General features: G+C 34.3%; 3 protein-coding genes and 1 long non-coding RNA gene across 4 annotated transcripts; 2 read left to right on the forward strand and 2 right to left on the reverse strand.

Moving 5' to 3' along the window:
* The first annotated feature begins 889 nt into the window (after positions 1-889).
* On the forward strand, positions 890-2628 carry LOC122594551. Its single transcript, XR_006323033.1, has 3 exons — positions 890-1219; positions 1509-1567; positions 2159-2628. It is a non-coding gene; the product is annotated as an uncharacterized LOC122594551 (long non-coding RNA).
* A 29073-nt stretch (positions 2629-31701) lies between these two features.
* Positions 31702-32536, reverse strand: LOC122594139. Its single transcript, XM_043766612.1, has one exon. The coding sequence runs from the start codon at positions 32310-32312 to the stop codon at positions 31815-31817; it is 498 nt and encodes a 165-aa protein (XP_043622547.1). The 5' UTR covers positions 32313-32536; the 3' UTR covers positions 31702-31814.
* A 2004-nt stretch (positions 32537-34540) lies between these two features.
* LOC122592379 (glycosyltransferase BC10-like) lies at positions 34541-39529 on the reverse strand. Its single transcript, XM_043764593.1, has 11 exons — positions 39227-39529; positions 37925-38445; positions 37750-37848; positions 36463-36563; positions 36301-36372; positions 35929-36019; positions 35733-35813; positions 35439-35498; positions 35228-35350; positions 35107-35145; positions 34541-35007 (listed from the first exon to the last, which is right to left on the reverse strand). The coding sequence occupies exons 2-11, from the start codon at positions 38306-38308 to the stop codon at positions 34876-34878; spliced, it is 1182 nt and encodes a 393-aa protein (XP_043620528.1). The 5' UTR covers positions 38309-38445; positions 39227-39529; the 3' UTR covers positions 34541-34875.
* A 19726-nt stretch (positions 39530-59255) lies between these two features.
* On the forward strand, positions 59256-63934 carry LOC122594163 (protein GAMETE CELL DEFECTIVE 1, mitochondrial). Its single transcript, XM_043766635.1, has 4 exons — positions 59256-59387; positions 59820-60545; positions 62811-63000; positions 63439-63934. The coding sequence occupies exons 2-4, from the start codon at positions 59869-59871 to the stop codon at positions 63661-63663; spliced, it is 1092 nt and encodes a 363-aa protein (XP_043622570.1). The 5' UTR covers positions 59256-59387; positions 59820-59868; the 3' UTR covers positions 63664-63934.
* The last annotated feature ends 2685 nt before the right edge of the window (positions 63935-66619 follow it).

A 66619-nucleotide genomic window follows, 5' to 3' on the forward strand; every position in this document is an offset into this window, starting at 1 on the left:
AACCAACTTGGGAGCATAAAAGCACCACCTTCACTTTTTCCTATATATATATATACAGGATATATATATATATGAGGGTTGGAAGTATGTGGTTGTTATGTACCTATCTTGGGTATAGAACCCCTCACATCTTGTTTTTTTTAATCCATAAAATACATGGGGGCCCATCATTTATTTAAAATATTAAAAATTAATATGTAAGTGGTTCTAAACCTAACTTAGGTACATGACAACCACACACTCACTTTTCCCTATATATGTATAATATAGGGGAGTATTCAAATACAAACGAAAGAAAAATAAGAATGGATGAGAACAAATCTGGGCCATTGAAAAATTAAATCAATGGCTAGAAAAAAATAGAAGGCTTTTTAATTGGATAAAAAACTAAAAGGGCATGATAGGAAAAAAATATATATATTTCGACCCCACGTATTCAACCCAACCCCACCAGTTAATTATATCTATGATCTCCGTCACATGTTCATATTTACCATCATCTCTGTCAAAAACATCTCTATCTTTTTTCTCTCACATCCTTGTTCAAAAAAAAAAAATCTCACATTTGTATTCATCGATACTTTAATGTCCCTATAACTGATAAAGTACAGTATATGTAACACCCCAAATATTTTAAAACATAAATTTAGTATTTTTTAAATGGAGTTTTGACTTTAGAATAGTAACCTAGTATTTAAATTTGAGATATGAAGTTAAATTAGTTGGAACCTTAGTGGCTAGCAGGTATATTACCCACTTTAATTTAGAAGGAGGCGTGCCATAAAAAGAAATATGACAACCATCTCTTTCCATTGTGACTCATAATTCCACTCTTCCACTCCTTACCTAATTTCAATTCTTTTTCATCTCAAATTCTCCATAAGAGTATGTTTCTTGTTATCATCAAGAATTAAATCTTTCAAGTAATAATAATAACTTCAAGTTACTAGTAATTGAAATTGATGGTTTTGAGTGTGGTGGAGGTGTGAGGGCCAAAAATTAGAAGAAAGAAAAGAAGAAAAGCTAGTTTTTATTCATCTTCTCATCGTGTTATTAATCGTTGAGGTATGGTGTGATTGATTGTTCATTGAGAAACTAGGGTTCTTAGAATCCAATTGATTTAGGGGTTTTTGGTTTAAGCATAAAGAAGAAAAGAAGAGAAAGAATTGAGTGTGTGATTGCATGACATCATCTAGTTAATTTTCATCTCAAATTGAAGGTACTTATATTGATTTTGATTGTGTAAATTAGGGTTCTTGATGTAATAATTTGGGGATTTTGGATAAATGGGTATTTAACTTTGTAATGACTTTCATAGTCAAATAATGAAAGTGATAATTTTGATGATGAACTTTAAAATGATCAAGTTGTAATGATTATGTTTACATGATGAAATTTTAAATGAACCAACTCAATGACATAGTGGGAACCAAATGGGTGAAAGAATGCTAGCGATGTTAGTAATATATGGTTAGTTGACCTTATATGCATATTGTGATTATTGCTAGGTTGAAAGCAATAATGTGTGTTCTTGTGGTCATCATGGGCTTGGTTATTCGTCTTTAAGGTGAGTACATTTATACATGATTATATACATATTGGGTCAATCACATGAATGACGGGGAGGGAGACCATAATTATGTTTTGATGGGATTAATACCATACGGGGTATGGCGTATGGTATAAGACCATACGGGGTATGGCTAATCATGAAAAGACCATACGGGGTATGGCTAATCATGGGAAGACCATACGGGGAGTATGGCTTGTGATGTAAGACCACACGGGGTATGGCAACGTGAATTGGTTGTTAAATAACATATTTGAAGTGAATACTTGATAGTATGGAGTTACATGTTTTGTATTTGTGTAATATCGTAGTGTATACAATCCTTGGTATGTCGGTAGGTGTATTGTTGATGAACTTTACGAGGTATGACAACGTGGTTGCGCATGGAATGACTTGGTTTATTTGTAAGATTGTTCTATGTTCTCATACATTACTTGGTAGTATAATTGTGAGCATGATTGAGATGATATTGTGATGTATTAAACCTATGATATGGTTTTCATGTATTGATTTCATTATGTGTGTAATTGTATATGAATGTATTCACTAAGCGTTAACTTACCTTTTTAGTTGTTTACCTTTATATAGGTGGTTCCGGAAGAAGGAACTAGTGATTAGTTGATTGGAGTTTTGGACTTGAAGTTGCTAGTAGGTTGAAGGTATTATGACCATTTGCGGAAGATGGTATTTTGATAGAAACCTAGTCATCCCACCTCGTTCATGGCTCTTGATACATTTGTTTGGTGGTAAAGTTGTTCTTGGTACATTTGGTCATCTTGGTAAAGTTTTGTTTGGTACATTTCTACAAAATCGAAGTATGTATGGTCTTATGGTTATAAACATGTTTTGTTGACTCAAAAAGCGTCAAAATGGGTAAACGACCCATTTGGTTGTGTATGCGGAAGTTGGTTAAAATGGATATTATGGCTATGTTTGCAAATGTGTCAAATACTTATTTGAACTCAGAAATGTTGTGTTATGAAGTTTAGATTTGAATTGGAAAAGTTACAAGATGAGTTAAGTGTCAAAATTGAGTTTATTTCTGTCAGGTATAATTATGCGGCGCATATTTTGGTCCATGCGGCGCATTTTTGAAAGTCTGAAATTTAGGTGTCTACTGTGAAAAAAATGCGGCGCATGTTTTTGTACATGCGGCATATATTTCAGGTCTGATGAAAAATGCGGCGCATGTATAAAAACATGCAGCGCATCTTTTATAGAAAAAAAAAATTTCTTGATTTTCCCTAAATGGAGTCGTGTTGTTTCAGTAAAGTCAAATGCATCCTTATGCACTACATGCTGAAAAGATTGATTTTATGAACATTCTCACTCTTATGTTTTGTCTACTAATGAAAAGTTTTTGAAAACAAAAAAATATTAAAAAGTGCAACCGTGCAAACCCATAGTGCATCCATCGACCATCAATTCTTGTTTATTTGATGAATTTGTCATTGAGATTTCGGTATTCTAAATGTAGATAACATAGTTACGGATGCAAGTTTAGCATGGATGTTGCAAGTTTATTATGGATGCATTATCGATCGATATTGTAAATGTAGATAACATAAACTATTTACGGATGCACTTTTATTATGGATGCATGATCAATTCTTGTTTAATATTAAAAATATTAAAGGTTTATTTGACGAATTTGTCATTGAAATTTCGGTATTGTAAATGTAGATAACATAAAATAGTTACGGATGCACTTTTATTACGGATGCATTATCAATCGGTTTCTGCATTCAAAATATTTTCCTAATTAGTTATGGGAATAAAATAAACGAATAAACTGCCGGTAAGCAAATTCCATTCGTATCCATGTTCTCACTGGTTTTTATCTTAAAAGTGTTCTTATCGGATTGTTACCCATAATATATATATATATATATATGTATATATATGGGGGGAAGTGAAAGTGGTTTTGTTAGACCCATTATTTATTCATATATTATATATTTATGGATTAAAAAGTTAGTATGTGATGGGGATTTCACCCAACTTAGGTGCCTAACAGCACCACCTTCACTTTTCCTATATATATATATATATAGGGTAAGTGAAAAGTTATTTTGAGAACCCTTTTTTTTGCGAGAACCTTTGAGAACTTTTCAAATCAAGCCCAACCGATGATTGTTCTTTACATGAAAATTATTTTTTGACTGTTTTCTGAATAACTTATGTGTAATTTTGAAGTTTATAATTGTGTGGAGGCATGGATTATCATCCGTTATACAATTATGTGGAGATTTGGATTCTTGATTACATGTGCACGAATATTGTTTTGAATCACATAGCAATATTCGTGCACATGTGATCAAGAATCCAAATCTCCACATAATTGTATAACGGATGATAATCCATGCTCTACACAATTATAAAATTCAAAATTACACATAAGTTATTCAGCTCAAAAAACAGTTTTCATGTAAAGAACAATCATCGGTTAGACTTGATTTGAAAAGTTCTAAAAGGTTCTCGCAAAAAAAAAAAGTTCTCAAAATAACTTTCTGATCTAGACAACTTCCATGGCCGCATCTGAAGAAGCTATATACCCAGACTCTGTAGCAGACATAGCAACGGTAGATTGCTTATTGCTCTTCCAATCTACAGCACCTCCATTTAAAATGAAGACATACCTTGACTGAGATTTTGTATAATCCTTATCAGTCTGAAATCCAGCATCACAATATCCAGTGACTTTAAGCTCAGCATCGGGATTTCCTCCATACACCAAAAACATTTCTTTAGTAGCACGCATGTACTTAAGAATGTTCTTTACAGCAGTCCAATGATCCTCTTCGGGATTTTGCTGCTAGTGGCTAACTATATTTAGCGCGAACGCAACATCAGGTCTAGTGCATCTTACCGCATATATGATAGATCCTACTGTCGAAGCATAGAAAATTTAGAACCCATAAAGTCTTAAGGAAATGATCAATCTTTTTAATGTATCTTTTTAAAAGTCTTTTTGATGTAATTATAATATGTCAAAAGTAATCCTTTAATTTTCTATATTGATTTAATCAAATATCACAAGCATACTGTTATTTTTTTTTCTTTTCACAAAGATATATCATTTTCAAGTTAGATATCATATAAACATTTTGTTGTTCATGATATATTGCTAAGACAAATCTAGGTTATAATATAAGTAACCCATACATAATCACTTTTAGCTATGTCTTGGGTATTATAAAATATTAAGCGAGGACAACACAAACATATCTTTGTTCCTATGAATATCAATTTATGGTGTCTAAAAGTTCTTCCAAAAAATATATTGTTCTTCAAATATTAAGTAAGGATATAACATTAAGGAAACCTCACTTTATGATGGTAAAGCTTTGAACGTACCCTAAACAAGGATATGTTAACCATGAGTCATTACAAGTATTCGATAAAGACTTGTCATCCCGAAAAATCAAACTCAGGACCTTGAGTAAAACTGAGAGTGCATCTGACCATCACATGAATATGAATTTATGGTGTCTAAAAGTTCTTATAATTTTTTTTCCCAGAACATTAAGTCGGGATTTCGATATCAGGGAAACCTCACCTTATAATGGTGAAACCTTGAACGTATATTAAACAACGAGGTATTGACCATAAGTCGTTATAAGTATTCGGATGAATAAATCTTATGACTTCTCATCTCTAATGATCAAACTCAAAATTAATAATAAGTGGATCAAATTAGCTGGGTTGACTAATTAAATCTTTAAAACTGAAGAGGTCAATTCACCATTTATTGTTAAAAAATTAAACCAATCGTTTATAATTAAGTCTTATGATATTTTATAAAAATTAAATATTTTTTTATTGTGACTGTTATATATATCATATATAATAATATAATATATGATATGAATTGAAATTGAAATTGATGGAACCACTAGCTGTATTTAAATTTAATTGACAAATTAATAAAATGATCAAAATCAAATTAATCGAAGACCCTACACAGCTATTAAGTGGATCCTACTTAGAAATGGTCTATGTTGATTCCAATTGAAACTCCAAAAAGATATTGAATCTTATCAAGGAAATTGAAATATTATAAATTTCGAGTCGTGATAGAAATTACATATATAAGTTATGTATCGGCAAATTTTTTATTTAATCGTTACTTGTTACATTAAAACAACCAACCATTAATCAAAATAATACAATATCAATATATTACTTTTGTAAGTTCTACAAGTTTTGTATTTAAACACCAAAAACCATTGAATTGCATTTTTGATAGCTATGTTTTTTTATTGGGAAATGATGGGCAAATTATTGATGCATATAATCATTGAGGTAAATATCTCACTAGTCTTCTTATAAGGATTTTGGGTCTAAAAAAGTTTCCACTCTTGAGGACAAGATTTACTCTTATTAATTATCGTATTGTTTAATGCATTCATAATTGTTATGAGGGAGTTTTCTTATCTACATGATTCTTTGAAAATTCGAATGCCATTCTACCCAACAGACATACACCGATAAATGGGACGAGAAGCAAACGTTAAAAAAGTTGATGCATATAGTAAAATCTTGTAGCCTATCATAAATGTTTTATTCATTGTTTAAAAAATATTAAGTTCATTTAATGCATGTTAATGCCCTCAAGACACTACTACTATACTAGTTAACAAAAGAAATATTTTTATTTGGTCAATTGGTTACAAAACTTTTGGGTTTTTTTTTTCTGCTTTACATATTTCTCCTTTGTTATAATCAAGGTATAACAAATTATATGATGAACAAACTCAAAATATACAACTGATTTTATTTGACTAATTTCGTTTTTTAGGTATTGAACTTTGGAATTATTTTCTAGTAAACTGATCTTATTTTGCATTTTTCACTAATAATGTATATTTGATTTTTTATTTTTATTTTTTATTTTTTTACACCCAGAAAGCAAGTTTATATACATATGTTTAACATGTTGGAACCACGTTAGTGTGACCGTTACTGATCATGTATCATTCCTGATATGATAATTGACGATAACTGAAATCCCTATGTCTAAGTAAATATATGATGGGCGTATTTACTCTTAGAGACATAGTATAGGGTTTCCCATTAGGTGATTGTAACTAAGAGAACTAATGGTATACACATTAAACACCAGAAGGGTTGAATGTGTAAATACTAAAGGGTTGAATGTGAAATTACTCTCATTATAAATAAAGGTGATTAACCCTAAGTTAAGGTTAATCCCAATACATAATAAACCCAAAAATTCGTGTGGGTATTCCTCTCAAATTCGTGCATCATGTTCCAGCCGAATTACTCATCCCATTATTACTCAATCACCTTGTTATGGGAACTCGAAATCAAGAGCAATTATACTTTCATGTTCTTACAGGTTCCACAGGACGATTGGGGATGTTATATCACTCGAATCGAATCATGTTTATTCCAACATGTGGTATCAGAGCCGCGTTACGAGCTATAAGTCATGATTTGGTTCGAATTTGATGAATTTCGCGAACTAAAAATCTGCAGAAGACGAACTTCGTGCTGACGTCACACGAACTTCGTGCTGACGTCATCACGGACTAATGTTCACTTCGCGCTGACGTCATCCTCGCGCTGACGTCATCTTCGTGCTGACGTCATCATGCCTTCTGCTCATTTTCGCGCTTACGTCATCTCTAACTCGCGCTTACGTCATCGCGAACTTATGCTTATGTCACCACGAACTTCAGCTTAATTTCATACACGAACTAATGACAACCTCGTGCTTACGTCATCACGAGTTAATGACACCTTCGTGCAGCACGACTTTATGATATCCTCATGCTTACAGATATCTTCGTGCTTTTGTCGTCACGACTAATTGATGTCTTCGTGCTTATGTTATCACGAACTATTACCTAACTTTGTGCTTACTTGATCACAAGTTATTACTTAAGTTCGTGTTATACTAAAGAAGATCTTAGCTGATGAATGTGTTCGTGCTTACTATTTTACCCTATAGTTTTGTGGTTGAATTTGTCTCTAATTTTTCAAAAATAATTTTTTCTGAGACATTTTTACCATAGCACTTTAAGGGTAAAAATTTTTGGTCGCACTGACCCCAGCCAAGGGCTACCGCCCCTTGGACCCCGCACTTTAAGGGTAAAAATCATTGAGGTAAAAATTTAGCTCAATCCCAGCCAGGGGCTCTGCCCGTTGGACCCCGCACTTTACTGCCGCCCCTTGGACCCCGCTCCCAGGGGCGCTGCCCCCGGACCCCTGTAATGTGTGGGGGCTTCGCACTAATGTACATGGTTTCATCATTTGTGCCCAAAGGTCAAATATGATTCTCATGGTGCGTTCTTTTCCTTTTGGATAATGAACACTAAGTATATTGATTCTACCCAAAGGTGATTTAATACACTTTGTGTGCTAGAAGGAATATTTTTTCATGCATAAAATACACGATTCTTAATTTTGTGCCCAAAGGTCAAAAGATAAGCGTTGTGCCGCATGACCCTAATACTCATGTGTAACTTAGATATTAGTTACTTCTGCCCAAAGGTGATGTAAATCTAAGTAGAGCCTTATGTCAACTTATTGTTTTGGTGTTTACAATAGGTTACCTATCACTGGCTTCATTAGTATAATGGTCTTAGTCTCATTACTTTTAGGAACATTACTTTAGCCTCTTACGTATTTAGGCATTACGTTAGTTCCATTACATTTAGAGACATTACTTAATAAGCCTTGGATATCTAATTATGTTATTATAAGGAACATTATTATTAGCCCTTAGTTAAGTTTAGGCATTACTTTAGTTCCATTAGTTTTATAGATATTGCTTAGTCTGCCTTAGATAGCTAATTATGTCACTATAATCTTATTGCCCTTAGTTTTAGGCATTACTTTAATAATCTTCTATTACTTGTATCATAAATTGACATCCTCCTTATTTCCACTGTGGTACCTAACTTAGGCATTAAGTCACTTATTGGTGCAAACTTTGCTTTATGAAAGGATTAATTACCTCTAACTTTGAAGATGCTAGACCTTGACTATGTCATTCGCCATAATGAACCCACTGCTATTACTGCTAACTTTTTCGCAGCTCAAAAAGCGAATTTGAAAAAGTGGGATAAGGCGAATCACTTGTCACTAATGATGGTCAGGAACTTAATCAATTAAAGTATCTGAGGGAATGTATAAAGCGTATGCAAGTAGCTTAAGAATACAGGAAATAGCAGTATTTGTGAACACATAATGAATATGACTAACATGATTCATAAGCTTAAGAGTCCTAAAATGGAAGTCTTTGACAATTTTCTTGTGCATTTTCTAATGACCTCATTGCATGCTCATTTTGACACCTTCAAAAAAAAATAACTTTAGCGCTATGAAGGATAATTGGTCGATGAGTGAACTAAATGCAATGTGTGTGCAAGAAAATGTTTGTCTTAAGTTGGGCCAACCTAAAGTGTTCACCTTACTACCACTGCTAATTCCATTAAGAGGAAAGATATGATAATAATAATACTGCACATAAAGTTCAAAAGGATAATCATGGTGCTATTGCCTCTAGCTTTAAGTCCTTGAGTAGCAATCTTAACTATAAATTCTCATTGTGCCCAGATTGCCTTAATTTCAAGGAACTGCTAGCTAAGAAAGGTTACTTATTTCATGTAATATTTTATTCTTTTATGTTTAATGTATCTTCTAATACATGTGTGAGTGATTCTAGTTCTATGATTCATGTTATCAACTCTATAAGGGAGTTCCATACAAACCAGAAGCTATCAAATGACCAAAGAAAGCTTAGAGTTGGCAGGGTTGATCTCTTATATGTCGAAACCATGGAGACTTATGATTTACATATAAACACTTGAAAGTGTATTAGACTAGTGGATATCTTATGTGTACCGAGAATTTCTCGGAACATTGTGTCTATTTTTTCTAGTCTAACACCTTGAAATTTATGCATTAATTCATGGTTACGACGAGATTGCCATTACTCATAATAATGAATTTCTTGGTCATAGTTTCTTTGATGAATTGTTGTGTAAGTTAGAACTAGATCATAATTTCTCACAGTCTTTGTTGTATCCTAATATTGATGACATAATTAAAACAAAGACAAAATCACCTAAATAATTAGAGAATTCCAAAATAATGTGGCATAAAAATCTTGGCCACATATAACGAGTTTGCATGATACGACTCGTAAAGGATGGAATATTACATTCTCTTGACTTTTGTGATTTTGAAACATGTATTCAATAGCTTAAGGGATTAAGAAAGGAGCCACTAGAAGTTCCAACTTGTTGGAAATAATTCACTATGATGTTAGTGACCCCTATCCCACATCCATGCATCATTTATTAGAATCATTAACGATTATTCACATTATATGCACCTATGTCTGATCTGAACCCTTAAAGACTTTTATTAATCTTATAACTTTGGTTTTAAACCAACTTGATCATAAAATAAAAGTTGTGAGATCAGATAGAGGAGGTGAGTATTATGGTTGACATATTGATATTGGTTAAGCTCTTAATCCTTTCCATAACTTTTGAAAGGAACATGACATAAGTAACTAATATACCATGGTTGGTTCTCCTCAACGAAATTATGTTGCTAAAAGGAGAAATAGAACCTTAATGAACATGGTGAAAAGTATGTTTGTCAACACTAACTTACCTACTTTCCTTTAGACTTAGGCCTTACGTACAGCTGTTCGTATACTCAATAAGAGTTCCATTAGTATCTGTCCTTAAGACTCCTGAACAGAAAAGAAACTGAGTCTAAAATATATGAACGTATGAGGTTATTCTGCCAAAGCATAACTCTATAACCCTAACTTAAAGAAACTGGATCCTAAATCTCTTACCTGTTTCTTTATCGGTTATTAGTTTTATTGTCTTTCCTACTCTACTAGCATTATTGACACGCAGTATGTCACATTTCATGAGAACTAAGTGTAACACCCATTATTTAAAAACATGGATTTCCAAAAACTTTCGCCTGACAGCGTCAAAAGAAAGCGGAAGTAAACTTTAAAAGTCCAAACCAACAAAATCTGTTTGGTTTATTCATTAAATGGTGTTACTAGCCATATCATTAAAATAAGTTCAAATGGAAACCCATCGGTTGCCCAACATTAAACAACCGACTACAGTATCAATACAAGTCATTTTTATCTAAACATAAAGAAAATGTCTAAAGCGAGCAGCCACTATGGGTAAACTATAGCCAGCTTCAAGATCATCTACCCGTGCCTCACGTCTTCTTACATCTACCTGCTCACTAATGTTGGACCTGAGGGAATAACACATTTTAAAAGAGCAAGTGTTAGCTAACGAATTAGCTAAGTAAGATAACACAAAGTTTATAAAACGTTTGTCCATTTAAAACATTATATAAATGTCATATTAAATCATTAAGGCACATATAACATCAAAGCATCACATCATCCACAACATATCATCGCATTAAACATCATCATAATAGGTTGGATCATCCTAGATGTGCCTAGTCATCTTTTACTTCACATATATCATATAAGCATCATCGTATAGTGTGACATAAGTCACTTACATTAGGCGTGGCATAAGTCACTCATCACATATAAGGTGTAAGTTTGTGTGTAGGCGGTCATAGGACCTAACAGGAAACCTCACACCTGACTGGATAGATAAGCTTTTCAGCGGTCCATCAATGTCGTTAAGGAATGGCAAGCCAATCAAGGAGTAGTCCGTATGTTCAAAGACATTAGTGGGTAATCACTCCACCCGGAGATACTCAAACCACGTAATTACGTTGCAAGGAGCCACCCAAGCAACCATATACGCACTCACCAGGCAAGGGCAAGTACGGGTTAAGCTTAATACTTTCATATCATATACGAGCTCGGTTTTCATCACATATAGTTTAGGTGTCCACGTTACCTAAACATCATCACATATCATCTTTTACGTTTGGGCCCTTAAACGTGCACGTGTCATGGCAACTGAATAAGTCTAGTGAACTAGATGAACAAGCCATGTAATCATGCACATTTCACATATCATCAACATATATCACATTTCAGTTCATCTCAAGACATTACATATCATTTCATAGCATATCGTTACATCTCATATCATTGCATGACATTTCATAACATATCGTTACATATCATCTTTCATTGCATAACATAGTTCATTTCATTATGTATTTCATAACAACTCAAAGCATTTCATATCATATCATAACGTCACATATCTATGGGGTAGCATTTCAGGCTTCAATATGCATCTACATAGCCCATATCACCTCCCGTATAATCCCGAATACCCATAAGCAAAAAAGATACCATTTGGGGAAGTTATTATATGAAAACTATGTTTTTGTTGAACCCTGAGCGTGTCAAAGTAGTGTATCTTACCTCAATGGAGTGCACAAGAAATGATAACGTAAGTTACCGAGCTTTGCAAGTATTCCGACTACCTATAATCATTAAACGACATAATGAGCTAATAAAATACCCACTTACTTATGGTCATAACTCAGGTCTCGAAACCTATAAACATGACCCACGACAAGACTTGATGCATTGGAGGTTCGATTAATGCTTTAGAACTTACATAACTCGACGAAACTCGACATTCACTCACTAACTTAACCTTTCTGAACACTTGAAATCATCATCATCTTTTAAAAGCATAACCATTAGAAAGTAGACTCTCTCACGGTTCCATGGATAGCTTATTTGTCAAAATCGAAGTTACGGTTCAAAAGTTATGGTCGTTTATAAATGTTAACAAAATCAGTCCCTAACGGGAGTTACAAAAATTTGTAACGGGAGTTACAGTGGGGGTGTTATCGCAGTTACCCAGGTAACGGGAGTTACACAACCGTAACGGAAGTTACGACGACCAGTCGTGAAAAACAACCCCAAAACCTAACCAAACACATCCCAAACGACTTTAACACATCTCCAGGTCTTATGAACATCAAATACACTTAAAATAAGACCAAAATCACTCATTGAAAACACCAATTAATTCTTGAATCATTTACCACATAAATCAATCATTAAATCACCCGAATAACATGGAATCGGTAACCGTTTAATCAATTAACCCAACCCAAACCCCATGGCCTGGATTGAATACTCATCTATGACTCATAAGATCAGATTTCAAGGAGAATATTACCTATAATACCTGTGGAAGACTTAGGGGATTCAAGATCTTAACAAAACTCGATTGAAACGGCACAAAACGGTTGAATTTTCTCTTGGAAAGGGAGGGAGATCGGCTGGGGGTTCTCACACACACATTGCAGCAGCTTTTGTGATAATTAGGGCTTCCTAATTGCTTACTAACCCCTGGCCATCAGCCCATTATGTTACACTTGGGACCCCTCAACTTATAAACTTCACTTTCTTAGCTTACCTTTTACCGGGAGTCTTAACGATCTAACAAGCACTTAATTACTTAACGTCACTTTGATTACTCTCATTAAACATCACATTGACATATTCATATTAAATACATAAGCATTGAATCATATAATCACATATAACACACATTTACTTGACGAACCTAACGTTAACTAACGAATGGTCAAATAGTCAAACACGAAAAGTTCGGGATGTTACACTAAGAGATCAGTGGGAGCACGACAAATCAGAACTTAAGATTTGTAGGAGGTACAAGAAGCGGGGGGAACCACTAGTCGGTTATCATTACTCCTCCGATAACTCCTCTTGTACCCAACGCTGCTCCTAATATCACTGATCCACTTTCTCCTAATCAAATCAAAAACCTAATCCTTTGAATCATACTACTAATGTTAAAAGCATTTTATTAATAATGCTAAAGCATCTTCCTTACTAAACCTGAAAATCAACTCATGAGATTATCTAGGTCACACAAGACCATAACTTTGATGATTTCATAACTGAAGTTGAGGACATTGGAAAACTTACTGATCCTACCTCTTATTAAGAAGCCATTAATAGCGATCATGTCACTTAGTGGAATGAAGCCATGATTTAATAGCTTAATTCCATATAGCATAATGACGTTTGGGACTTGGTTGAATTTCTTGAAGGATCCAAATCTATAAGTTGTAAGTGGATCTTCAAAACCAAATTAGACCAGAATGATAACGTCAAACGCTATAAGGCAAAACTGATTGTGAAAGGCTTTACTCAAATATAAAGAATCGATTATCAAGAGACCTTATCTTCTGTCTCATAAAGATTCCTTAAGGATCATCATGGCATTCGTAACTTATTATGAGTTAGAGTTACATTAGATGGATGTCAATACCACTTTCCAGAATGCAAACTTGCATTAAGACGGATACATGTGAACCTGAAGTTCCATAAAGTAAAGAGCACATGATCCACAAGTTGAATAAGTCCATATACAAGTTGAAGCAAGCATCACTAAAATGGAACCTTAAGATTAATGAAGTCATAAAAGGACAAGACTTTCCTGAAGAATCAAGTGGATTAATGCACTAATCTCAAGATCAGTGGGAGTAAATTTACAATCCTTGTTTTGCACGTGAATGATATTATACTTGCAAGTAACAACTTGGATATGTTGCGTAAGTCGAAGCGTTTATTTTTCGCAGAATGTTGACATAAAAGATCTCGGTGATGCCTTTAATGTCACAGGTATCGAAATACATCTGGATAGGCGTAATGATGTTCTAGTTCTTTCTCAAAAGACTTATATTGAACACATCTTAGAACGCAATAACTTGCAACGCTACACACCCAATATAGATCTATTAGTAAAAAGGAGACGTATGTGATTGTTTCCGAAGTCCGAACATTGAGATTAATAAGTAGCAAATGAGGATGATACCTTACTTGTAAGTAGTTGAGAGCATTATGTACGCTCAAGTCTGTACTCGTCTAGATATCGCTCATATTGCCGGTATGCTTGGGAGTTAAGTATATAATCCCGGATTAGCATATTGGAAAATGGCTAAAAAGGTTCTATGATATCTGGAAAGGACTAAAGACTACATATTAACTTATAGGAGAGGTGACAACTTAGAAGTAGTGGGATGTTCTAATTCCAATAAGAAATCTACTTCTGAATGTATATTTATGATTAGCTGGCAAACCTATCTTATGACGGAGTCATAAGTAGAAACTGACTGCAACGTCTACCATGATGTCTGAACGTTCATAATTTCATGTCATGAGATTTTGTTAAAGAACCTGGTCAGTGGACTCGAAAGTCGTCAACTTTATTATTCGACCATTGAAGCTTTAATGTGATAACTCGGCTACCATAATTCTTTGAACAGTAACAGTTCAATTGGCGCTGAGATGTATCTCGATACAAAGTATCTATTTTATGTGAACGGATTGAGGAAAATGTTCTTTGTATTGAGTACATAAGTACACATAAATATGCTAATGGATCCAATGACCGAAGGTCTTCATCCTAAAATCTTCGTAGGACACGTGTCGAAGATGAGGCTTACTAAAAGACCCATTATGATAGCATGTTGTACTTATTGGTCATTATTATTATGTTAATGAAAAATTTTCCTCCTTATTCAGATTTTGTTTGTCTATTAGTTACACTTCGAGCTCATAACAGTGTAAAGACAATATATAACAAAATTTGTCTTAGTCAATTGATCATTGCTTATTAGTTTTAAATTTGAGTCATTGTTTGACTAGTGGGGGTCCTGAGTTGATGTTCTTCTCTACGACTGTACTTATTGGCTATGATTTCGGTTTAAAACAAAATGAGTATTATTTCGGAACTTATTTGAATACTCATAGATAAATGATCGCTTGGTCAAGTGGGAGAATGTTGGAACCACGTTAGTGTGACCGTCATTGATCATGTATCATTCCTGATATGATAATTGACGATAACTAAAATCCCCCTATGTCTAACTAAATATATCATAGGTGTATTTACTCTTAGAGACGTAGTATAGGGTTTCCCATTAGGTGATTGTAACTCAGAGGACTAATGGTACACACATTAAACACCAGAAGGGTTGAATATGTAAATACTAAAGGGTTGAATGTGAAATTACTCTTATTATAAATAGAGGGTAATTAACCCTAAGTTAAGGTTAATCCCAGTACATAATAAACCCAAAAGTTCATGTGGGTATTCCTCTCAAATTCATGCATCATGTTCCAGCCAAATTACTCATCCCATTATTACTCAATCACCTTGTTATGGGAACCCGAAATCAAGAGCAATTATGCTTTCATGTTCTTACAGGTTCTGTTAGAACCAGTTTCGTCCAAACTGGCCAGTCTCCAGTTGGATCTGGAGACCAGAAGATTTGTCCAGAAATATATTGAAGTCCAGTTGCAACGTACAGTTTATGCAACTGAAGACTTCCTCCAGTTGACATTTGATTAGAACTGAAGACATTCCAAGTGACGTCAAAGACAACAAATGGAAGATAGATAATGACAATGGCAGCGAAGCCCAGTTGGCATTCTACTCAGATCGAAACTGGAGAATATCAGTTTAAAGCCTTTACAATGCTTTACACTGTTTACGAGGAAGACCTTTTTGCTTTATGCAGCTTTATACAGACAATATCATTTGTCTATGATTAAAGTACAAAAGTGCATAAAGCAGGTTAGATAAAGTAATGTCTTGACTTACCTTATCAAGCATTTCAAAGGAACTCACTTAGTTTCCTTAAATGTTGTCAACCATATTTATACGACAAAGTTGGATTCCCAATGCCAACTTTGTCTATAAATAGAGGTCTTTGCACAACAAGAATATAACTTTGCATATTCAGACTTTTGCAATATTCTTGGTGTACTTGTGCAATATTCTTTCAATCGTAAAAGGGAACACTTCACAACTTTAAGTGTTTCGATTGTTAAAAGAGAATTTCCTAGTATAGATCATTTGTATTTCATAGGTTGTTAGGATATTTACATTTATGTATTATCTTGGTTCCACAACAACCTTTTATTTTATTTAGTACCAATAAATAAAATACATTTGAAAATTACAACTTGGTCTCACCATTTCATTTTAGTATACTTACTTACTTATTGCATTGTCTTTCTCTTTGTCACCTACTAAGTAATCTATTCAAGGACTTGGTATACAATCACTGTAACTGGTCGTCTCCAGTTCAGTGTTTATATTGCAAAGAACTCTCACCATTGACATAGAGGTGTCTTCAGTTAGTACCATCTCTTGAGTTGGGACTTAAAAGTGGTATCAGAGCAGAAGGCTAACATAATTGCCTAGATCTGCTAAGATGTCTACTACTGAAGGTGAGAATGGTCCTGGAAATGATGAAAACACTAATGTTAACAATATCATACCTAATCAAAATGCTAATAACAATCCTCCTCCACCTCCTCCCAATGCCCCAAACCATTTCCATGTACATTACTCAAATACTCCTGTTCCCAAATTTGATGGGAATGGTGAAACATTTGGGACATGGAAGGCCAAAATGCTGCTGCATTTTGGTGGGATTGAAAGGTATATGTTAAAAATCCTTAAGGATGGACCTTATATACCCATGTCTCTTGGGGTAAGTCCTCTTCTTGATCCAACTGGAAGAAGAGGGTCTAGAGAAAAACCAGAAGACCACTGGTCAGATGAGGATCGCAGACTGGTAGATTTGGATACCAGACTGAAAAACATGATTCTTGCTGCAGTTCCTGAAGTCTTAATTCCAACACTTGTGTTGTTTCCCAGTGCCAAGGCAATGTGGGATGAATTAGTCATTCAGTTTGAAGGGGGTGATGACACCATTGTCATTAGAAAGGTTGCTCTGAACAAGAAGTATGAATCCTTCTTTGCTTTACCCAATGAAAGTCTAACTGGTACTTACACCAGATTCACTAGTCTCATCAATCAGTTAAGAGGGTTGGGTATTGAAAAAGACAAAGACATTCTTCTTGAGAAATTATGTGATGTTCTTCCATCCAAATGGGAAAACATGATTCTTGTCCTAAGACAAGGTAAAACTCTGGACAGTCACACTCTTGCATCTCTCTATGGAGCCTTTAGATTCATAGAGGATAACAATGATGCAAGACTTGTGGCTGAACAGGATGCCATAAACCATGCTCAAAGTTCCATGGGAACCAGTTTCACTGGACAACCTTGTGCTGCTTTAATTTCTTCTAAGAATGTCCAGTTACATTCTATGAAGGAGATGTTAAGCAACTTACTGAACTCTGGGTTAACCACTGAGACCAGTGTTGGTTGTGATGAAACTGACGATGATGACCTGGTAGCCATGATTGCCAAAACCTTTAATAGGTTTAAGCACAAATCTAATCGATTCAATGGTTCCAACAATGCTTCCAGCTCCAACTCTCTAGACAAGGCCAATCTTACCTGCTATAAGTGTGGTAAGAAAGGTCATTTTATGAAGGATTGCAGGTCTAGTCAAATGAGCAATCAATCTAGTCCCCTTATCCCAACTTACAATGTGCCTGATGATAAATATAAAGCTAAATATAAGAAGCTTAAGGCACAAATTGCCCTCTTGTCTCTTGAAAAGGAGAAAGAAAAGAATAAATGCATGATGGCAACCACTGAAGGGACGTGGGAAATCTCTGATGATTCATCTGATGATGATGAAGAGATTAGTGATATGTATTTTATGGCACTTAAAGATCAACAGCAACATCGGGTGAAAGATGATGTCATTGCAGGAAGATGGGTGGACATTATTCTAAAAAAGGTATGTGATTACGACAAGCAGGATGACCCTGAATTGAAGCTGGACATTGCTGAATCACTCAATGGTGATTTATTGTTTGTTGAAACTGTAAGAACTGATAGTGAAAGATATCTGGAAACAATTTTAACTGAATTGAGCAATGTAAAACCCCAGTTGAATGACTTGCAGAGTGTCCAGTTGGATTTAAAAGAATCAGTTTTGAAAATTGAAGCATTAAAACTTGAAAATCAAAGTTTAAAATCTGATCTTGAGAAAGAAAAAAAGATTATCAAGTCCTAGGTTAATGCATCTGAGAAGAATTATGATGCTTTTTAAAGAACAATTGATGCCCAAAAGAATGCATGGAAATCTGGAGATCTTCAAATGGCAGCTGCCATACCAGATCTCCATGCATTACCTTCATCTCTTCAGGTTGAAACACCTTATGATCAACCTAAGAATTTCAAAACTGAATCTGTTAAAATCACCCCAGTTGAGGTTAAAACTGGAGCCAATCAGGCTAAAGCTCCACTTAAAAAGGTTGTTTGTGAAAAGCCTTTGCCTCAAAAGTCAAAGGAGCCCAAGAATCCCAAGATCAAGAATCAAACTGAACCAAAGTCCAAGGGTCAGGTGTCTGGAGAAAATGACATTTTACTGAAACTGGACAGTCAACTCCAACTTTTGTCTAGGCAGGTTCAGAGTTGTACTGCCAGAATCAAAAATCTGGAAGGAGCCTCTTCTCTTTCAGTTGAGAAACTAATTGTCAAAACCCTTTCTAAGTCTAAACAAAAGCAAAAGGTTCTATCTGGAAACAAAACTGAAAATGGAAAGGGAAGAAAATACCAAGTACCAATTGTTTTTACTCATGGATCTGAAGTAATTGAACAAACTCCAGATTCAGCCTCCAGTTCCACCCTTCAACAATCAGCTGTGACTTCTCAAGTGAAGTCCAGTGAATCCATCAAGAAAAGATCGGTTCAGAAAAACAACTAATAATTTTATGGGTGTGCAGGGCGATCGAAAGAAGTATATCTGGTATCTGGACAGCGCAGCTGGACGGACTATGACAGGATGTAAGCCCCTGCTGGAAGAGTTCACTGTCCAAGACGGACCGACAGTGACTTTTGGTAATGATGGTAGTAGAAAAACTGAAGGATATGGTGTGCTTAACAATGGACAAGTCAAATTCACTAAAGTTGCATTTGTAAATGGTTTAAATTATAACCAGATCAGTGTAAGTCAACTGCGTGATGATGGCTTCAGAGTCTTGTTCGATGTTGCACAAGGCACCATTTTTAACAAGGATTGGCAAGTGGTAATGATTGCTCCAAGAAAAGGAAATGTGTACATAATGGACATGGAACTAGCTCCAAAAGAGCATTGTTTCTATACAAAAGCTGATGAGGACACCAACTGGCTGTGGCATAAGAGGTTATCCCACCTAAATCTCAAAAACATCAATAAATTATCTAGAAAGCAACTGGCGGATGGGATACCTTTAATCTCCTTTAAAAAGGAGAGGCCATGTCCAGGGTGTGAGATGGGCAAGAAGAAAAGAGCTAGTTTCAAAACTAGGCAAAACTTTAGCATCACTGAACCTCTTCACTTGCTACATATGGATCTCTTTGGTCCAGTGAATGTTCAAACTAAAGCTGGGAAAAGGTACACTTTAATTGTGGTTGATGAATACACCAGATACTGTTGGGTGGTGTTCATCACATCAAAAAGTGATGCACCTGGTGAGATTATCTCTCTCATCAAAAGAATTGAGCTCAAGCATACCAAGAAAGTGTGTCAGCTGCGAAGTGATAACGGTACAGAATTTATAAATAAAGAATTGGAGTCATTTTGCAATGACACTGGCATTTCTCAAAACTTCTCTTCAGCTCGTTCTCCAGAGCAAAATGGTGTAGTTGAAAGAAAGAATCGCACGTTGATTGAAGCTGGAAGAAGTATGTTATCTGAATCAGGTCTTCCAACCAGTTTTTGGGCTGAAGCTGTGGCAACTGCATGTCACACCCAGAATCGGTCAATTTATGTCAAAAGACATAGGAAGACTGCCTATGAAGTCCTAAGGAATCGTAAACCAAATATTGGTTATTTCCATGTATTTGGTTGTCCAGTTTATATTCTTAACGATTCCAGTCAGTTGGGTAAGTTTGATGCAAAGGCTGACGAAGCTGTCTTTGTGGGTTATTCAGATATCAGAAAGGCCTATAGAGTTTATAATTATAGACTCCAAAAGGTTCATGAGACAATTCATGTCACATTTGATGAATCAAATGAAGCAATCAATAAACGACCAAACCTTGATTTATCTCCAGTTGTTCCAGTTGATTTTGGTGCATCTGATCAAGTTCATCAGTCAGTTTCTACACCAAAATATGTTTCCAGTCATCAAGACTTGGAACCAGTTGCACAGAAGAAAAACTCCAGTGACACTTCATTTTATCCCTCCACCAGTTTTAATTTACCACAAGAACTGGTGATTGGATCTGATGTTCCTGCCACTCCAATATCAGAACCAGTTCAGACTCAAAGTTCTCCAGTTGATGTGCCTTCAACTGAAGAATTTCACGATGCAAATCGTGACCTCATTGACTCTAATGATGATATTGAAGAAGTCTGGACTGATCCTCCTCCAGTCTCAACAACTGTGGAGGATCCTCAGGTTACTTGCACTGATATTGTTATACACCAACCTAGTCAATACACTAAATGGACACAAGCTCATCCAATTGAGCAGATTATTGGAGATCCAAGTAGTGGGGTTCAGACTAGAAGAGCTACAAGTGAACAATGCTTGAACGTCACCTTCTTATCTCTAATTGAACCAAAGAAGATTGACGAGGCATTGGAAGACCCAAGCTGGGTAGAAGCAATGCAAGAAGAGCTTATCCAGTTTGAAAGGAACAATGTATGGGAACTTGTTCCTTGTCCACCAGGGTTGAAGAAGGAACCTATTGGAACTAGATGGGTTTACAGAAACAAGATGGATGAAGATGGAAATGTTGTAAGGAACAAAGCCAGATTGTTTGTCAAGGGTTACTGTCAAGCAGAAGGTGTTGATTTTGATGAGACTTTTGCTCCAGTTGCTAGACTTGAAGCCATACGAATTTTCTTGGCTTATGCAGCTCATCTGCAATTCAAAGTCTACCAGATGGATGTCAAAAGTGCATTCCTTAATGGAACATTGGAAGAAGAAGTGTATGTTAAACAGACTCCAGGCTTCATTGATGAGAAGCATCCTCACTGGGTATATATGTAGATGCAGATTCGTTGTGACAATCGCAACATAGATTTGATTATCGTTTATGTTTTTAGGAACTTGTGTGTAATCATTTAAATAAGAACTTGTGTTGATATTTAATGATTACGTTTGAACTTCAATATTATATATGTTTAAGTTTTATATTGTATTTGTGTGTTATATATTGTTTTGCAGGTACAAGAACATAGAATCAAGGTTTATAAGTGTCGTAGAACACTTAAACGGTGATTGGATGTTATGTACGAGTCAAACGAAGTCAAACAAAGAACAATGGGTCGTCCCTCGTGCTGACGTCATCAGCATGTAGGAACAACCTCGTGCTAACGTCAGCACGAGGCAGATCGATTGTTTATTGTTTCGGGCCTAATACGTACTTAAGGCCTAAGCCCACACGATCCAATACGTAATTAGTATAAATACAAGACCTAATCTACGAAATTAGGTTAATGATTTACGAACTCTTGAGAGATATTCACGAATTTATGAGCTAAGGTTATTTGTTCCTTCGTGTGTTCTTTTACACAAACCACAAGCCTTGTGCATCTCCTTGGGTTGGTTAATTGCTTATTAATCAACAAAAGGCAATAGCAATCTAGTTATCTCAAGAGGATTCCGTACTCTTGACATAACGAATCACGTCTTATTACGATCCACGCAACAATAGGGCACCTTACAATATAGACTGAACAAAGCATTGTATGGTCTTAGGCAAGCTCCCAGAGCCTGGTATGACACTTTAACCAAATATCTTCTAAGGTAATATCTTAAAAGGTTTTCTAATACCTTGTTCATCTTAAAAGAAAAAAGTAATATCTTACTGGTACAAATTTATGTTGATGACATTATATTTGGGTCAACTGATAATGCAATGTGTGAAAAGTTTTCAAAAATCATGTCTATTGAATATGAAATGAGTTTAATGGGAGAATTAACGTTTTTCTTAGGTCTACAAATTAAACAAACCTCGGATGGTATCTTTATCAACCAAGAAAAATATGTCAGAGATTTGTTAAGAAAATACAAATTTGATTCAATCCCATCTAAAACCACACCTATTGCAGCTCCTTTAAATTTGGAGTCTGACCCAAATGGAAAACCAGTGGATCAAAAAGAATATCGAGGAATGGTTGGTTCACTGATGTACTTAACTGCAAGTCGACCAGATATAATGTTTGCAACATGTTTATGTGCCAGATTTCAGGCTAACCCAAAAGAATCACATACGCATGCTGTTAAGCGCATTTTCAGGTACCTAAAAGGGTGCCCTAGCCTTGGTCTTTGGTATCCCAAAGGCTCAGGGTTAGATCTAATGGGTTGTTCAGATTCAGATCATGCAGGTTGTAAGATTGATAAAAAGTCAACAACTGGAGGATGGCACTTCCTGGGGGGAAAACTGGTGAGTTGGACCAGTAAGAAGCAGACTTCAGTCTCAATGTCAACTGTTGAGGCAGAGTACATTTCTGCGGCCAGTTGTTGTGCCCGAATTCTTTGGATCAAAAACCAGTTACTTGATTATGGTATGAAGTACTCAAGAACCCCAATTTTTTTGTGACAACACCAGTGCGATTGCAATATCTCACAATCCAGTGATGCACTCCAGAACAAAACACATTGACATCAGGTATCATTTCATTCGTGACCATGTTATGAAAGGAGATATTGAAATTCATTTCATTCCCACTGACAAACAGTTAGCTGATGTTTTTACAAAACCTCTTGATGAGAAAACCTTTAAACATCTCATCAGCGAACTAGGCATGTTAAATCCTCATTAAACTGGTAAGGCCCTCCAGTTGAGGATGGTTCAGGTGATCCTTGATTGGTTGGAGATTGAACGCCATGATGTACTCAAGAACCAGTCCTTGATCAAATGGATCTCATGTTTAGGAGGAAAAGACTCAAAACATTTTTCTTACTAAATTGCTGTTGCAACTGGAGAGTTCTCCAGTTGAAACTGGTACTGGAGTGTTTCCCCAGTGTAAATGTTTTGTCTCGTCTTCAAACTGGAGGTTAACCAGATTTTCATAACGGTAAGAATACTTGGTCAGTTGTGTGACACGTGATAATACTCGAGTGTACTAACCCACTCACAACTGTCACTTGACGTGTCATTACCATGTTGTAAAAGGATGTACTTTTATTGGGATTGTGAAAAGTTAGTGGGCGAGTGGGTATATAAGCCATCGTAGCATTTAATGCTGACACTAGGAATTGAATGTTTTGGCTCAAAATTCAAACTTATTTTTAACAAAATATCTAAAAGTTTTGATTTTTGATAATAAAATATTCTTTTTAATATTTGGGATTGTGAATCCAACTTATAAATACCCTGTATTTACTTTCACTTATTCACTTTCATTTCAGATTCTTTCATTCAATTCCAATCATCAACAATTACTTCTTTCTCTCTACTTATTATCAAAACCCTAATCATCAAAATTCCAATCGTTTCTTTATTTATAATCAAATGGCTCCCAAATCTTCTCACAGCAGAGACATTAATTTGCTCAATGTTCCATACAATCCGTCTTCTCAATTAAATTGTGCACATGGTGCCCCTGAGGCAAAATTGATTAAATTGAACCCTAATAATCCCATGGCTAGTTTGAAAGGGGTTCAAACATCCGACTCTCTCATCGGTAGAATACAACATTTTCTTCTGGATTCTCCCATTGGTGCGACCTTCTCTCTTAATCCACACAAGTTGTACCATGACTACTTGTGTGAATTCTGGTACACTACACAACTCACTGATGACTGTTCATCCATTTCTTTTTCTCTCAAGGATGGAACAGTTGCGTGTACCATCACAGCGGATACTGTGAGAGATGCTCTGCATCTCAACTACTGGAGGGAAGGTGAGACTCCAGTAGTCATTTCCCAAAACATTAACTATCGCCAGGTACTCCTTGACATGGGAAATAAAGAATGTTTGGAGAATGGGGTGCTGAAAACCAAAGGTGCCATGACATTGAAGGGACTCACACCCTCGTGGAGATACTTCTTCATTCATCTAGTGGAAAGTATGGGAGGCAGTTTAGGTGGGCTTGACCAGATTAACTCTACCCAAGCAGAGATGGCTTACTGCTTGTGGAATGGTCTTAGAGTGGATTTTGCTGAAATTATTTTCAGAAGTTTTGTGCAGAAGTTGAAGGATAACAGGGGATTATGCATACCCTTCTCCAGATTCTTGTCTCTGGACAGTGATGCTTGTCACAATACTCAGTCACTTTACACTGTCCCAGAGATGCTTAGAAACTTGGACTCTCTTTGCTCCTCACCTGGAGAGGTCCAGATGCCAAGTAGAATGCAGCTGGCATTCTCAAAAACTGATGCACCAGTCCAAGGTGAGTCAGAAAGACTACTGGGTGGGCCTTAAAATAATGAGGGACCCACCCGTTCGTCTGCTGGTACTGTGACGATTGCCGAACCTGGGCAGCAGTCTTTCCCCACCAGCTCCAGCATGTCAGTTCCACCAAAATCTCACCCTGGAGACCTCCCAACAGGTGTCCAGGTAGTTCCAAAGGCAAAACGTTCATCAAAAAGGCGCCTTAGGAGACTGTCAGATCATGCCAATGATGATAGTACCATTGCCAACCCTCCAGCCTCTTCCCAAAAAGATGCTGGAGACAGTCAAAGGGATGAACTATAGGCAACCACTTCCGAACATGCTGCAGGAGGAAGTGGTGAAGATGTTATTGGGTCAGCCCAGCCCAACTTAGAGTCGGTGACAGCACTTAACTTGCAGATCCATACTTCTGACACACTTGTAGCACGAACTGACGAAGTTTCTGGTCATTCACAGCCAGAGATCGAGGTTCCAGACTCTATGGCCCATGATACTACAGCTGAGGATCGAGCAGTTGTGGTTGAGGCACCAGTGACCTCTTTCCAGGGAGAAGATGCTTCGGCAATGGATCCCCTAACTGGTGAAACAATCCAGGCAACTGGAACTGGTCACCAGGAGTCTGAACAGCCTGTTCAGCCACCCCTATCATTCATGGATCTAGGCATGAGTATGGGTAAGTTTCAGCTTGAATCCTCGGATTCGGATGAGACACATTCTGACCAGGAAATGGCTGATGCAGCACCTGATCAGCTTCCTTCCTTTTCTGGTCAACCCCTAGATCTACCAGTTTCAGTTTCACCTTCTAACTTCTCCTCACTACAAGAAATTCCTCAATTCGCCTCAAGACAACTCCTCTCTTCCATGAATGTGCTTAGAAATAGACACATTCTAACCCCACCGTCGCCGGCGTACATACCTGAGCATTCTCAGCCTGTACGTCAACTTGAATCTCTTCCCCTTCTTTCTTCAACAATTCCTCTTGTTTCACCTGGTGCTACTACATCTGGAGGATCAACACTTGTAACACCTCCTCTAGTTGTACCTGTAGCGTTTCAAACTGGTCCAGTGACACCTGCCCTTCCGTCACTGGATAGCCAGTTTGTCTCCTTTCAATCTGATATCCAAAACCTTCTTACAAGGGTTGAGAATATTCAAAAGGTACTTGACAAAAATACCAAGTCCCTCTCCAGGTACCAGAAGGAACACATTACTAATGTCAAAGTGGTTGACCTGGGGATTAATAAGTTCTCTGCAAATGAGGACTTGGTATTTAACAAGCTCAATGAGTTGGTAAATTCCTCCAATCTACTTACAACATCTTTAAGGGAGGCTTTTGCACTTACTCAATCTGGAGTCACATCATCTATCACCAACCTGCTGAACACAACTGTTAAATCTTCAGAGGTTGATTTGCACGAACTTGAAAGACAGGTTAAGGTACTTATTGAAAAACCTGGTCTGGATGTGATTGAGCTTGGCAACCAGTTGGCCACTTCAGTTGGTCAAAAGATAGAAGACACCTTGGGTGCTAGAGAACAACACTTTATGGAAAGGGTGATATCTGAGATCACCAAGACTGCAGCGCCCCAGGTTGATCTCACTCCCATTACATCTGAGATCCATCAGTTGAGGTGCAGTCTAGATACTCTGGCCAGCAAGGTATCTGAACACTCCACTGCAATACAGAATCTGACGACTGAAGTTGGCAAAACAAAAGATGAGGAAGTGGTGAAGAATGTTGGTACAACTGGGCTCTCCCTAGATGAGTTGACTATACTTAAAGCTATTCAGGCTGGCCAAACTGAAACAAATGGCAATGTGTTGGTTCAGTCACAAGAGGTCAATCATCTTTGGAAGACAGTTCGTATGATATGTGGAGTTTTCAAGGAGTGCAAGACCATGGGATCATAGCAACCTCTAGATCGCTTACCCTCCAGTCCTTCAGATTTTGATGCAATTAGAAAAGGACTAGAAGCTGCCAAGGGGGAAAGAACTGTAAACATTCCCAGCACTCACATTGAAACTCCAAGCTCTAGTGTTGGAAAAGAGTTGGTTGTCGCTGCCAGTACTGATGCTAGTATGCAAGTTATTGAAGAATTTGGGGATATTGGTGATAGGGGAAGAAGGATAAGGGCAAGGCACTTGCAATTGATGAATCTGCCCATCCGGCCACTGGTATACCCTTATTAGAAACTGGAGATCCTGATCAGCTTCCTCCAGTGACTGAATCTGACAGCAAAAGATTGGCCAGAATTGGAAATGCAATTAATGAAAGAAAGAAACAAAAGAAGGCCAACTTGCTCGTCTCAAGGGTTCAAATGCAAGGATTAGGCATACTTGATGTTAATGATGCTAATTTGTTAGGCACCTCACTGGAGCAATACAGGAAGGTCAAAAGTGACCCAAGGATAGTGGGACTTGTGAATGACATGATTGAAGTCCATCTGGACAAAGACTATCCTGATGATGAAGCTGAGCATGATGCCAAAAATTTAAATATATCAGTGGAGAAGGCAAAGGAAGCAAGAACTGAGGGGATTCTCCAACGAACTGAGCAAATATTGAAGAAGGTCAAACAAGTATTGAAACCACCCAAGTCTAAGAGCAAGTCAAAGCCTAAACCTTTGTCAAGGGATGCAAATTTAAGAACTTGGGTGGAACCCAATGAGCCATCTACTGAAGATATTCGAGCTGCTGTACAAAAACTGAGCACTGATCAAACTGGTCAATGAGTCTGACGCACGTGCATACTTAAATGAAGTTCTCCAGCGAAGATATCATCCAGGAAAAATCAATGAAATCAAAGTTATAATCAAACCTAGAGGAAGGCAATTTGTGGTAACTATTCAATACTTCAAGGGACCACAGCTCACAACTGAGAATCCAGATGTTCATCAATATGGACATTCTGAACATGTTAAAATGTTAAATCTGCTGGAGGCAAGGCAGCACAAGAATAAGATTGAGAAGGGATGGGTTTATGTACTTCAAAGTCTGATCAAGTTCAAAGAAGATGTTGAGAAAAGATTGAACTTTAATCTTGAAGATAGACAACCCATCTCTTCAGTTGCAAAGAGAAGAAGAAGTGGTGAAGGGCCATCAGCTTGAGATCTTCTTCAGTTATCTGTTTTGTAATTTTATCTATTGTCTTGTAACTTTTGTAATTTTATCATGTATATACAAGTTACCAGATTGTAACCACAAGATAGATAACAAATTAAATCTAACAAACAAAAAACAAACAATCAAGGCATTTAATGATCTATAAAAATGCCTTGGAAACTAGATTAGATTTAGTCACTCAATTCTCTCAAGTTCACACTTGTATAGTTACAAAAAGTTGAACAGACTTGGCAATATTTCAAGACAAATAGGGGAATTTGTTAGAACCAGTTTCGTCCAAACTGGCCAGTCTCCAGTTGGATCTGGAGACCAGAAGATTTGTCCAGAAATATATTGAAGTCCAGTTGCAACGTACAGTTTATGCAACTGAAGACTTCCTCCAGTTGAGATTTGATCAGAACTAAAGACATTCCAAGTGACGTCAAAGACAACAAATGGAAGATAGATAATGACAATGGCAGCGAAGCCCAGTTGGCATTCTACTCAGATCGAAACTGGAGAATATCAGTTTAAAGCCTTTACAATGCTTTACACTGTTTACGAGGAAGACCTTTTTGCTTTATGCAGCTTTATACAGACAATATCATTTGTCTATGATTAAAGTACAAAAGTGCATAAAGCAGGTTAGATAAAGTAATGTCTTGACTTACCTTATCAAGCATTTCAAAGGAACTCACTTAGTTTCCTTAAATGCTGTCAACCATATTTATACGACAAAGTTGGATTCCCAATGCCAACTTTGTCTATAAATAGAGGTCTTTGCACAACAAGAATATAACTTTGCATATTCAGACTTTTGGAATATTTTTGGTGTACTTGTGCAATATTCTCTCAATCGTAAAAGGGAACACTTCACAACTTTAAGTGTTTCGATTGTTAAAAGAGAATTTCCTAGTATAGATCATTTGTATTTCATAGGTTGTTAGGATATTTAATTTATGTATTATCTTGGTTCCGCAACAACCTTTTATTTTATTTAGTACCAATAAATAAAATACATTTGAAAATTACAACTTGGTCTCACCATTTCATTTTAGTATACTTACTTACTTATTGCATTGTCTTCTCTTTGTCACCTACTAAGTAATCTATTCAAGGACTTGGTATACAATCACTGTAACTGGTCGTCTCCAGTTCAGTGTTTATATTGCAAAGAACTTTCACCATTGACATAGAGGTGTCTTTAGTTAGTACCATCTCTTGAGTTGGGACTTAAAGGTTCCACAGGACGATTGGAGATGTTTTATCACTCGAATCGAATCATGTTTATTCCAACATAACATACTTGTATTTAACAAAAATATAATAAATGAAATAGTAAAACGCGATAAATATAAAATAAATAAATAAATAAGTAAATAAAATATACTTTTGGTTCCATTCAAGTTTTAAGCGGTCCGTTTTTTATACAAAATTGTAAAGTTCAATAAAGGGTAAAAAAAAAAACGATGGGTTTTATTTCAAGTTTTTGGTTTTTCCAGTTTAATTAGTTTTATATCTATTTTTCGGGTTTTTCTTTACCCCTGAAACCATGATATATACTAGCATAACATGCCAGCTGTCGGCCTTTTGAGTTTTGAGTACGATGGGTATGTTTGACAAAACTAGCTGGTGGTTGGTAGCTGTAACTGTAAGTTGTTAGATGTATTTTGATGTTTGGCATAATAGCTGTAGCTTTTAATAAAATGTGTAAAATTACCAAAATACACATTAATAATTATTTAATAATAAACATTATATACATACATATCATATCATATTTAAAGTTTTTCCTCAAATAGTTATATAAAATAAAAACTCAATGTGTTTCTTACTTATATAAAATACATAAAGCTTTAACTTCATAAAAACTAATACCTTTAAAAAATATTAAAAAGTTTTTTTTTAGAGCTTTTAGAAGCCACAGGCGATAAGTAGCCTCTCATTTATGTTTATATTGGATTGGATATATAAAAGGTCCATTTAAGTATAGCATGAAGCGGGGGAAAAAAATAGCATAAAGCGGAAGAATCTGAAACATTCGAAGGTCACTTAAGTTATTAACACACCAAAAGCTTGTAGCTAGTCGTTAACGCTAGCATGAGTAGCGTTTAAAGATGTAGCTTTTTGTAACAATTGAAAAGCTTGAAGCTCTTCTTACCAAACACAATTTTTTAATAAATATGAGTTTTTTCTTAAAAACTTAAAGTTTGAAGCTCCTAAAAGCTTGCTGCCAAACATACCCGATATAAACAAAGGTTAGCCGATTGTCAATCGATAATGTAAATGTAGATAACATAAAATATTTACGGATGCCCTTTTATTATGGATGCATGATCAATTCTTGTTTAATATTAAAAATAGATAACATAAAGGTTTATTTGACGAATTTGTCATTGAAAATTCGTTATTGTAAATGTAGATAACATAAAATAGTTATGAATGCACTTTTATTATGGATGCATTATCAATCGGTTTGTGAATTCAAAATATTTTCGTAATTAGTTATGTGAATAAAATAAACGAATAAATTGCCTGTAAGCAAATTCCATTCATATCCATATCCTCACTAATCCACCCGAAGACACGACGATTAATAGGGGTAAACCCTGACCCATCAGTCATGAACCTGAGTATACCCAAACCAAACCTTCATAAAGAGACTTAATACCTATGTCCCCTAATGGTTGAAAATGAGACCTATTGTAAGGGGATACTCTTTCAACTATTGAGCTAAAGCTCAAGGATATAGTACATTTACTAAATTCAAAGATTATGATGAAATGTGCAAATAATTAATGCGTGTAATTATTGAGGGAAAAAACTCAGTTGTATTCCGATCCTCCGATGAAGGTTTGGAATATGGGGAGACCCATGTTCAAGGCCTGAGGGGGCAAGACTTGCATCTATTAATCGTTGGATAGTTTGACAGATTAATAAGAGTTTTCCTCCTTCCATGGTTTTTTAAAATTTCGAATAATATCCTACCTGAGAGATGTAGGTGCCAATGAGTGGAATGAACAAACTCTCACCATTTTGAACGTTTCAAAAAAAAAATATACTCTAAGGGTCAAAATTTTGTCTTATTTATTTATTTTAATACTTGTTTTACAATACTCAACCCCTATAAAAAATAAATTAATAAAACTTACTTTTGGTTCCGTTCAAGTTTTAAGGGTCCATTTTTAATACAAAATTGAAGAATTCAGTTTTAAAAAAAATAATAATAAAAAAAACGATAGTTTTTTATTTCAAGTTTTCGGTTTTTCCAGTTTAGTTTTATATATCTAATTTTCGGTTTTTTCTTTACCCCCATGATCCTAGCATAACATGCCAGCTGTCGGCTTTTTGAGTTTTGAGTACGATATACACAAAAGGTTAGCCGGCTAAGGAGTTGTTATCATCGTCCATTGACATTATTTGCGACAGCTACCTTTGATTTAATTTGAATATTAAACACATAAAAAATCATAAACCACAAAAAATGATAAACTCGTTTGAAACTATACGTTTTGCCATATACACTCGTTAAAATGTATAACTTGTTTTGGACCTGATATGAACCTACACCATTGCGTAAGACAAGTTTAAATAATTGTCGGGTTCAAGACTAGTGTTTGATCACTAATGATTGGAAAATGATTAGGAATTTTTTTAAAAATTTAACAATAATCATTAAAAGATTAATGGTGACTTGGTGAGTAGCGGTTGTATCGAGCACTTGAATTCAAAGACATGAGAATAACAAAATATATATACATTCGAAAAACAAATATAAACCAATGACTTTCTATTAAATGTAACTTTCTTTAACATTTTTTTCACAAACTATTTTTCACAAAAATCTAACAGCATACATTGCTTTGATACTAACCTTCTGTAATAGTATCCAAAATCGGTTTCCATTGAGGCGATTTAGGCGAATTTAACATGCCCTCTTCGTTATCACCAACCCGGCGGTCTAAACACTTGTTTATGCTTGTAGCTTGTGGACTACACAATGGACTAGCCACATAAGGACATCTTGGGGTCAACTTTGCAGGACATTTACCAGTTTTGGCTATGTTTGTAAGCTTCCTAGTTAAACAGGTCAAGTCATCTGGAGACGTGTTAAATCTAAGGGTCGAATTAGGGAGTACAAAATAGATTTGACCGGTTTGAAGTTGATGGTCTAGCTTGAGAGGAATTAAGCCTTTTTCGAAAATCTCCATCGGAGTACATAAAAAGTGTGTTGGGAAGTTGCTTATCACTTGATCAACCGTTGCAGGATCTTCATAGTCTTCTAATAAGCCATTCATATGGACTACTCTTATGGTATTGATTTTCACCTCCTTTTTCGATTTCTTGGATGACAAACAAGCACCCATCTTGCGTAAAGATACGTGCTATTCTGTCTGATGAGACTTGAACCCACAACTTTTTAATCAGGGTCGATGCGGCTATAAGTATGTAGAGCTTTGGTTCTATCTCTATATAGAACACACGCTCGCCTATAAAATTTTGTATAAAAAAGATTGCGTGTATAATCTTGGAAATATATATAGATGGAATTAGATAAAGAGTTTACTTGCGAAATGAAATAAGGAGATAGTTGTGGTAGAAGAGACAAAGCGGCCAACTACCAATTTTAAAGCTTTGGGGCTTCCGTTGCTTTTTTGGTTGAAGTGATCTTTTCGTTGTAAAGATAGACCATTTCTATCCGATAAATAAACATAGTGTATAATTTACTCAATTAAACCATTTAAAAAAAACACGTTCAATCTCATATGCAATTTAATAATAGAAACTTTTTTCTTTTCTTTTCTTTTTTTTTTGGCAAAAAGCGAAAAATATATTAATCACAAAACCAAATTACAAACAACACTACTTATAACCATTTGGACATGCCCAAATAACTATCTAAGCAATGAGAAAAATATGTTAAATATGTTACTATATCTGTCCTATTTTAACTGGTCAAGTCTTTTTCTTTCGACTTTGACCATAAATATCTTTGTTTGTGTTATATATTAGTTGATGAAAGTTACAATAATGAAAAATACATTTGAAACTCAATATATTCATATATGTTATATCAAGTGTTATATAACACGAACAAAAATATTTACGGTTAAAGTTGAAAGAAAAACACTTAAAAAGTTAAAGTATGACACTCAATATGGAACGGAAAGAATATATAGTATCTAAATCTAACTTTTACTAACTTAAGGAAAAAACCACACATGTTTGTCACTCCGGAAACTCGGACACAAAACCTATGTGTAAAAACAAAAAATGTCTCTTTACAATTTTCAGGCAATTATCAATTGATTTGTACTTCAAGCAATTATCAATTGATTTGTACTTCATTGACTCTTATAAGCATTTGATGCATGGCTTTCAAAAAAAAAATTTACATTAACAATTATATGGATACTGAAACTTTTAGATTGAATTAAGGTTAAATAAAATATGATTTATTCTATTTTAGTGATCTTGATAAAACAAAATTGGAAAGAAACTAGCAAACAAAGTTAGTTGATCATATTGATATTTGTAAATTGTAATGTAATGACTATTTTTTTAGCGTTTGTTTTTGGTCAGAATATGTTTACTCCATATGAGGTTTTTATACCCATTGAGCAGGATGTTATTGCATTAGTTCACAGGGAAAACCCCAAATAAATCGTCAAACGGCACGATATTTATGGCATTGAATGACATTTAGGGTAAAATGTGCGTCTCTTTAAATTCAAATCCCGATTGCCCAAGAACAAGCTTTTATTGGAGTTCTATAGTGTAATGACTACTAATTCTAGTTTTTAGATAAGAACTTCTTTTTAGACAGTGTTACACGCTTGACACACCCATACACGAACCTTGTCCATTTTCAACGAGGACATGTGTAGATGGCCATGTCATAGGCTCATAGCTAATATTTTATAGACATGTTTTCATGTGTAAATCATTTTCTATTTCGACTAATAATATTACCTCCTAATTTGTTGATGTGAACAGTGATTACATTATTACCTCCTAATTTGTTGTTGTGTTAAATCTAAGTTTTAAATGTATAACAACATTGTTTACCGACGAATATACAATCTGTTCTTGTTTAATATAGCAAATAAGTCACTCAGATCTATATTTGTGTTTTCCCGTTGGTAGTGTTTTTGCAAACATTTTTCCACTCCGGCTGATAGTTAAGTTCTTAGCAGAGTACATAATTTCTTGTCTCTCAATCTCCGTTAAACATAGCTATTAATCCTGAAGGAAAACCCCTTTGAAGCTCAAGTTTGTCTAAATCACAATCTATATTCTATACTCAATTAGATGATATCTCTTTAAGATGGAAAAATTAAACCTTAAAGGTTACTTCTCATTCACAAACAGGCTTTTAACAACACATTACTTCTCATTCAAAACTAGCACGTATTCGCACAATGCGATAGAAATAAAAATCTTGACTAAATAAGAAACGTATTACTCAATACATAATCTATTAGTATCTGCCCAAAGTTGCAAGACCCATTAGCTCTGTTGCCCCAGAAGCAGTTTGGTATATTAGATATTTTGCATATCTAAAATTTAAAGAGTTAAACAGCCTTGGACTATCTTTGTGAAAGAGTATAAAATCATGTCATGAATTACCAAAAAAGTCGATCCCATAAATCATACAAATATGCCCAAAATGAAGGGTAAAAATTAAAACTGTAACATATGAACCTTTTTCTCTCATGCCCTTCTTCACTATTAACTCGAATGTTTCCCAACTGTTACTATTAACTCAAAACATCAAAAGTTTCACAAATGTACCCTTAAACTCGTAAAGGTAACAAATGTACTCTAAGCATTTACCATCATCTCTCTGTAAAATAAGCTTTACAACAATGTGAAAATGGGTCGAACCAAACGCTGTTTGATCCAACAAAAGAATCAGATGTAAGAATCTTATGTTTTAGCTGTGTAGTTTGAGAAAAGGTCTATCATGCTGTCTAGAGTCTCTGGTAAGAATTTTCTGGCAAATAAGTAACATGGCCGATTCACCCCGTTCCACATACAAGGCATGATCATGGTTTCTCTCTGCACAATTTGAAGATATATTTTAGCCTATATGAGCATATTTCTTTTTGAAACCATAAGTGTAAAAAGAGGGAAATTAGGGAGAGTACAGGCCCATACCTTTTCTTCACTCGTAACATGAACACTTTCAGTAATAGACTGCAAGAGTAACACAACCAATATGAGTCAAAATTCATTTATCTAATAATGTATATGTGTATCTAGAGTAAGGCAGTAATACCGTAATATTTCTGATGAGTTGTTCAGTAATATCCTTTTTCTCGTATGATTTTGGATGCCACTTTTGTTCAGACCAGTCAACATGTGTAACCGACCAGTTTGCAATCCCATTGGGATCATGCATCTAAACATTCACAAAAAATACTCGTAAGAATCACACCGGTTTTTAAACTAAAAAGTTGGGATATAATGGAACCCATGATTATACTCACATGGAAAAACGTTGGCAGGTAGTGTTCATCGGCATAGCAATTGACTCCATCCATACCAGGCTGTAGTATAAGAGACAAAAATGATGCACATCAGATATCTAAATAACATGATTCAAGACTTCGCATGTAGAAAATTAATCATTCCAACCAAGTCATAGAACGTAATATATGCTTAAACAAGACTATCAAGCATCAAAAACACATCTAAAGCTATATTATTAAGGCAAATAATTTGACAAAAAAGAAGGGGTATCCATTGGCAATATATAAAGCAAAAAGTAAATAATTCCTCACCCTGCAATAATCTCGGAATTTTGAATAATAGAGACTATCAGCCATAACTATGATTGCATGTTGGCGCTTCATTGTGAACCACTGCACAAAATTCAACAAGGCTTAATTGACAATAAGGACGAAAGTTCACAAAGAAAAAGAAAAAAGCTAAGTTATTGATAGATCTAAAAGCACCTCTAAGGCTATATGATTATACCTGAGCACCCTTCCTGAAGAATTTCTTCTCAACTTCGGGTAACATGTGCTCAGAGTACCTGCCACTTCCATGAGGACCAGGATCCGTGAAGCTGGAAAGAACATGAATTTATGTCATTTAAGAACGGGTTCTGAAAGAGTAAAAAAGCATCAAATTGTCTACATAAAGAACATTATTGTGTTTTTTATGAGATACCCAAACCAAAAGAACCCTTACCTAAATGAGATTAATGTTGCTGCATATTTGACCAGAATAATTTCATTTAATGTTTCAAAGGTAAGTTCAAAAGTAATAATAATATTGATGTTTAGAACAGAACATATTTTTTTTAAGGCTAGAACAAAACATATTTGACCAAAGAATTATAAATACCTGTCAATGAAGCTGATATTTGTGTACATGAGATAGTTGTACACATAGTCAAAATCACGCAATGGTACACAACTGAAACAGGCAAAAGAAACAGAATATTAATAACAAAATCAAATGACCAAGAAACATCAGAGAGAGAGAGAGAGAGAGAGAGATTTTGACCTGTCGGAAAGCAATACAAAGTGTTGATTATCTTGGTCTTTTAGTGCATTAGCCAAAAGCCGCTTCTCTGCATCCACCATTGAAATTTTGCCCCAGTCTACCTGCACAAAAGATTCATATAAGTATTTCAAGATAACAAGCTCTCCAACTACAACTAGGTTCTTTACGGAGGTGTGGTGTCTCAAATGATAAACTAATAGTAGAAGTAAACATTTTGAGTCCATAAATGTGTTAAAAGAACAGGGAAATGAACACTTAGGGGGGTGATCAAGTCCATACCAGACACAACAAAAAGGATAGTTTAACAGTAAATAAAATCGTCAACTTACCTTAATGCTTTTTTTATTATTATCTGATAATTGAAGGGTTTAAAAATCAGTTTCATACCAGCTTCAACAAAACTGATCATCTAAGGGTAATAGAAACTTTACCTATTTAGCCATTTTTTTTAACAAATATAATACAACTATACACCAATTTCACCAAAGGTCCTCCTTTTTCCACGTAGCATCCTTTTGGTCATTTTAACAGTAAATTCCTTGAAAAACTTCAATTTATAAGTACTAATAATAGTCCAGGTTTTAAGACTATCATTATTCGTGAACTCTAATTGAGATTGTGAAATACAAAATTAGTAAAAATAAAAAATTCCTTGCAAACTCTATCAATCTAGACTTAAAAACAATCTAAGATTGTGCCATCAATCTTGTATCCTCATTGGTGGATACTTTTATTATATTTTATTGTATACAATTAGTTATAAATCTTATTTGTTTTTCTTTAATATCTTACATTTTATAACCTTTTTATAAAAATATAGAAGCATAGTATTCTTTATTTTTCAATTGCGAACATTTTGACATAAATTTTATTGAAAACGGAGCTATTTAAAAAAATGTTTATTTTTTGATAAATCATTTTAATATATTAAAAAATTGGTTTAGGTTGGGTTGTGGATGGGAGTGGAAATTTGAGTTAGATTGGGTTGTATAGGTGGAAGAGAGATAAATTAATTTTTAATTGAAAATCGGGTTGGATTGGTTCACTGATGTGGGTAGTCTAACAGCATATGTACATCACCGTCACAATCGGCAACTAGTTTTACTATACGTCATTGTTTGATTTTAGTTATTCATTGTCACTAAATGACTTCAAAACGTACATCCAACAGAAGTCTCACTTGAAATCCAAAAACAAAGAGAACGAAACAAGACAAAGAGGAATGGCACTGAAAGCAGTTAAGAAATGTACAGATAAACAAAAAAAAAAAAAAACAAACAAACAAACCTTGCCACTTCGAATTTCACGATTGAAAAAGTAACGGCTAGTGTGGACTGGTTTATCTCTGGATGCATGATGATAGACTGAAAATCTACCTTCATGGCCCTACATACGCAGAAAGCAAGTGTCAACAATAGCATCTACGGATATATCATCTAATAGCCAAATAAACGTCTTCTACCTGAAAAAATTTGTCCCATAACTTCTCAAAAGGTAATGATCCGACGCTCAAAAACATGAAAGCAATCTTGGGATTTTTGGACTCAATTGGAGGGGTGTTCAAGATGCTACTAATAACCACTTGTGAGGCAATCTCATCATCACTTAATACTCTTACGGAAGGTGGAAGCCAACTAGAAATTGTTTGACAACTAGAAGCTGAGAAGATATAGCAGGCACCAGAGGTTTGAGGTGGGTAAATGTACGCAAGAACTAAAAACAAGCAGACCAATGTAACCAACACTATTATCCAAGTTGGTTTCTTTAATTGACCACGATGGCGATGCGTGGGCAAGATTTGTTGCATGTCTTTCATGCCTAAACGCCACGCCTTTGATAACTTCATTTAAAGTATACTATGCAAGCATCACACGCTTAAATCCACAAGATTAAGAATCCTTTTTTTTTCAATAATGAGTAACGAGCCCAAAACTATAAAGAAACACCTCACCAAGTAACTTAAAAATCAAGATTTATCCAAACCTGAATGACAAAAAAAAACTAGCATTATCAAATCCGTCTGATCCTGAAAGCTACATCACAGCAATTATTGTTATTACAAACACTAATCATATAAAACAGTAACAGATCTCTAAATCAATAAAAACTATTCCTTTTAAATCGTGCAGAAAAAAAACTTAAAATGTAAACTGTTCTAATCCTAAAGATGAAAGATAGATCAGGCAGCATTCTTGACAATTATAGTCTAGCAAAAATCACGTACAAACGCAAACATAGCCTGCTGTCGAGTATTACAACAACTAATGTAAATAAGTTCAATTAGACCAAAAACCTTTTATAACCTATCACCCCCTTTGAAGCATATAAGATCCTTTTAAGCAACTGGAATCTTGGAAAACCAGCAACTCAACAAATAAATAAGATAAATGAATATATACATGAAGCATTCTAGAAAGCAACTCATATTTCCTACAACTTTTTATAAAATAAGTCAAGCCTACCATATTCTAAGTCAACGCGACCAAATCTACACTCCAAACACAAACATGAAACATTCATGGGATTCAAAATCCCTAATTGCTACACGCAACACACACATGTATTTCCATACACACATACACATACATATACATATATATACATATAATTCAAATGTAACACATGTTCTTAAGCAATGAGCAAAAACCCAGATATAAAAATCAAAACTTTACACAATTTATCAACACCCATTAACTCAAGAATCAAAATCTTGGAACTCCAATAAAATTGGGTTTTTTTTATATAAATAAATAATTAATTATACCTGAATGTTAAATCTTGAATGAATAAAGATCTCTCAAATGGGGATTTAAGATCTGAAAAACCCACAAATAAAACCAAGACAAAGATGTGTTTTTGTGTGTGTGTGTGTGTGTGTTTTGTATATAATTGGATTGAATTGAATTGAATCAAGTTGAGGGAATGCGGGGGTAAGTTGATTTGTTTTAAATCGATATAAATAAGAGGCTGTGTGTATATATTATTGTTCGTGATGATTGATGCTGCGTGTTTGAATGTTTAGCCGGCGATTTATGAGACAAATGAGTTATTGTAATTACTATGTGTTAAATGTTTTTCTTTTTGTTTGTATTTTTGTTTCAATTTATAAAAGGATATATTAAATAACTCTTCAAGATTTTGACCAATTGTATTTGGGTTATGAGTACTAAGTCGCATAATAACTTGTCAACCTTCAATATTCAAAGTTTGTTTGTTCATTAGTTACTTTTTAATATTTTGGTTTCTAGATTCAAGTTGTAAGTTTTGCAATTTGAACATAGAGAGAAGTTCTCAAAAGGGTTAGTATTGGATATTGGTATATTGCAATTGGAAGGGTCTATAATTTTGCAATCTTTTTATTTTTTATTACAATAAAGCACAGTTGCTCTAATGACTTATTGACCAATTACAACTCTCGATTTCTTAATGTTGATTTTTGTTTTCAATTTTAACTTTAATTTACACTTTTTTGTTTTCCATCACAGATTTACACTATTTACCCACTAATTTTAATATGTTCTATCATATATCTATATATATATATAATTATAAATAAATAAATTAAATTAAATGTAAATATATTGAGATTTTAATAGTAATTATACTATTTAATTTTATTTTTATTTTAATATATACTAAAATACAGTTGAACTAATGACTTATTAACCAATCATATCGCTCGATTTTATCAAATTGACTCTCGCTGATGTCATTAATTAGTTTTTTACAAAATTATATTTAACTAATAAAAAACAAATAACTGAAATAATTATTTTTACAATGTTATTAAAATTGGTTTTTATCTACAAAGCCCGGTTTTCACACACGAACAATTGTACATTGCAGTATCTCGAGTTAAGTCGAGAAAGGGCTTTAAGGCGTTAATATGTGACACCTTAAACAAATTTCGTCTATAAAGAAGTTTTTTAAATGATGAAAGAGGGTATATGCTTCCAATATTCTTTTATTACATTAGTTTTCTTTTTCTTAGCTTAGCATTCTTGACATTTGAATTAAACACTTATTATCTATTTATACCTTCAACTTTGAACTTATTAGCATTTATGAGTTACATGTATGAATATCTAATATTAATAATGTCGTAAGTCTCGTGTCCAGTGTTGGACACGGGTCTAAAATCTAGTATATACTAAAAGGGAACTGATCAAACCTCAATTGACCAATTAAAACTCTCAATTTCTTTAAATTATCAAATTAAATATGTGACTTAATTTAATTAATTAAAATTAACTCTAATGTTGTCGACTAAAAAATGTCTAGAGATAATTACAATCGAGAAAAATATAATTATTATATTACATGTTATAATTCTACATAAACACAACTACGAGTATTAAATAAGTCATATTTTTTAATATTCTTAAAAATATAATGTCCGACCTTAAGAACCCCAACTAGATTGATTATATATATTTAAGAACTTCTTTAGTTTTGAAAAGGCTATTAATATATTTTTAAGTTCCATAATATTAGTTTTTTTTCACGGTTTAACTAGATGGCCTTATGGATTCTGTTAAGTTTAGAAACTTACTAGTCGTAATATCCGTACGATGTACGGTAGCTATATAGATTATATATAAAAAAAATTCAAATCATTCTCATACATGATTTGTGAGAATGAAATAAATTATAATTAAAGTAAACCAATGATCGAAACAAAGTTATAATAAACAGTGATGACAAATATAATATATGTTTAGTTAAAGTTTTGGATTTACCTTAAGTTTATACAATCACATCAAAATCGGAATTTGTAAGCATAGTGGATGACGATAAATAGTCTTGTGATTTCGAATTGTAAACTCAAAATTTTGAATTATTCATGTTAATAACTTATTATAAGTAATATAAGTAATAGGAGTTGAATAATTAAAAAAGAAAAAAATTATTAGTGAAAACGATGAATCAAATAAGGTTATATGTAATGTGTTTTGTATCTATAAGTTAAGAGTTATAGTTTAATTCTAAATCTAATAAGAAAATTGAATCTATATAAAATTCAAAAAGCTAATTTAATAAAGTAAATAAATTAAAAAGACACGCGTCAATCAAGGATTATGCCACATGTCGTTTCAAGAACATCTCAATTATGTTTTAGTTTATTGGTAGATATAGACGTAGATGTAGCTAAATGTAGATTATTATTATTAGAAATTATATTGGAGGCTACGATTAGTTTTAACAATAAAGCTATTCAATAGTTTTAAAATTCTAGTTAAATATGGACATGTTACTTCGATAGATATGTATTTATTATTTTATAATAATATATTTAATATTTAATTAATTTTTAAAGTATTAAAATTTAAAGTGGCACGTTTGAAGATTATGCCAAATAGCGTTTTAATAAAGCATCAATCCTATTTTAGTATATTGCTAGATGGTTGATATATGTGATCCGACTTTAATTTAACTATTGTAAAATTGCCTTTGGATCTAAATACTCTTTGGCTCTAAAGACACATCTTATCTATTAATGTAAGAAAAAGTAACTTCAATATCATAATTAAATATTTATCGATTCACCATGTATGAGTCAAATAACGCCGGTACAATACTGGCCTCCATCCTAAACCCTACATACCTGGCTATCCCGAATGATCGAATTTGCGTATTTAAAATTCACATGTGGGCCTAGGTGTTTTTCTTGCCAATAAACTAACCTGATATCCTATGCATTATTGTATATATATTACGCAACTACAACGAATGTCATCTACAAATAAGTATTGCAAAAGATGAATGATGATATATGATTTTATTTTTATTTTTACCATTTAATTTAGTATTGAGTATTTACATTTGAGTATCTCAATTTTTTAAAGTATAGTTTCACATCTTAATCTATAAGTCTTTTAGTCTTGCATATATTATTTCTGACAATTTAATAAAATCCGTATATGTGACACGAGTCTAAAATCTAGTTGCTTTTATTTCCTTAACAATTATGCAGTTAACGGTATCATCTTTAGTTACTACTTTATAAGAGTTTTAAAAAATAAACATATTTTTATTCCTTAAGTTTTATATATAAACACAAGAGCTCCATTTTTACCTAGTATTGCATCAAACTTTCTTGCAGTTAAACTTCTCTAACTTTATCATTATTTATTTATTTTATTGTATTTCAACTACCGTTTAGGCATTAATTATTGGTGTGGATTTGAATGAAAGGGGATTACGACTCTTAACTAACTTTACTTTGGAATTAGGCTGGGTCCGAGCATGACTTGGTAATCTATCGATGTGCATGGCCTAAAAATAGTTTGTGCGGGGTATGGTTGGGCTCAAGTTTAGGTTCTATAAATGCTATATGAAAAAACACACACATAAAGGAATCAAGACCAATTGTCGGATTTTTGTTCAATTTGGGTTATAGGAGAACTGGTTCCATGATAGATTGTTAGTCACACTTTCAAAGAATAGTTTTCTTATCTGGATTAATATTAATATTAATATGTACTTTAAATATTGATATGTTCTAGTTTGTTTGTATATTTTAAGAAATTTATGTTCTTGTCATATTTAATTTTAACAACTTCAAGATAAGTTTACTCAATTGCAAGTTCTTAAACTATTTTTTTAACAGTCGTGTTCTATTCATACTCTTAAATTATACAGTTATTTTTGGCACAAGCTTTAAATTTAAAAGAGTTTTTAAAGAGATTTAGCTTTTTGTTTTAACTGAAAGCTCTAAAAGTGTTATTTGTTTGAATACAACTAGCTTTAGCTTTTACTTGAAAAAAAAACTTCAAAATGAAACGTTACTTGAATTAGGAGCTTTAGCTTTTTGATAAAGCTTTTAATCTTTAAAAGTAATACAACTAGCTTTAGCTTTTATTTGAAAGAAAAATCTCCAATATGGTATGATTTTAGTTTGGATGAAACTTTTAATTTTTAAAATTACACAAATATTTATTAAATTTGCAGCTACAACTACCATACCAAACACTTTTAAAAAATTAAAGTTCTATCTAATAGATTTTTTTAAAAGATACAGCTACTTTTGCCAAAATATGTGATGTAACCCAAAACTTCTGAAAGCTCCCAAATAATTTATCTCACAAATGTAAAGAGTGAGACTCGTACTTAACTGGATTCCTTCAAAATCAAAAACTTTAATATATGTTTATAAAAAAACTAAGGAATCACTATAACTTATTTCATTACAACATTTGAGATTATGCTAAAGGACTGAGTTGCTTCTAAGCTAAATCCTTTGATTAAACCATTATTTTGATTTATTATATTGACTTATCGAAGATATTCTAGAGTTAGGTAGGCGAGACGAACGTATTTAAGTAATTGTCGTTCTGTAAGTATCTACATTGATTTAGTGTGTATGCCATAAGACTATGACCTTGTTTTTGATATAGGGTAAGAAGGACTTGACAAAAACCGTATTAGAAAACTATTTCGTAATAAAGTGTTATATATTGTTTCAGGATTACATGAAATTTTTTAACTAGGATAAGATAAAGGCTGCAACTCCAATATAGACAATTAAAAATAGAGTCAAGAACAAACAAATAGTAGCGTAAGAAAAATGTAACATATATTTTTTTAGTCATAGATTCATTTGTTTATATTGAAGATAAATTTTTTTTAAATAAGAACAAGTAAATAGAATTTACCTTCAACCGTTTGTTACATATTACAGTATAAAAGAAAAAAAATTATCGCAACGCTCCCATTTCGTCGGCAGAAGAAAAGAAATGTAGCCAAAGGCCAAAGCTAATCCAAACTTATTCCAATTTCTTCGTCAACTCTCATATATTGATTTTAATGTGCTACCAAACAAGTGAAACTATAAACTATTTCATTTTTACTTTTTCTATCCCATGTCTTTCTACCGAAGTACCCAACACAAACACGGTTTCCTTTTAAACCATAATTCTTGCTTGAGAAGCCCCTTGAGGATGAAAGAGCTCGCGGGAAGGCCTTGGAGATGGACATTGAGAAGAGCATTGATCTTAGAAGGGATGTACTTTTAGCCTTTCCCCACTTGTTTAAGCTTGCTATTAGTCTTTCTGATGTTATGGGGATAGTTGGTGAATTTAACAAGGCTACATATACTCTTGGTAGGCATTCTGTTGCCTTGGAGCTTTCTAATGAAGGTTCTTCCCTTGAACCTACTACTCTTCCCTTTTATGATGTTTCATCTGTTAGCAAGGCTCAAGCTGCTAATCTTGCTTTTGAGAAGAAGTCTTTTCTGATAGTTAACGCCATTGCGGAGAATCCTGATGCCTCCTTGGAGGACATAGTGTTTGTAACATTTACTAAATTTGACTATGTGATTATATGTACAATTTTATTAACTAATTTAGTTGATATTAAATGTGATTATATGTACAATTTTATTAACTAATTTAGTTGATATTAAATGATCGAGCTCAAGGGTGGTTGAATTTGTGTTCTTGGTACTTGTCGTGTATCGAGTGGTCGTTTTAATTCAATGTTTGAAGTTAATCAAGGTTTGATTTTACTAGTGATTGTGTTTGGACCCATGGGTCAACCCATTTACCCATACCCATTTACCTTACCCAACCCTATCCTCATATCTCTTCCCACCCTCCCAACCAATCCTTCATTCTCTATCTCTTCCATTCTCACACTCTTAAATTCAAGAACTTTTGCATCTCCCTTTCTCTCTAAATTCAATACACCAAATTTAATGTTTCAAGCAAGAATTTGTTAGGGCTTTTCATCTCCATCATCATTTTAGTATCATATCAAAAGTTGGGTTCATCAAAGTGCAAGAATTCTTCCTTTTCGGGTCAAATTCGGATTTGGCTTTTGTTGAAACTTTTGGTAAGTTAAATCTATCCTAAAATCATCATTTTATGTTTGTAATTATGTTCTTGGTCTTATGCAAGTGTTTTTGGGTTAATTTTTGAGTCAAAACTCAAATGGGTAAAAAAACTAAGGTTTTGGTTATGTAATTAGGTTAAGAGCGAAGCTGAGACTTGTTAGGATGAAATGAAACAAATTTATGAGATGGGTGATGTTTAATTATGTCCTAAATTAGTTACAAAAACGGGTCTTGAAGTTCCTTGGGTTGAATTTGAAGTCATTAGGGTTTCTTAGAGTTACAAAATGGGTAAAAACGATTTTTTTTAGCTAAATTGTATGTTTCATTCAAGTATTTGGATTGGGTTATGTTTATTCACAATAGATATGTCAAACATTTCTTAAGTTATGTCTTGGAATCCTTTAAATCATACTCTAGGTCGAATTAGGGTTTCACAAGTGTGAAATGGGTCAAAATGGTTTATTAGGCAAAATGGTTTCTTGGGAAAGAATTGTTACTATATGAGAAAGATGAAGGTATTAAGACCTTTTATTTTGCCCCTATCACTTCCTCATTAGAAATGTCCTATATGAGAAAGATGAAGTTTCTTTTGTCATGACATAATAATGTAGTATAATCTCAATGCTTTGAGAGTAATGATTTTAAAAAGAATGCTACTTTATTTAGAATCTTAAATATGAAGAGAAGACCAAATACATGATAGCTTTGTGTGATACATCACAATTACAAATAGCTTAACTTAGTAGCAGCATTCTAGATATCCATAAAGTTTTGGGTATTGGATACCCATCAAATTCTGTATGATTCATCTTCCTTGAAATTGTATGGGCCTTCCCATTTTGGACATGCGTCCCTTTATGGTGTTTATGGTCGCTACCCCGGCCGGTGTGGGAAACTTAACCATCCCATGGATAGTTGATAGAACGGCTCGGAATTTCTGCATGGATGGCTTACCTAGCAACACATTGTATGGTGAGGGTGCTCGAACAATTGTGAAATCAACAACTTCGATTCTATGGAGAGGGTATTCACCCATCATTACCTCTATACTTACCTCTCCAATGGGCCAACTGGATTCTCCAAAGAAACCAACTAGTGGCCCCAAAGGTGGGTGTTTGAGGTTTTTAATTCTTTGTGGGAGTTTGTTGAAGCAATGCTCATAAATAATGTCAGTAGAGCTCCCATTATCTAAATATATTTTTCCAGCTTCAAAGTTTGCCAAGTGGGCATGTATGATCACAGGATTTAAGGATATTATTTCCACTTATGGAAAAGAAACTGGAACCATAGTCCAATCCTTCAGCATTCCTGGATCTCTTATTTGGTGGACCATACAAACATGTCCTTCTGCCAGACCTGGATCATCATTGTTTTCTTTTTTGATTGGTGCCTTCTGCCATGTAAAGGTTTTCTTTGTAGGAGTTTTTCTTCCTTACTTGGCTCCAGGAACAAGATGCTCTAACTTTCCTTCTTCTAAAGCCCTTTTGATTTCTACTTGGAGTTCTCTTCACTCATTAGTATTATGACCATGATCCTCATGAAAGTCACAATATTTATTCATGTTTTTTTTTGCAGATATCACAGGGGGAGGGGGCTTGAAAGTTGAGCCTACCCTCTTAGTTTTTAAAATCTCTTTTGGAGATTTTGTTAAGTTCACAAGATGGACACTTTTGGCATATTGAGGGGGCCTCTTATCTCTTCTATCATCTGGATGTTCATCTCTTCTTGTATCTTTTCTGTAATCTTCCCGGCAGCCATCTCTGCTGATATCAAAATGAGACCTTTTCCCCCCAGTGGAACCTACCCATGACTTATCCTTCCTTATCATCCCTCTCACTAACGTAGAAGTTTCTCTCGAGCGGAGATAGTAATAGGCTCGATCGATGGCTTCTTTGAAAGTCTTAGGAACTTTTGTAGTCAACTATTCTTCGAGGCCTCCAGGTCAAGAGCGAAGCCTGAGATCTGTTGACTCTCTGGCAGACCAGGTATCCTTTGACATTCTTGAGTGAACCTTAAGATAAAGTCTCTGATTGGCTCATTCTCCCATTGCCTTATTAAGTGGGCTTCCAAGTAGTTATGTTGGCGCTTCTTCTGTTGAAAGAAATTGGCTACAATTTTTTCTTTCAAATCCTGAAAGTCATTTATACTTCTTTCAGGTAAGCCCGTAAACCAATCTCTAGCATGTTTTTGTAATGTTCCAGGAAACAAGTGACAAACCACAGGGTCTACCCACTTTTCCATGAGTATTGCTTGGTCATATAATGCTAAGTGGTCTTCTGGATCCCTGGTGCCATCATAAGTCCCCACAACTGAAGGAACTTTTTGGCTATCTGGGAATGGGTATACTGCAATGCAGTCATAAAATCTAGACTTGACAGCGGATCTTGGAATAATTACAACTCGTGTTCGCTCCCCAACTTCTTCATCAGACAACACTCTTAACATTTTCAACAGTTCCGTTGCCGGGTTTGGTGGTGGTGTTGGTTCTGGACGAGATTGTTGCTTCTTAAGCTGTTTCACCATTAAAGACATCAATGATTCCACAGCCCCCTTAGGGATTGTTGGAGGAGGTGGAGATGGAGGTGGAGTTGGTTTGAGTATATTGGTGAATTGTGATAACCAATCTTGGTTGGGTTGTGTTGTAGCTGGAGAGGTATGTGTTGGGGGAGGTGGCTGAGAGGACTCCCCCACAAGCTTTAGCAATTCTACCAGGTGGCTTTCCTGGACAATAATGGTCCCATATGAGCTAGGGACAGATTGCTCAACTAAGATTACTTGGTCACTTTCAAGTGGAGCAGATTTGACGGGATTCGGTGTGGCAGAAATTGTTGGAATGACATTTAGAGTCTGAGGACCCTTGTTTTTTAACAACCCTTGGGTGTTGGTGACAGAGTCACCTATACCTAAAAATGAGGTGGTGGATGAGGATGATGTTCCTCTTATGAAAAACATTGACCCTATGGTACCCGAGTTTAGGGGGGTCTTGTAGTAACTACATCCTTAGACGAGTATTGGATTCTCGATCTAACATCCAATAAAATTTTATCAGAGATTCTCTTTTCACCCTGGGTATGCTCACTAGCTAGTAGTTTGTATAGTTATGAGAGGTAGAGGAGTAATGGTGGTGTCTTTTTGAGACTTTTTACCACCACTTGTCCCAACCTTCATAGATCCAGGTGAAGTTATTTTTGAGAGTGGAGTTTCTTCCCTGGCCATGCAAGACCAATAAAAGGAGGAATGAAATGGTGATTTTTGATTTTACAGTAATGGAATCCGTTCAATAAATGGGTCCCACGGATGGCGCCAATGTTTGAACCTAAATTGATTGGCTCAGTGACGGACTAAAATTACACAATCATCACAACTCCTGATAATGTGCAAACCTAACAAGCTCTTAGCGAGCTTAAGGTGGCAATGATTGTGTAATAAATATTATATGAATCTTGATTGCTTATAAGTATTGGATGTGATTGAATTGAATTTAATGTCTTCCTGACGATTCTTGAACATGTATTTATATAGGAATATTTAGAGAACTTCATAGGCCTCTTTCTAATATTCTTATATAGTGAATTAGCTTTTGTAGTAATAACATACAGTATGAATACGTTTATACATAGAGGTTGGGTCCATATTCACATGTCATGTTATTCAGTGTATGCATTGGGCTTAACCCATACAATGAGTCAAACGAGTCGACCCCTTCCTTATTCATAAGTTATAAATATATACGAGTATTAGATATATAGAGAGAGGGGGAGAGCGGCGCAAGTAGGGAAGAAAAGGAATAATTGCTCCTAGTAGACCCGTGATATAATCCAATCCGGAGGTAGGATCCAGGTAGATCGCGAATCAATCTTTACCCTAATTCTGACCCGGGTTACACATATATATAAGAAATGGAGCGGGCAGAACCGCATAAAGAAACAAGGAGCAAATCGATCTCTATATTAATTTTTTGGCCGACCCTAATGAATCCGACCCGCTTGCTCATCCGGTTGTAGCCTATTGGTATGGATGCTCTGGATCGACTTTTTATATATGTATTTGTTTATTTTGTGCTGACCCGAAACTAGATCCATTTGCTATTCTCACCCGAATATGTTTCATCTCGCCCAGTTGTTGACCTGGGTAAACTTTTATCTTGCCCGGGCAATGTTTGTAACAACTTTTTCGTTTTCAAGACATGTTTTTGATCTAAGCTTATAACCCCCGGATATCTATACGGGATCAACATGAAATTTTTTAAATGGGATAAGATAAAGGCTGCAACTCCAATATGGACAATTGAAAATAGAGTCAAGAACAAACACATAGTAGCGTAACAAAAATGTAATGAAACATTCAAATTCAGCATGTATATATTTTTTAGGGAAAAATCCATAAAAAGGTAAATTTTTTACACAAATTTCCTATTAAAGGCAAGCTATTTAGTTTTTGTCAATTTAAAAAATCTCGTTTTTTAAAACTTCGCAATCAAGGGAACATTGTTAGTTTTTAACGTCAGTGTTTCGTTAAGTACCACGTCACCACTGCCACGTCATCAAATTTGCTTATGTGGCATTTGACTTTGACTAAAAATACATATATACAAATCTCTAACCTCATCCATCATCTTAAAAAAACAAAACAACAGCCATACCTAGTTATTTTCGAATCATCAAAACCCGTGATTGATTGACTAGTCGAATATGCCTACTTAAAAGCACACCCGTTACACACAAAATCCACCGTCCCACTTTTTGCAATTGTGAATTAATTGATATGTATGATCACTACCATATTTAGAAGAATTAAATCATAAATCGACCGGAGCAGGATAAGTAAATTTGACCGCCAAACACCATAATTTAAGTACCACAGACTTAAGTCGAGACATTGACCACAATTAGAAGAACCGACCGGAGCAAGTTTGATTTGGTGATTGGTTGTTATTTTTGGTAGGTGCTAATCAAAGAGAAAATGAGTTAATGGGTCTTACAAATGATTTGTAATAACAAGGAAACACACAAAATCAAATACATATAAGAGAAAATCATATATAATGTATTTTTAGTCAAATTCAAATGCCACATAAGCAAATTTGATGTTGTGGCAGCGATGACGTGATATTTAACGGAGAGCTGGCGTTAAAAACTAACGATATTTCCTTTATTGCAAATATTTTAAAAATGGAATCCTTTAAATAGACGAAAACTAAATAAGTTCACTTTAATAAAAAGTTTGTGTAAAAAGGTTAAGTTTTTATGGATTTTTTTCCTATTTTTTAAGTCATAGATTCATTTGTTTACATTGAAGACAATTGTTTTTAAAAATAAGAACAAGTAAATAGAATTTACCTTCAAACGTTTGTTACATATTACAATGTAAAAGAAAAAAAAAACCATCGCAACGCTCCCATTTTGTCGCCAAAAGAAAAGAAATGTAGCCAAGCCAAAGGCCAAAGCCAATCCAAACTCATTCTAATTTCTTCGTCAACTCTCACATATTGATTTTTATGTGCTACCAAACAAGTGAAACTATAAACTATTTCATTTTTACTTTCCTATCCCATGTCTTTCTACCAAAGTACCCAACACAAACACGGTTTCCTTTTAAACCATAATAGGAGTACTCCGGGATATAAACCAGGGCAACTGATGTGTGAAATCTAGTTATAAAATTTATAAAACACGAATCACTGGAAAACTGACTACAATACACTTACGGGCGGTATACCCATTCGTATGCAGTATAATAACCGATAAATTCGAGATCATTCACAAGGACTTTTGTAAGCAATTGTCTAAATAAAGTGATTCAAGAAAGAGGGGGTTTTGTGGCCGAATTGCCACTCTGCAAAAGTTAGTTGAAAAAGTCAGTAATCCCTCAGGATTAATCGAAAGAAGAATTTTGTTGTTGAATTTCGCAGAATAATTTAAAAGGACACCTACTTGGATCAGCTCACATGCCAATTATCGGGTCTAAACATTACTTGCGGTTGTTGAACGACTCAAATGATAGACAAGACGAACTTCCGTTATACTTGACACTTTAATTGCTCTAAGTATAGTTATCGCTTCCGCGTTTAATTTCTATTCAAAACAATTAAGCCTTAAGATCCCGAGTTGATTTTTACGATTTAACCTATAAAAGCTTTCTTCCGAACTGCTTATTCACCTAATCAGATTCCTCTATCATAAGTGTTTACACATTCAAAGTGAATTTAATTGTTTAAATTCTTTATCGTTAGTTTCTTCCGAACTCCAACGACTTTAGGTTAATTATAGACCGATCAACTTTTTCATAAACCAATTGACAATGACATAGATTTCTTCCGAACTTCTAATTACAATTATCAATCAATAAATATAAAAGATAAAAACAATATTTAAACTCAAATAAACATGGATCTTCGATTAAATATAAAAAACTTGTTCAACGATTGCAGGTAACATTAAATTGACCCTAGGACATGTTCACTACCCAAGCGGGTGTTGAAGAATTTAGCTACTAATAATGAAAAGATAAAAACAAACAATAATATATGAAAACATATTGTACCGATTGTTGAAATCGTTTGAGAATGATAAACAATAGCTAAATAAATCTCCAATCGTGCTAGCAATCTTCAAAGAATGTTTGCAGATGAAAAGCCCTTGAAAAATATGCTAAAAATTGGCTGGAAAGGCAAAAGTAGGGTTTTGGAATGATTAAGCATGCTATTTATAAGTTTCCAAAAATCCTTGCGCAGATTCGGCATAAGCTGCGGGGCAGCTAGTAAGCTGCGACGCAGCTCACCTTGACCGTTGTTGACTATTTGACTTTTGTTGACTCAGTCTGGAAAAGAACTAGAGGTGCTGCTGCGCAGCTATACGCTTCTGTTTTAGAGCTGTTGCGCTGCTCTTCTTGATTTCAGCTTTGACTTTTGTTGACTTGTTGCAATCTTCATCCAAATGCTTCGGCAATCATCCGTAAGCACTCATTTCACTTCAAGAATGTCGTTTTCTTCAGAAATACGCTCAAATAACTGTTAGTAACCTGAAACACTAACAAATACCATAAACGCGCCAATTGTATACAAAAACAACTCAATAAACATGTTAAATCAACCATATTAGCTGTGGGAAATGGGTATAAGATACGACATATCAGCAACAAAAGTGAAGCATACAGCGATGCCGTCCGTTTTCATTTCGTGGAAGTCCCCGGCAGAGCAAAGGTCTTGCATGTATGACATGATCACCCAAAACATAGTCTACTAGTCAACGATGTCGGTATAAGTCAATATTAATCTTTGCAACAAAAAATGACTTGATATTAACTATAACTAAACAAATAATGACTTGAACCAAAGGCGAAACTATATTGAAAACAAAGATAGCATGCACTATGAGTCCGCTCAGTCTATTAGTATACAAATCTTAATTTGTGATAATAAATGGGTCATCACACACAGGTATTGTCAAATCGTTCAGCATCACTTTCTCACTGCTACTATTCTCATTTCCACCTAACTTTACATTCACAAATACCTCATTATATACCAAAATTTCCAATCAAAATATTTATAATTAAAATAAATATAAAAAAGGGCCCATTAGAGCTTCACCGAGGTTCCTACTTCCTACTTAAATAGTATTCTCATAGTCTCTTAGTTTGAACGAGTATATTTCTATCGTGCAGTTTGTGTTCGGATCATTCCAGTTCGACGTACTAGTGGTTTAGTTGGCTCGGAATCACATCGGGATCGATTCTAAATCATAAGTATCCTATAATAAATTGTATCATTGGATTAAAAAACATACAGATATTATTATTTGGAATAATGCACCCACTTGCCAACCGAATTAGATCGTGATGACTGTTTTTCTATAGTTTTGTGAAAGCCACATGCAAGTCATGTGCCCGATCATTAATCATTATCATGCCTTCAACCAAAACTAAAATTTGTCCAGGATAATGCCAACTACAACCTTAACAAACAATTAAATAAAAACGATTATAAAAGGCTATGTGTCCCCATACGTGACTATTGATTAGTGTTTTTTTTTACAAATGTCTGAAGAATTTAATAATTTTTTCCGATTCTTACAACTAAACATACTTACAAAAGGAATTTATAGAATTTGATTCTAATTTTATTATAATTCGCAGAAATAAGCACATCATACATGTTCACTGGCCTACATATACACTTAAACTTGTAATTAACTTTTTGTTTATACACAACTAGTAGTAGCTCCTTGATTTTTACTTCCATTAACACATTGATTTTTTTTAGTTTTTTAAATTATGAGTTTATGGTACGTGCATAAACACAAATATTAACATTTAACACACACTACAAATATTAACATATATATATATATATATATACCACTAGGGATAGAAGGTGTTTGATTAATATTTTTATTATCATGTTACAAACAAATTGCTAGGAAGATTCTTTTGTATATGGTCTGATATTTGGGTATGACTGGCGTCTGTGCTGGTGATGGTTGAAGGAAAGTACTCGTGCAAATATAATATGAAAAATAATATATGTAAGCATTACTTTATTTATTTCTTTTAAGGAAAATTAAAAAAAAAAAAAAATGTTAGGAAGATTTTGTACTTATCATTAGTTGGAGGGCCAAAAGTTTGAGGGTAAGTTAATTAATTTGGGATCGATTGTCTAGCTACAGTTTTCTTTCAAAAGAGAATCCTAGTTAAGTAACATGAGGGGTTAATTTTAGATATGTAACAGCAGGATTTAATATTAACGGGGTGGGAAAGGGAATACTCATCCAAAAATTGATAAAGAAATAGAACCTGAGGATTGGTCCCCCTTGCTCCCCTTTTGATACCATCTATGCATGTGACGTAAGAATATAATTCTAGGTATTGTGGAGAAGGGCATAACTACAATACGAGGCAAACGAAGTGGCCGGTAAAAGTCTTGGAGTACAATAGTACATTAAACAAATTGAATTTTAGAAAATCGTAGTGAAAGTTAAAGAAAAAACGTGAAAATACAATAATATAATGGTTGAGAAAACTGTAATTTTCATTCTACAACAAACAATAAAGATTAATATATTGTACTTTGCTAGCTAGTAATGACTTTTACGACATTATTACCTATATATAGCTAGAAATAAAGAAACTTCTCAGTATCGCCTTTCGCTAGTTTTGAGTCATAACATACCTCATGAGACTTGAGACTTTGCTAACTACCTATATATATAGCTAGTTAGTATATATTGTAGATAGAATTCTGAATAAAGTAACGGTAAATAATTCGTGAAGTTGAGACTTGAGAGACACTTAAGTTTTACTCATGAGACAAAATTTCAAATCTTGTTAGGTATAAATTTATAGTGAGGATTTTTCTTTGGTATATATCGATGTCTGACTCAGTAGACAACGGACTAGTTACTGTTGAGTTAAGACCTTATTATTTGACGGTTAGGGAATTTTATTATTCGAAAATCACTTAAAAAAAAAAAAAGATAAGGTTTAATAAGTGAACTGAAATGAGCATTCATATTCATATCAGGTAAACAAGAACACATGAAACCATTCTATTTGATGTTACTTACATTAAAGATGCACACAAATATGAGTATATACATGGAAAAATCCTTTAATTTCTAAAATCCTTTAATGCTTACAAATAAATCCTTTAATGTTTGGTATATACATGGAAAAATGCTTACAAATAAATGGTGATGGCCTCATATCTACGCCACTGAGATTTCTATACTAAAAGCCCTCATCCCTCAACGAACATTAAAATTTAAAAGTTAAGATCGACCTACCACATGCAATGTCTTGATTAATTTCTAAATTGTGACAAAACATTTAGGCCACCCTTTTACAGTTTTGTTTGTCATTTTTACATTATTATATACTATATATATACAGGGGATGAGAATACAAGGTTGTCGGATATTACTCACATATTGTTTTTTTAATCCATAAAAATCATGGGGCCCATACATTTATTCATTAAACAAGAAATAATAAAATATTAGTATGTGAGAGGTTATATATATATATATATGTATATATGGGGGAAGTGAGTATGGGGTTGTCCCCTATCTAAGCTTAGATGGAGAACCCCTCACATTTGGTTTTTATAATCATAAAAATCATAGGGGCCATGTATTTAAAATTCAGACAAATATTAAGATATTTGTATATGAGGGGTTCCCCATCTAAGCTTAGATGAGGGACAACTCCATACTTAATTTTCCATATATATATATATATATATATACACACACGGTCGTAAGAACAAATGTAAACTAATTGAACAGGTCAAATTGGATGTGCAACTTGGCCCATATGTAAACAATACTAGGGACTGGTCACTTGACCCAATTATTATTGGGTTAAGTATCCCGTAGTGTAAGCAACTTTGTAATTTTTTCTATTGTGTGTATGCATCAAAAAATTTAAACATTTTATGTAAGTATCTCGCTAAATTGAATGCTTAATGTAAAAATGTATACGTGACAACCATATGAGCTGTCACATAGAAGTTTTTGATTGGTTAACGTAAAATTTTTACATAAGTGTTCAATTTAGCGAGATACTTACATATAATGTACAAATTTTTTGATACTTACATACAATAATAAAAGTTGCAAAATTACTTATTATTTTATAAATTTAACATGGTACCACCGTCAATTTGATGTGGAGCAATGATGGAATGGATTTTATTGTCATGGATCACCGGGTTTCAAGTTGATTGAGATATAAATTATATTATGGATCACCAAGTTTGGAGATGGGGGGCTTGCTACCTAGCGCTGTTTGTGTTTTGCGGGCATATGTGATCATCTTTCGTCATTGAATTACCTCACATAATTGAGCTTTATTCATTGGTTGAAAAAAAAAATAAAAAAAAAAATACCTAATCATCATTGAAAAAGTAGTCATCTTCCAATCACACGCCTATTGTCGTTCCAGAAGGATCTTTTGTTTTTCGTTGTATTTTTCTTGGAAATAGAATTGGTTTGATAGTCTTGTTAGTTTCCTTCCAGCAATCCAACAAAACTCTAATCAATCGTTATGATTGTCTATTAATTTTGTAACTTATAATATGCATTTGTCCTTGTTAGAATTGTATCGATCTGAGTTTGTATACATAAATTTTGTTAGAATTGTAACATAAATTTATGTTTGTATACATCCAAAGTCCGTCGAGTGGCAATGCTTTTAAAACATAACTGCATATAAGTAAGATTTCAAAATACAATGCTTTTAAAGCATGTTTTTGAAGGGTATATATAGTTATGCCGCATTACTCTTATATATAAATTAGATATATATAAAAATCACCCAAAAAGAAATTTTCAAGCTTTCAATATTTACTTAAGTTTGTTTTCCTAGACTCCTTCTGTTCAAACAATAGAAGTATATTAGATACGAGCATAGTGTCTGCGCGTTGCAACGGCTAGAAGGCGAGGACAATATAAAAGGGAGGCGGTGGTAGAGATCGGGGCGTGGTGGAGAAGGAGGGCGGCGGTGGAGGGTGATAGAAGGTCGAGGAAAGCGTGTAATGATTAGAAAGAAGGTAGGGGTGTAAGAGTATTATGGGAATACTGAAAAAAAATGCTTAATTTCCAAAAATAAAAAAAGCAATATGCTTTATAGAGGAGTATAGATATATATAAATTAGATATATATGAAAATCACCCAAAAAGAAATTTTCAAGCTTTCAATATTTACTTAAGTTTGTTTTCCTAGACTCCTTCTGTTCAAACAATAGAAGTATATTAGATACGAACATAGTGTCCGCGCGTTGCATGGCTAGAAGGCGAGGACAATATAAAAGGGAGGCGGTGGTAGAGATCGGGGCGTGGTGGAGAAGGAGGGCGGCGGCGGAGGGTGATAGAAGGTCGAGGAGAGCGTGTAATGATTAGAAAGAAGGTAGGGGTGTAAGAGTATTATGGAAATACTGAAAAAAATGCTTAATTTTTAAAAATAAAAAAAGCAATATGCTTTATAGAAGAGTATAAATAGATGATAAATTAAGGTCCATTAGGACTGGTTTACTTGACCCAGTTATTTTATGATTTAACATGGTGCCACCATCAATTTGGTGTGATATATCGACAATGACGAAATAGATTGGTTAGTAATAGGCTATCAGTTTAAACCCGAGACATAATGAGTTTTACTATAATGGGTCTTGGAGCGACCTGAAGACAGTGTTGTAAATAAAGGTTTTAAAAGCTGTTATAAAGGCGTTATAATGCTTAAAGGTGGTCTCCCGTTACATTATGTGTCTTGTAGAGTAGATTTAAAGGTTGCATTCAAAAAGAATCAAATAACAAACTTTACGAGGCTAAGGTCATGGATAATAGATAGATACATATATTTAACTTAATGATTTTGTGTTTAATAGACTAATTTTGGTTTTGAAACCAATACAAATAACGTATGAAACAAATTGATTACTTGGTTTACATAAAACCACCAATATTTTTGGGTAGGTACATTATTATTGTAATATTTAATAAATAAAAATTCCTTTAAAAATAAGTATAGGTATTTTATGTTATACTTTTTAGTTTTTTATGGTTATTGAATTATTTTGTAGAGATATTTGTAGTATATATCCTTTAAAAAAGAAATTCTTTTGTAATTTATAGTCTTCGTTATAACGTCGATATATATTCGCGAAATGAGATTTATCCTTAAAGGTGGTCAGCCGCCGAGTGACCGCCGACCATTATTTACAACCTTGCCCGGAGATGATGGGCCTGGGCTACCTAACCTTGTCTGCGTTTCTCAGAAGTATACTATCGTTTTTCGTCATCTCCGGATAACCGGACTTTTTTCGTTGGTGGTTCGAATGGAAATTCAAACACATAACACCATTGCAGTAATCACACTCTAGTCACACAAGCATATTGTCGTTGAGATCAACTTAATCTGATAGGACTTTTTTTCATTAAATCTTTTGTATTTAAAGTTGGTCCGATATTTTTTTAGTCTCTTTTATGTACTCCCACAAAACTTTTTAATCAATCATCATGACAGTCTATTAGTTTGGAACTTATAAAAAATTATTTTGGTAAACATTTTTTTTGAAAAAAATATCATTTTGACAAATAACTTTAAAAATAAATCATTTTGATAAAATTTTCTTCATTTACGCCATTTTGGTTTTCGACAACTACGAGTATATACTTTTAGAAATTTTATTCATATAGTTTTGGCATTAATACGAGTTGTAAATGAGTGGATACAAAATTTTTTGTTTAGTTAATATAAATATATTATGAGGGTAGTATATATGGATAAAAAATCTTTCACATACTAATTTTTAATACATAAAAAAATATAGTGGTCCAATCAATTATTTAAAATATTAAAAATTAGCGTGTAAAAGATTTTTTTTTATCCAAATTCGATTGGTAACAACCTCATAATCACTTTCTCGTAATATATTAAAACTAGATAGCATTTTACCCACGCAATGCGGCGGTAGTGATAGTGGTGTGGTGTTGGTTGTGGTAGCGGTGGTTGGTAGTGGTGGTGGCGTGACAGGTGACGACGATGTGGTTATTATTGTAAAAAATATTAATGTAAAAGGGGTAGTGTAAGTATTTTAAGAGTTGATGGGTTTATGTTGTAAATTATTTACTTAAGGGTATTATAGGTATATTAGGTGAAGATGTTTATTAATAAATAAAACAGAGAACTAATTAATTAATTCATTAAAGGTAGGATATTCATTTCACATAGGGACATTTTTATGAGAGATAGAGTGTTGAAAAATTTACAAGAGACAGTGTTATAATTTTTATGAAGTAGTAGAGATATGTCTAAATATTTTAAGAGAACCGGTTGAACCGGTCTGTTCAAATCTTCGGTCTAAAAATCATTTGTTTTTTGAAACTTTGTTGGGCTGGGCCGTAGGAAATATTGAAAAAAAAAGTAGGGGGAGCTTTTTCTTATAAAAAAAAGTTACAGTTTAATAAGGAAGAAAGAAAGATACAGAAAGAGTAGTAGTTTTGTAAAACCTAATTATTATTGTGAGCAAGCATCAATTTTGGCTCATTTCCGTCACTATTTCAATTCAATCAGATCACTTTTTCATCTCTTTATGGTATGTTTTTGGCACCCTTTTATTTCTTACACATTTCAATTCTGACCCACCAACTGTTTGACAAAAATCCCCATAGAATGTTTGATTGCTTACCAACTGTTTGATGAAATGTTTCGCTTAAAACTGTTGTTTTTGGCAATGATTATATAAACTGCTATTATTGGTTGATTTATACATGTCTAGTTTCATATTATACATCTAATGAAATTACTCCCTTAAAAGTAGTAACAATCATCTTGAAAACCTCAATGAAAAAGTCAGATAATTAGCTGTAGCGAAACGTGATTTATGAAACTAGAGTTTGGATTTGGTTTTCTTGTTTGATATTGTAATAATAATCAATTTAATCATTTTTAGATATTTTTGTTTGATATTGAAATGTCGGCTGTTGTTTAACCTTGTTTACTGGTTTTGTGTCTGGGCTCGTTGAAGGTATCCGTTTTAGACTGCGAAGTATAAAAGAAAGGTGTTATTAGGAAAAATGCGATCACTTGCCCGAGTGATATCCCAACTGACCACAAACTTAGGGGCCACACAGTTAAACACGGTCACCAAATCAGTGGCATGTAACTTTATTTCAAGCAGTCGTTATCTTTCCACTAAAGGGGGGAACGGTGGTGATATCGATTGGGGGTCCGAGTCTACTTGGTCAAGTGGGCTTACCAAAGAGCATTTTGACGGGGAGGATGAAGAACAAAAAGTTGAGGACAGTAATAGTAGTGTTAGTGGTGGCAAAGTTGGTGGCGGTGTTGGTGGAGGAAAAGGGGCATCGGGTTCAACTCGTTTTGCATCCGCAAATGAGAATGAGGATGATTTAGAACAGATCAGGAAGTTGGCTGATCAAGCTTTCCGTGAAGATAATGCGTTTGCAAACAAGTATAAGGAGAGGATGCGTGAAATAAATGTGTTGATGAAACAGATAATGGAGCCTGGAGCAAGAGGGGCGTATCTGAAGGACTCAGAGAAGGCTGAAATGTATCGGCTTCATAAGCAGAACCCAGAAATTTATACTGTTGAGAAGTTGGCAAAAGACTATAGGATTATGAGGCAGAGGGTGCATGCTATTTTATGGCTCAAGGAAGATGAAGAGAAAATGGAGAAAAAGCTTGGACATGCTCTGGATGATTCTGTGGAACAGCTGCTTGACAATTTCCCTGAGTAAGTCTCTCGATTTTCTCAGAGTCTATGATTTACAATCAGTCGAAACTTATATGAGTGTGCTATATTTGATCTTATATATATATGCAACGCTATATATCACATTGTATCTGTTTATGAGCTCATACTTGACTAAAACAAAAGAAAAGGTCTATTTGAGCTTGGTGCAGGCAAGTAGTAGTAGGAAATCAATGTCTCTGATGTCACATGCTTTGATGTACATTTACTACATCATCGCACATAACCTTAGTTACATTTACAATACAGTGTAAATTTACTCCATTCCCAGGAGCAGACCACATTACTGCTTTTGTTCTCACTAACTTAAAAACGAATTTACTTATCCAACACCTTTGTTTTAATTTCTAACATATGCTCAGTGAATCGTTTTAATATTCTTTTTGTTGAATAGCTTATATATTTGATCCCTTAAAAACAGGCATAGGTTGAAATACTTGGGTCTGGAATAATGGATCACTGATTGGTGGAATACTAGGCAATGCGAAACTTTTTATTAAGAATATCGGAGTAAAGATTTTTTTTTTTTTTTTTTTTTTTTTTTATGTAGAGTTCTGAACCAAAATATCCTTCTCCCATGTATCAAGTATTCTCTGTCTTAGAATTAATAGCTAATAGTCTAGTGTATAATACCACAATAATGTTCACCTGCATTATTTTTCACGGTATTTGTTTTGTCTATAACACTTCTATTCTGTATAGGGACTCTATCATAAAAAAAAAAAAAGATTTAGTGTCTGTGCCTCTACACGTGTTTACATCAGGATATCTTATTCTGCATATTTAAGCGAAACTATTTGTTTCCAATGAGTGACTAATTCTTCAAAATTATAGAAACCTTTCGTGTATTCTACTGTACTTAACAACTGTTTTTAGCACCTGAGAGTGAATTCCATGGTTATCACAAGGATTTATTTTTTTATCTATTTTTTACTTTTGTTCTCGGATACTTGAAGTTAAAACGATGGAATGATGATATACTAAAGTTGTGTCATGAAATGCTGTTAGGTTTTTAGGAGGTTGAAATGCCTAATCTTTAGATTTGGCAGGAGTAAAATAATGTCATAATTGATACTTGCTAGAACCATACAGCTTTGTTTGTAACATTTCACGGTTTTCTGATTTTTCTATGAAAGTATAGCTGCTTTAGCAAACCTTAAATGTGGCTGTTGTCATAGGATAGCATATAGCTAGAACAGGAAAACATATCATTTGTGGTTTGTTCTATCCGAATAGTAATAGCGTATTAATCTGTCTTCTTGTTAGTGTTTTGGCGATATATATACGACATTATCATAGACATCTTTATTTGCATTCACATTGCATTGCATAGTTACTCCATTGAGTCCATTCCCTAGAGCAAATCACATGATTTTTGTTGATCTATAGCCTAACCAGTTTTCCCTCTCATACGTTAGCTTGTTAACATGTTCGGAATAACAAGCTTAATAGGTATGGGTTGAGTAGTTGTATGATTTCTATATTTTATGAGTCAAGGTACTCTTCTTTCTTTCATTATATATCATCTTTGTTTTACGGATATGGTAACCTCAAATAATTTAGTATGTAACACCACTCCCAAGAGAATTAGCTGATTCTCTTGGAACTTGCTTCGTTTTTAATGTTCTGATTCTTTGTACAGACCTTCTATCATCAAATTTCTTCTTTACATTAGTTAATATTATGATCTATGACACATATATTTGTTAATGCTGATGACTACTCATTGTAGAACTACATAAAATTTATAGTTTGAGTACTTATATGAGCTTAAACATTAAGTATGCTCTCAAGAGTCAATGTCATAGTTATGATAACACAAGGATTTCTTTTCTACTTTTTTTCTTACTTTTTTAGTTTGCTTATGTTCTCAGTACTTGTAGTTCAGTTTTTGTTTTTTTTTTTGACGAGCAAAAAAGAGGCCATGCTGAAAAGCAAAAATATAGTGTCTTGAAATACTGGCTAATCCAGATGCTGCACTCTTAGATTAGGCTTCTCCTTTATGTCAGAGCTTGTTACCCAATCATGCAGTGCTGTTAATACTATTTCATAAGTTTCCTTCCTTATATCTCTGAAGTGTTCAGCCTTGAATTCTAGAAAATTAGCTGTTTGATGAAACTGAAAAATTATCAATTATTACTGATACTCAGGCTAGAAATTTACCATTGCTGAGACATTTTCATGGTAGCTTGTTGATTATTCTGTTTTCTTTACTTTGATCGTAGCTTTATTATTATTGTATTATAGATTTTTCGACTGGCATGATAAAGAGTTTCATGTTGCGACTCTACCATACAAGCCAGATTTCAAGGTGATGCCCGAGGGATGGGACGGTACCATCAAAGACCCAGATGAGGTTCTGTATGAGATATCAATGAAAGAGGATGAGATCTTATATCAGGAGTTTCTTGAGAAGTTCAACTTTAACAAGATGAAGGTAACATATCTGTTATTCTTATCAGGAGATTAGCCTGACAGTTGTCAACTTGGCTGTTCTAGCTAGAGGGGAAAAAATTTGACCCACTTACTAATCGATTGGTCAAATGGGATCATCTGCTTATGATCTATTCCTAAGGAACGACATCATGAAGTTTAGCGGAAAAGGAAATGTACCAAATGGGGTATCACATTGTTTAAAAAATTTAGATTTAGTTTTGTAATTATAATTAAGTTTATAGTTATTTAAGTTTATTTTGGACAAAATCTATGTTGGCACAGCGCCAAAAGTACTCCTTTACCCAACTCGCCCATTTCCCCATCCCTACGCTATACCCTGAATCCTAATGACAAATTTATTGCCAAACATAACCTTATTTTATTAAATTTTGCCCTTTTCTAGGAAATTTTAAATGATGGTCTTTGGTTTCATGAACAGATGGAAGGGAAAGTAAAGGTTCATAAGTACAGCAGGAGGCGTCCATCAGAAGGATGGGAAATCACCGTTGAAAAGATGGGGTCTCGTGGGAAGCGTGGAGATGGCGGAGGATGGAAGTTCAAGAGCTTGGCAGACGGGTCCACTAGACCGCTCAACGACTACGAAAAGATGTTTGTAAGAAGGGAGAAACCTCGCAGGCGACGCAAGATTCTCCACCCGAAATAAATTTAGAAAGATGAAAGGTGTTATTCTCATAGACTAGACAGTTTTATTCACTGCAAACGATTTGATCTCTTTTGTTCTTGCTGAAACAAAGGGCACTGTCATTTGTGTTTCTATGCAATGTTTGTTAGCTTCATATAAATGTCAAGCCTAGACCGAAACGTCTAAGCATAACTATTTTGTGCTGTGGTATGATACAAGTTAGAACTCGGTTTTCATGTTTTGTATTGGATCAAAGTTTGGAGTAAAAATTTATGTATGCAAGTTTTAGAAACCTGATGTAAATTACCTCAAATTGGCTTTTTGTTGTTGAAAAGCTTATGGTCTGGCCAATTTTACCAATTGGCATGGCCGAAAATTGGCCCAAGGCCGACTATTATGGCTTTTTTTTTTCTTACAATTCCTCGCTTGCTTAGTTGCTTTATAAAAGTCGATCTAAAAAACAAGCAATAATTGCTATTATGGGGATCTATGGGATCACCTATTTTTAAGTGTTTTTTTGGAAACATAAGCAGGTGGGTGATACATCTCTTTTTAAGGGTGGACGGAGTGGGTAGGGGAGGGGGCCGGTACCGGTTGGCACACCGTGCCGACCCTCCGGTACCGGTGGGGTGAGGAGTGATTTGGGCACAGTGGTGCCAGTAGCTATGCCTCTTATTCGACCGTTGGCATTAATAAATAAATAAAAAAAATGTGGCCCCCACATCTAACGTCTCTTCCTTCTCTCCTTTTCCTCTTTTCTCCTTCACTTTCTCAGAACCTCCATTTTTTTTTCCTTTCAAACAATACAAAACACACACATACATATATCATATATACACATATAATTTATCAAACAACAATCATGAACCCTTTCTTCAACAATCCTATATTTTCGGAACACGGCCCACCACCCCCAAATATGTCATCGGACTCGAGTTCATCCGGCGAGACGGAACGGTATAAAATGTTTTAGTTTTAAAAATAAATAGAAATGAAATTAAATAGAAAAGGGTGGGGAGGGGAGGGATGGCGAGGTGCTCCTAGCATTAGGGGAGGGGAGGAGAGGAGAAGAGAAATTGGGGAGGGGAGGGGAGGAGTGGGCAAGCTCTCCCCCCACCCTAATAGAAGATTCGGTTATTTCTTATTTTTATAAATTTTTTTTTTTTAACATTAACGATATTATTGATATTGGAAAGCTAGCAAGGTGCTAGAATTACAATAGAGGCAAAGTAAAGGAAAAACAAAAGGAAAAGAGTACATCAGGGAAACAAATGGGATCTAAATCTTGAAGGAAGACCATTGGGCCCAAGTGATGTTCGAATTGCTGGAGCGGTTAATCAGCCACGAGAAGCTAAGCTGCTTGATGTTTTTGATGGCGAACTGGACTGAAGGTGTTTTATTGGAGAAGATGCTATCATTCCTGGTTTGCCAAATGACCCATACATAAGCTTGAATGATAAGGTTTAGGAGCTTCCTGTTTTTGACATTGGAGGCGAGGATTTTAACATTTTGGGATGGCGTATCGAATTAAACCGCATTGCCACCTTAGGTCAACTAATGGCTCGAAATATCGCGGTTGCATCCCCCACCGGCTATCTTTGCAACCAGCATGCCGAAACCGTCGAGCATTTATTTCTCCGTTTCCCCTTTGCTGCTATCTTATGGACCGCCCTTATCTCATGGTGCTGCTTGCCACTATATAAACCAGCTTATCTATATCTATATCTATACTATATTATAAAGTAGATTCCTCATGTCTAAAATTTTAAGTTTCAACATTTGCTTCCCCAAAATGCCTCTTCTATCAATTTTATATTATCAAACACCTTTTCTCTCTCCTCAAATCTCAACCAATCATCTTTTTTCTCTCTGCTCCATCAATCATTTACTCCTCCAATTCATTCAAAATCTTTTATCTCACAAACCGTATATCGATAAATTATAAAAATTATATGGGTGTTCTTAAAATTTCATGCTCTTTTATTAGAGATGTCATTCGTTATACTTTCAACGAATTTTTAATCCGAAGGTGGAACCCATACGGTTAAGGCCTTTGGCTATCACACTTTATGATCTATCATCCCACCATTTCACCGCCGCAACGCGCGGGTACTTACTCTCGTTTTTATAAGTAGATAAACATTTTTTGACCGAATATTTGTTATTTATTACAAGTATTTGCTTAAAAAAACTAGTAAACAGATAAAAAGAAAAGTAAACAATCCCAAACACTGTAGAAAGAGAAAACACTGTAGAAAGAGAAAGTAATATTCGAATCAAGATACAACATCAAACATGTAATGCCTACAAATAATAAATGAAATTAATAATGATATGAGCTGAATATAAACCGCAACATGTGTCCAGTTTTAGTTAGGATTTATAGGTTAAACAACGACATAGTGTTGACTAGTTAGATGACTCATGCAAAATAAGGGTATCATAGTAATTTGGAAGTGAAAATTTTGCCATAAAAGAAAGTACATATTGAATCAACTCATTTCAACATTAACGAAAAATATTGAATAATCAACTCAATTCAGCAAATGAAGCCACGGTTCTTTGATTGAACTCATTGGACTATATTGGAGTAACAAGTCTATGGTTTTTTTTCATGAACACTATTGGACCAGAAGCGGGCCTTAGTGTTTTATTGAGCTGGTCCATTGTGTGATACGATGTTCCCTGAAAGTTGATTATCGACTTAGTGTTAAAAAAACACAACTCAATTCGGCATTGATGTTCTATGAGATATTGTTCTCCAACAATATCTCTGGATGTATTGTAACACCCCAATATTTAAGGTAATATAATATTAACCCTTTTCATAGTTTTGACATTAAATTAATTTCCTAATATTTTATTTTTGGTTATAGGGTTAATTTAGTTGGAACTTTGGCGGATAGCGAGTAAAAATACCCACAAAAGTGTTATGGGGCGTGGCAAGCCCATGGATTGCCAACCACCCACCTCTTAT

Source organism: Erigeron canadensis, chromosome 3 (assembly GCF_010389155.1).
Source record: "Erigeron canadensis isolate Cc75 chromosome 3, C_canadensis_v1, whole genome shotgun sequence".
Classification (NCBI taxonomy): Eukaryota; Viridiplantae; Streptophyta; class Magnoliopsida; order Asterales; family Asteraceae; genus Erigeron; species Erigeron canadensis.

Coding starts and splice junctions, on each gene's coding strand:
- LOC122594139 (XM_043766612.1), bottom strand. CDS start 32,312: ATGGGTGCTTGTTTGTCATCCAAGAAATCGAAAAAGGAGGTGAAAATC.
- LOC122592379 (XM_043764593.1), bottom strand. CDS start 38,308: ATGAAGTTATCAAAGGCGTGGCGTTTAGGCATGAAAGACATGCAACAA. Junction 35,499..35,732: donor AATTCCGAGATTATTGCAGG/GTGAGGAATTAT, acceptor CTTATACTACAG/CCTGGTATGGATGGAGTCAA. Junction 35,146..35,227: donor AACTCATCAGAAATATTACG/GTATTACTGCCT, acceptor TTACTCTTGCAG/TCTATTACTGAAAGTGTTCA.
- LOC122594163 (XM_043766635.1), top strand. CDS start 59,869: ATGCGATCACTTGCCCGAGTGATATCCCAACTGACCACAAACTTAGGG. Junction 60,546..62,810: donor CTGCTTGACAATTTCCCTGA/GTAAGTCTCTCG, acceptor ATTGTATTATAG/ATTTTTCGACTGGCATGATA. Junction 63,001..63,438: donor TCAACTTTAACAAGATGAAG/GTAACATATCTG, acceptor TTTCATGAACAG/ATGGAAGGGAAAGTAAAGGT.